The sequence below is a fragment of the Phaseolus vulgaris genome, chromosome 1, assembly GCF_051622355.1.
Source record: "Phaseolus vulgaris cultivar YP4 chromosome 1, ASM5162235v1, whole genome shotgun sequence".
Classification (NCBI taxonomy): domain Eukaryota; kingdom Viridiplantae; phylum Streptophyta; class Magnoliopsida; order Fabales; family Fabaceae; genus Phaseolus; species Phaseolus vulgaris.
In genome coordinates this window covers 46,968,847-47,024,257 of record NC_143498.1, presented here as the reverse complement: position 1 = coordinate 47,024,257, position 55,411 = coordinate 46,968,847, and the positions used below count along the sequence as shown (strand labels likewise).

General features: G+C 30.5%; 5 protein-coding genes, 2 long non-coding RNA genes and 1 pseudogene across 16 annotated transcripts; 5 read left to right on the top strand and 3 right to left on the bottom strand.

The window, feature by feature from the left end:
• The first annotated feature begins 3,393 nt into the window (after positions 1-3,393).
• On the top strand, positions 3,394-7,319 carry LOC137816071 (DEAD-box ATP-dependent RNA helicase 57-like; annotated as a pseudogene). Its single transcript, XR_016516957.1, has 11 exons — positions 3,394-3,645; positions 3,733-3,876; positions 4,022-4,113; positions 4,237-4,360; positions 4,509-4,589; positions 4,680-4,910; positions 5,378-5,572; positions 5,679-5,769; positions 6,193-6,315; positions 6,589-6,739; positions 6,858-7,319. The product of XR_016516957.1 is annotated as a DEAD-box ATP-dependent RNA helicase 57-like (transcript).
• A 1,462-nt stretch (positions 7,320-8,781) lies between these two features.
• Positions 8,782-11,422, top strand: IRX9 (Nucleotide-diphospho-sugar transferases superfamily protein). Its single transcript, XM_068617177.2, has 3 exons — positions 8,782-9,715; positions 9,927-10,158; positions 11,037-11,422. The coding sequence occupies exons 1-3, from the start codon at positions 9,048-9,050 to the stop codon at positions 11,166-11,168; spliced, it is 1,032 nt and encodes a 343-aa protein (XP_068473278.1). The 5' UTR covers positions 8,782-9,047; the 3' UTR covers positions 11,169-11,422.
• A 9,826-nt stretch (positions 11,423-21,248) lies between these two features.
• On the bottom strand, positions 21,249-22,480 carry LOC137816203 (uncharacterized). The gene is made up of 3 exons (XR_011081782.2): positions 22,326-22,480; positions 22,101-22,175; positions 21,249-21,324 (listed from the first exon to the last, which is right to left on the bottom strand). It is a non-coding gene; the product is annotated as an uncharacterized LOC137816203 (long non-coding RNA).
• A 5,034-nt stretch (positions 22,481-27,514) lies between these two features.
• LOC137816202 (uncharacterized) lies at positions 27,515-28,746 on the bottom strand. Its single transcript, XR_011081781.2, has 3 exons — positions 28,596-28,746; positions 28,371-28,445; positions 27,515-27,594 (listed from the first exon to the last, which is right to left on the bottom strand). It is a non-coding gene; the product is annotated as an uncharacterized LOC137816202 (long non-coding RNA).
• Positions 28,747-30,034: 1,288 nt separating this feature from the next.
• Positions 30,035-34,499, top strand: LOC137814431 (protein IQ-DOMAIN 2). Its single transcript, XM_068617176.2, has 6 exons — positions 30,035-30,276; positions 30,954-31,060; positions 31,136-31,462; positions 32,472-32,693; positions 32,800-32,919; positions 33,433-34,499. Exons 2-6 carry the CDS (start codon positions 30,986-30,988, stop codon positions 34,114-34,116), a joined length of 1,428 nt encoding a protein of 475 aa, XP_068473277.1. The 5' UTR covers positions 30,035-30,276; positions 30,954-30,985; the 3' UTR covers positions 34,117-34,499.
• A 1,948-nt stretch (positions 34,500-36,447) lies between these two features.
• Positions 36,448-38,184, top strand: LOC137814430 (small ribosomal subunit protein uS12). Its single transcript, XM_068617175.2, has 4 exons — positions 36,448-36,590; positions 37,399-37,554; positions 37,657-37,783; positions 37,891-38,184. Exons 1-4 carry the CDS (start codon positions 36,586-36,588, stop codon positions 38,029-38,031), a joined length of 429 nt encoding a protein of 142 aa, XP_068473276.1. The 5' UTR covers positions 36,448-36,585; the 3' UTR covers positions 38,032-38,184.
• A 2,714-nt stretch (positions 38,185-40,898) lies between these two features.
• LOC137814429 (small ribosomal subunit protein uS12) lies at positions 40,899-42,719 on the top strand. Its single transcript, XM_068617174.2, has 4 exons — positions 40,899-41,036; positions 41,905-42,060; positions 42,162-42,288; positions 42,396-42,719. Exons 1-4 carry the CDS (start codon positions 41,032-41,034, stop codon positions 42,534-42,536), a joined length of 429 nt encoding a protein of 142 aa, XP_068473275.1. The 5' UTR covers positions 40,899-41,031; the 3' UTR covers positions 42,537-42,719.
• Positions 42,720-44,829: 2,110 nt separating this feature from the next.
• Positions 44,830-48,815, bottom strand: LOC137814428 (uncharacterized). Of its 9 annotated transcripts, none has more exons than XM_068617172.2 (9): positions 48,542-48,810; positions 48,233-48,424; positions 47,880-48,158; positions 47,498-47,532; positions 46,968-47,063; positions 46,686-46,839; positions 45,948-46,585; positions 45,368-45,710; positions 44,830-45,239 (listed from the first exon to the last, which is right to left on the bottom strand). In XM_068617172.2, the coding sequence occupies exons 1-9, from the start codon at positions 48,663-48,665 to the stop codon at positions 45,235-45,237; spliced, it is 1,866 nt and encodes a 621-aa protein (XP_068473273.2). In that variant the 5' UTR covers positions 48,666-48,810; the 3' UTR covers positions 44,830-45,234. The 9 variants fall into 9 exon arrangements, with proteins under 9 accessions (XP_068473273.2, XP_068473274.2, XP_068473269.2 ...); XM_068617173.2 differs by having other exon boundaries at positions 46,686-46,836; positions 48,542-48,777; XM_068617168.2 differs by having other exon boundaries at positions 44,830-45,710; positions 46,686-46,836; positions 48,542-48,815.
• Between the last annotated feature and the right edge of the window lie 6,596 nt (positions 48,816-55,411).

Genomic DNA, 55,411 nt, shown 5'->3' with positions numbered 1-55,411 from the left:
CATTTTGATGTTGACGTATATTTTAAAAAATTAGTCTTTTAAAAGAAAGAAATAAGTTATACGATTAAGTATTACTTTATATAAAGTTAATTTATTTTAAAATCATCTTAAATTCATAATTTAAATAAAAAATAAAATTTATAAATTTAAATAATAATATTTTTCTCATCAATAATTTTACTTCAGTCTTGAAACGAAGCGAATAGATCAAATTGAGTGGAGGAGTACAAGGTCCAAATAAAACAAATGGAATGGATCTAGTACAATATACTTTTCTTTATTTTTTAAAATATCATCATTTTGAATTGGCACCCAATTGTAAACATGAAAAGACTAAATTGCCCTTAATGAACTTGACATTAGGTTAGTGAAAGATTTGTACCCAATACATGCACCCAACATTTTTCTCTTCTTCGTTTCTCTAGTGAACCTTACGACGCAACACTCATCTTCGTCTGTCACAACCACAATGTCGCACGCAGCACCGTCGTAGGAGCACCACCGTTGTAGGCAGAGCAGGAGACCTCTGAGTCAGCGAAACCCAGGAGTGAACTTCGAAGAAGGAAGCATCATCGGAGAAGACAAGGTAAGTGCTGCAAATCTATTTATTCAAAATTCATTTATGCCTGCGAATATATTCATCCAGAACTCATTTGTGCCTACCGGATATATTTATCCGAAATTCAACTTTGGATACTGGATATATTTATCCGGAATTGATGGTTTGAGTTATGGATATTTTCATCCGTAGGGTTTTTCACCAAAATGGTGTTTTTTTTTTCATATTTACGTAAATGGACAAAAGTAGAAAAAATTACAAAAATAGGCAATTTTTGGTCAAAGTTGTCAATGGTGTAGGCAACATCAATTAAATTTGTTCATCTCCTCACTTTTTATTTTTTAATTAAAGTTTCTAACTGGGTTGACAACTTCAATGTAAATAAAATTGGATACTGAATCGGCAATTTCACTCAATTGAAGTTGTCAATCCAGTTGGCAAGTTCAGTTGATTTTTTTAAAAAAAGAAATGATAATTAATATTTTTTGAAGTAAAAATATATAGTTAAAATTTTTAGATTATTATAATATCAAAATGTAATTTAATTTAATTTAAGAAAATGGTATATAAAGTTGAAGAATTAAAATTACTTTTTTTACAATAATTTTAAATAAATTGGGTTAAAAATGAGTTGTGTGATAAATTAAAATATTTAATTTTTTTTAAATATTGTTAAAGTTAAAAATACACTTATAAAAATGTGATATGATTTATGTATAAATTTTTAGATTATCTAATATATGAAAGTATAAATTATATAATATGTAAAAAGTAATAATATACATGTATTTATGTAAAATAAATGTATTAAAAAACAAATGAAAATATTGAATAGAAGTCATTAAAAGAAGATGATATTAAAATATTTGATAAGAACAACATTACAAATGATGATTCTACGGTCTAAATGGACAATTTCCTCTGTTATGACCTTCATTGCGATAGTAAGAACATTTTTTTGGCTTGTTTTGAATTGGTTGATCCATTTCATTATGCAAACGAGTTGTAATTGGTCGTCTCGAGTTTTTACGTGTCGCATGTGGGGGTCAGGTATGAAATTTGGTCTGGTATAAGTAGACCAATAATCCTCGTTTCGAACGGGATGAAATTCAACTTGATATGCCTTTCTAATCGTGTGGAGGTTGTAAACCGGATCTCCATTGGCACCCTCCCTCATGATGTATGCACCGAGCGACATATATGTCTGGCTTTGATTCCACGACAACAAATTTGTAACCGTTGTCTATGTGGTATTGTTTTATGGCATTCAATGTTGCCTCCTTTGACAATAAACACATGTGCTCATTGAGGTCGCGGTCAATGTTATGTTCGGATTGACTGCCAAACGGAATATACTGTGAAGAAGATCTGTTGAACTGATCTTCATCATCCAAATCAAAGTCGTAGTTCTCTCCATCTTCACTTATGTCGTCCACGATGTCTCTAATTATTGGTTCTTCATGTTCGCTTAGTGACGTTCCACTGACATTCCACGTGTCCATCTACATTTTAAAAGAAATAAAATTACCTTATATATATATATATATTATGTGTGTGTTGCCTAAATAGGAGGAAATAAGATGATAAACAAGAATGTATTACCTTGACAATTTTGTTTGAACTTTGCACTAGAAGGAGAAAATAATGTGTCCCACAAACTTTCTCCATAATTTTTTTTACTTGGATACAAGAATTAAGACAAGAACATGTGTTGAACAAAGGATGAATGCATTTGTGTAGAAGACTCCATTGTTGTTCTATTATATAGCAAATGTTGTGTCGGAATTAAATATAATTTTAACATAATTATTAAAATTTGTATTGAGAAGTCCAATCCTCAGCAATCAATCTCTGTGACATTTCTGTATAGAAAACCATCACGTGTGTATAGAAAACCATCACGCCAAGCTACACTTTGTTTCATTTATTTATTTCCAATTTCATAACAAAGAAGTTGCCTTCACCATTGGTAACTTGAGAAAAAGTTGCATTCAACATTGGCAACTTCTATTCAAAGTTTCTTTCATGGTTGACAACTTTGCATAGGCACAAAATGGAGAAGTTACTCACACTATTGCAACTTTAATTACAAGGACATGCAGCACAACTTGATTTTCTCACAAGGAATGTTTTTCTTCCACAAAACACATGTCAAGCTACACTTTACTCACATGGCTACATAGAGATTCTTTTGGGTACAATGTCCCAGAGATTCCCTTGACAATTCACACTTATATTCATTGATTTGGTGAATTTAAAGTTTCAGGAACTCTATTTAATAGAGTGATATCTCATATCCAATTCACGCGGAATCACCCACGCTCATTTCCTATATTTTTTTAGTTTTAATAGTTTTAATTTTAAAAATTATTATTATATAAAAAATTTAATTTTAAAAAAAATCAACTAAACTTGCCAACCGAATTGGCAACTTCAATGGAGTGAAATTGCCAAACCAGTATCCAATTTTATTTACAATGAAGTTGTCAACCCAGTTAGAAACTTCAATTAAAAAATAAAAAGTGGAGAGATTAACAAATTTAATTGATGTTGCCTACACCATTGGCAACTTTGACCAAGAATTGCCCATTTCGGTAATTTTTTCTACTTTTGTCCATTTACATAAATATGAAAAAAAAAATACACCATTTTGGTGAAAAAACCTTCATCCATAGCACATTCCATATATTCTGGATATTTTCATCCATAACACATTCCATGCATTCTGGATATTTTCATCCGTAGCACATTCACAATTCAATATTTTCAAAAGTAAAAAAGACAAAACATAATAGAATTTAAAAAAAACGTCCGGTGCAATCACAATTGATCGGGGTGCAGAATCAATTGTTAGACAAACGCACTTTGTGGAGTAGTTTTGGTTTGGTTGCTTTCCCTCAAAAATTTGCAGAAGACAGTACTGGCCGCAGGGAAGTCGAAGAAGGAACTGCAACATCGTGACTCATTACAGAAACCCCTAAATCTTCTCTTTCTTCTAATTGTCAATGGCCAGCGACTCGTCGTTTTTGTTTTCCGGCATTCGTTTCAACAGAAAGAAGTTCGGCGTCGATATCGCCAGGTTCCAGGTACAGCTCTCTCTTATCGTGCATACGCTTATTCACTGTTACACCACATACTATTAATAACTGTTATTTTCCGTTGATTTTGAAAAGAAAAAGGAGAGCGATACTGATTCGACGAAGATTTCGAGCGTTGCCGAAGACGAAAGCGCGAAAAGTAGGGAAGCAGTAGAAGAGAAAACAACGTCCACGAAGAAGAGGAAGCGCAAGGGAAACTCTTCCGGTATTCACATTCTCGTGCTTTATTTATACTATGCTATCTCTTGTATTCAACGTTTCGTATCTCATTTACTCGAGGTTTCTTTTCTGTGTTGTGCGATTTGCGTAATTATAAGTGTTAGTAAATTTGTGCAATGGTTTTATATTTTGAATCATTTTTCAGCGGGACGCGATATTCAGAAAGCAGCACAACATTCATGTCTCTGGTTATAATGTACCGTCTCCTCTTCAAAGCTTTGACGAGTTGAAATCAAGGTATCTTTCGTGAGAATGCTATGTTATCTCATTTCAGTAATATCTTTTATTCCCTTTGCTTCTCTTTCTCGTATTTGGTTTACAAGAAAGGGAGGATTCGGAATCTTAATGAATTCTTTGCAGATATAACTGTCCATCGTATTTGTTGCGCAATCTGAAGGAGCTTGGATTCAAACTACCAACGCCTATTCAAAGACAGGCTATTCAGTACTTTTAGATGTATGGATTTTATGTTAATTTACTTGTGGTATAAGTATTTTTCATTTGGTTTTCTGGTCTTTAGGAAACTGTTACTAAAGTTCGATCATGATTCATATGCAGTTTCTATTTTCCTTGGGATAGGTATTAACTTAATATTGTTTTAACTGTTGTATTTCTTCAATTATTTGGGATAGGGTCGTGAATGCTTTGCGTGTGCACCAACTGGTTCTGGGAAAACCCTTGCATTTGTATGTCCAATGTTTATGAAGCTTAAGGTTTTGTGCTTATTTTCTCCACCTGTGTTTGCAGTTCCCATTGTCCTGTGTACTCGGTTCGAATAATATAACTTCTTTTATTTTTTACAGGACCCAGAAAAAGGTGGCATTCGAGCTGTCATCCTTTGTCATACCCGTGAATTATCTGCTCAAATATTTCGAGAGTGCAAAAAGCTTGGTAAAAGATTTTTTTTTTTGTATTAAGTTAATGACTAAAAATCTCTTAAGAAATGCTGATTTTTCAAAGTTTCCATGTGATATAATATCTACACCACTCCGATTACGTTTGGCTATCAAGAAGAAGAAGATTGATCTCAGCAGGTCTGATGATACATTTGTTTTGTTGATTTAAACTTGAAATCCTTAAAATACTAATCAAGTAATCATTACAGACTTGCAGTATAAGCATCTTTTATCCACAAATATTTTATCATGAATACTTATATAGATGGTTTATTGTTACTCTCTTGCTCTCGTATTATTATACCACAGTTTTTTATCATAATAATTGGTTGAGCTATGGTTTATTGATTATCAATCAATTGCACATTTGATGTGAAATAGTTTCCCTGGATGGAATGTATGATAACCTTGGGGGGACCATTTTCCTGGTAGTATCCATTCCTTTTGATTGTGGTTGTATTAAAGTGGCATGGTCTAACTGCTGCCACTTTTAGATGTAACTTACAATTGTGTCTAGAAAGTCAGTAGCAGATATCTGATAAGATTTATTCAATAGCTCGTTGTATTGATATTTTTATTTCTTCCAACTATTTTGGGTGCTTCAGAGTTGAGTATCTTGTCCTCGATGAATCGGATAAGCTTTTTGAGCCTGAATTATTCAAGCAGATTGATTCTGTTCTGAAGGCATTCTCCAACCCATCAATCATACGCTCACTTTTCTGTGCTACTTTACCTGATTTTGTTGAAGATCGAGCTCGAGAACTTATGCATGACGCTGTTCGTGTAATTGTTGGCAGGAAGTAAGTTAAATGCAAAACATTTACAAACATGATACTCCAGAGCATATACTTAATACAGTTTTAGTTAACATTATTTTATAGATGATGTCTAATGCATTTGGATCAGGAATATGGCTTCTGAAACGATAAAGCAAAAATTGGTTTTTACTGGAAGTGAAGAAGGATAACTTTTTGCAATTCGTCAAAGTTTTGCAGAGGTAAATGGCTAAACTAATTCATTGGATAATAATGCTAGTCAGTCCAATTTTCTTATGCTTCTAGGGGTTGTGTCTCGCAGTTAAACATTAGTTGGTGTAGGTATGTTTAAAAGAAATTGGAATTGTCCCTACAATTTACTATTAATATATATTTTCCTATTATTATTCTTTTTTGTAGACTCATTTCTGTTACTGATTGTGCGCTCTGCATGTATGTAATTAAGCGTTTTGTTTATTCTAGGTTTGGTGTTAAATAATGTGTCTTGAAGTTAATATAGACTTGGAATGTTTAATTATATATCACTTACCTTCGCTTAACTAACTTGCAAAATGCATATAATATTGCAGTCCCTCGTATGAGATATATTGGTATTTTTTAGTTGCTTACCTTCTGCCCTTCTTATTTGCTGCATCATCTTGTTTAGTCTAAATCCTCCAGTATTGGTCTTTCTCCAAAGCAAGGAACGAGCCAAGGAGCTGTATGGCGAACTTGCATTTGACAACATTAGAGTTGATGTGATTCATTCTGATCTGTCTCAACAAGAGGTAGTTAGAACAACGCAAGATATTTATTTCAAAATACATAGAAAATTTGCAACATTCCCCTTCCTCTCCAAAAACATCAAAATGAAAAGAAAACTGATAAGTGTGTGACTAAGGTCTGATTTTTAATATTTTAATGAAGATGATATTCCCTATGTTATGACTACTATTTGTTAATATTTCTTTTATCATCGGCATAGGTACTCCAATTCTAAATCATACTTTTTCATTTAGCAGTGTTTTTGTGATTTATAAATCTCATACATTTTTATGTAGCGAGAAAATGCTGTTGATAACTTCAGAGCTGGAAAAACATGGGTTTTGATTGCTACTGATGTGGTTGCCCGGGGCATGGATTTCAAAGGTGTGAACTGTGTGATCAATTATGATTTCCCTGATTCTGCCTCCGCATATGTCCACAGAATTGGTATGTGCAGCTATATTAATTTTGCTTTAGATTTACAGTTTGTATTATCCTCATGGAGGCTTTTGTTTCCTAAATCCACGAATTATTATTATTTGCTAACATACTTTGTTTTCATTAGGTCGTTCTGGCAGAGCAGGGAGGACTGGAGAAGCGATTACTTTTTACACAGAGGAAGACATTCCATTCCTGCGGAATGTTGCTAATCTTATGGCAGCATCGGGCTGTGAAGTTCCATCCTGGCTCATGGAGTTGCAGAAAAAGAAGTGGAAGAAGCACCGGCCCAAAAGAGATTCAATCTCAACAAAACCAGAAACAGCATAGAATGGGTGAACATGAGTTTAACCCTGAAATTTCCTGTACTATTTATATGTTAATGTGTTAAGATTTCTTCATTACCCACCATGAAAAGGGAAAGGAGTGGAGTAGGAATGTGACCGAGAGAATCATGTTTTAGGTTTATTCATTACAGAAGCTGGCAGTGTTGCCTAAAGTCTAAACCATGTCATAGACTGCCGAAAATATCTTCTTACAGCTCTTTGAGGCCATTTTTCTAACAGTTGTATGCAAAAGAACTGCATTCTAAAATTTGAAATTAAGTGTGGAAAAGGGTGAATGCGCACTAATGACACATGAAAATAGTTTAATAAATGAACGCAGAAAATTCGCCTTCCAAATTAAAGTTTCCTACAATAAAACAATATAACTGAAAATAACGTACCTCGAAAGAAAATCTCTGCTATCTGTATAAAACACAAGTAATAAGCAACACTTTTGTTCCTTTCGTGTTACCAAAGAACCATAATAATGATTTTATATTCTCTGTTTTGATATTTGTTTTGAAATTAAGAAATTTAGTTAGTATGATAGTAGACTTATATAGATAGATAAAACATTTCCTAAAAGTAGTCTGATAAAAAAATGGAAACAAATTTGAGCTACTCATCAATTCACTTCAATATAATATAATAGATTTTCACCTATATTCTTTCTTCTCACAAATATAAAGATGACTGAATAGTAAATTTAAATTCTTGTATTACTTTATAACTTTAAAAGAAAAGAAAAATCTTATTGAAGTCCCAATATAATAGTAACTAGGAAGTATTTTTTTTAGCATATAAGACTTTAAATAGTATTAAAAAATAAAAAACTATTTCAACCTCGTTTATTAAACTAAATTTTAATTTCAAATCTAAGCTTAGAAATCAAAAACAGAAAAATTGCAACCACCCAAACAGTTCTTAAAATCTTAAAACCAATCAAATAATATTCATATCAATAGTCAATTACATTTAAACCATCATAAAATATTAAAGAATTTTTAACAAGTATACTCCGCCATTAATAAAATAAATATATTTAGATTAAAATAAAATTCATTATAGTACATTTTCTCAACTTAAAAAATTCAATTACAAAACTTAATCTTCTTTAATAGGGGAAAGTATATTTTTTTATTTTTCTTCTGTTTTTTAATATTCGAGAAGGGAGTTCATTTTATTCTTCTTCTTGTTGTTTTAATATATAAAATTCGCCTAGTGCAAATGCCCGCGTGCAAGTGTACATTTCTTTCTCCAAAGTCAAAATTGCATGTTTGTAACGGGCTTAAGTGAAAGATGATCTCACACACGCACCACTTCCCAAAGTCTGATCTTGTGGACTAGTTTTACAGATCTAAACCCACCCACCCCATTACAATAACTCTATAAATAACTGCCACAAGATTCATTATGCTAGTAAAAAATATTTTTATGATCCATAATTTTTTGTCAAAAATCATAGTTATTCAGAGAAGAGATCCCAAAGTCATTGTAAAATAATTTTTTTTCTTGAGATTCTTTGTTAGGAGTAGTAGTCAACCTCAAATTAAAAAAATTAAAAATCCTAACACAATGCGCTTGAATACTAATATTAGTTAATTGGCATGGTACAACACATTCTTTATGGATGGATGGGTGCCATCCCAACTGCTATTTGGTGTAGATAACAACCCTTGGTCTCACACTATCTCTTTTTATGCTTATTTTTATTATATTACTTTTACTTCAAGGGACAACCAAGTGAAGCCACCCTCCTATGAAATGCCTCCAAACGAAAAAGCTAAGCATTCAGTTTGGCAGTACCAATCATAATAAGCTCAATAGTTGCAACATTTTGCTTAACAAAAATGTGGTACCCTTAAAGCACCTAAGTTTATATTACATCAATTCCACTACCCTTCTCTTCATTCTGTGCCCCCATCTTGTCATTTAATTCCACCCTGAAGATTCTGCTTCAGGTGGTCAATTAAAGAGAGGTTTCAAAGAAGATGGGTTCACTAGAAAGATCAAAAAAGAAAGTTCTTCTATGGAAGAAGGCCATGCTCCATTTTTCCCTATGTTTTGTGATGGGATTTTTCACAGGCTTAGCTCCAACAGGTAAATCTTCTCTCTTTTCCACCAAAGTTGCTGTTTCGAATAGGACTCAGTTTGCTCCACAACCTGTTGAAATGTCACACCTCACAACAAATGTCAATAGAAGTTGGATAGCTCCTCCTCCAGTCACCATGCCCATGAAACCTACAATCCTTGAAACTGAAAAGAAAAAAGCAACACCCAAGTTAAAAGAACAGCCCCAGTTGAAGCCTAGAAGACTCATAATCATTGTGACTCCAACAAGCACAAAACTACCCCACCAAGCAGTGTTTTTGAGAAGATTGGCAACTACTATAAAGCTTGTTCCTCAACCATTGCTGTGGATTGTTGTGGAAGCAAAAACAAATTCCACAGAACTTCCTGAGATACTGAGGAAAACTGGCATCATGTATAGGCATGTTGTTTTCAAGGAAAACTTCACTGAATTAGAAGCTGAACTGAATCACCAGAGAAATCTCGCACTCAAGCACATTGAGCACCACAGACTCAACGGCATTGTACACTTTGCTGGCCTTTCTAATGTCTATGATCTCCAATTCTTCCATCAGCTTAGGGATATTGAGTATGATGTCTTCCCTTTGTTTGCTATACTAAGTTTAGTAAATAATTATTTACATTATATATTTGGACCAATTTTTATGTTGAAGGCAAGTGAAAATTGTTTTGGTATACCACACAAACAAGGGTGGTAATAACAAATTAACAACAATGCATTATATGTCACTCCTCCATGCTGGTTTTTCTAACAAGTATTCATTTGATTTGGTACACAGGGTGTTTGGAACATGGCCAACTGCATTGTTAGCTGCACATAGGAAGAAAGTGAAAATCGAAGGACCTGTTTGCGATTCATCACAAGTGATTGGTTGGCATCTAAGGAATATGAATAATGAAACTGATACAATCACTCCCCCAATTCATATTTCAAGTTTTGCATTTAATAGTTCCATCCTTTGGGACCCTGAGAGATGGGGTCGCACTTCCTCTGTTCAAGACACTTCTCAGGTCAACTTTCTAATTTATACCTTATCATCACCACTGTCCAATACTCTAAATTTTCAATTTTACTTTTACACAACTTTTTCTTTAGCCAGTTATTACCATTGTGCTACACACTTGGAACCTAAGCTTAACCACCCAAATTTAAACTAAGGAGAATTATAGAAATTAAGTTGATAGTTTAACAAAACAATGTTTATTATTTTCTTTAAAGCACATTAAGATTTTGATTTTAATAGATTTTATATTATTAACATAAAAAAATATTTATTTAGTATATTAATAATGGGTTAAGATTCTCTTCTTTTACTAAAAAGCTACAATTTCACTTATTAGTTATTAAAATAAATAAAATTAACTAACACGATTTTAATGTATTTATACGATTTTAGTATAATAAGATTTTAACGTACAACTTTAATTAGATTTTTTAAAATTTTATTTGTTTTGATAATTATATTGTGAAAATGCACTTAAATGTTAAAAATCTCCTAATGTTTGTCTTCATAAATTAGATTGGATGACTTGATATACAAACTTAGTTTGTTTTACTTAACGTTTTGCCAACCTCCAACTACTCACAGAAAAAAGCTTTGAGAAAAAAAGAGTAAGATATTAGGTAATATAATGACAGCATGATTGATTAGTTGAACTAATCAGAGTACTATGTATGAAGTGTTTTCTACTCTGGCACAAGATAATGCATGATGCTTCCTTATCCTCCAAGATAGATTCCACTTAAAGTTTCAATATTATCTCAATGAGAAAACGAAGTACACGATTATGCATCATTATCATCACCTACAAATAATCTCTACCAAGACTTTTCTTGCTTTTTATTCTTGTCCTTATTATTATCATCACTTTTTCTGTGTTTCTACTAGAATTCAATCAAGTTCGTGAAGCAAGTAGTTCTAGAAGATGAGGCTAAGTTAAAGGGAATTCCACCAGAGGACTGCTCCAAAATCTTGCTCTGGCGTTTCAATTTTCGTGCCCAAACCACCTCAAATCACTAATTTCTAGAGTTTAGTCCAAGCCTAAGGAGAAGAACACACATAAAATAACGAGTGTTGGAGCAATATAGAAATTGGCTACACATCAATTACTTTCCCACTACTATATAGAATTTATTCATTTTTTTTTCTCTCTCGTGGAAAGTTATCCTATGTTTAATTGTTTATAGGTTTTTTTACTCTTCCTGTTTTCGATTTTTAGTTAGCTTATGTAAGTGAGAAAAAAGTTTAAAGAATATGTGATATTTTTTTTAAAATAGTTCCCGAGTATATAGCCCCTTTAAAAAAATTGGATGATCAAATTATTGTATTTATGTCATTTGATTTGTGTGTTTTTATCTACACCCTTCATTTGATTTCGGAATGTATTCTGAAAATTTTAATTTGGAATACTTTTTGGAATTTAAAATTTTAATTTGGAATACTTTTTGGAATTTAAAATTTTAATTTGGAGTGTGTTGGAGGTGTTCAAGAAAATTGTGGGGTGCAGAAAGATGGAATCTTGTCCATGAAACAACTGAGTTGAGATTGAGTTTGGGCCTCTTCATTTGGACCCGAATATAGAAGTACGAAAATATGATTAGTATTTCTTCCTTCATCCTTACATTTTTCTTCCTACACTCTGCATTATTTGAAATACAATAATTATATTTTGATAATTTTAGGTGATTTCGGAATAAGGGTTATGTAAGAAAAGGTATTACCATAATAGGGAAAAAAAAACATTTCAGAATATTTTTTCTGGAACATATTTTTTTAATTTCTAAAATAATAAATTTAGAATTCATAAAATATGTTATGAAATGTATGTTTCGAAAATATTCTGAAAAAAGTAATTTGAAAGTAATTTTTAAAAAGAGTAAAATAGTTTTTTTTTTCGAGAATGATGGGGTGTAGGAAGGGAGAGAAGGGAGAAACACCCAAATATGATGAGGCTCATGAGTATGACAAAACCTTCGCTTTATTCATGGTTCAAAGTATGTAAGAATATTTATAAAAAAAAATCACAGTAGCTATTTAAGTCATTTCTGTAGTGGATAATACTTGAAGCACAGTTTTTAAATAAAAAAATGATATTTTTTGGGTGAAACAAAGTAATGCAACTCCTTGAAGGCCAGGTTGAAGGACAAACTTTGTAATTGGATACTGATAACATTCTCATCAAATTTTTGTAATTGGATACTGATATGTAAAAACATAGATTTCACATTTTAATAAATTAATATTTTACACATTTTAATAAATTAATATATATTTTTTTTTATTTAAAAATTTATTATATTATTATAAACAGTATCAAGTATATTTTTTTTACTGTGTCAACAAAGTTTTTCTTTTTGTCATTTGAGTTTTGTGTATAAATAAATAGAGATAATAATCCGGTCTAATACGTCAAGAACATCATTACATGATGAACTAATCTGTTATAGTAAAGTGGATTAAAAATTTGACTCAGATTAAAGAATAGGTCGACCCACAACATTTTTTTCAAATATTTTATTTTTAAAATTATATATATATATATATATAAATCATATTTAATCTTATAATTTTTTTAATTAATTTATATCTTAATAAGATAAATTAAAAAAATTATTATTTTATATATTTTAAATTATTTTATCCTAATTAATAATTAAAAATTAATTTTTAATTTTTAATCATTTGTTGCAATACTATTACATATTTATATTATTTAAATGATATGATTAAAATAAAAACAATATTTTTATTTTAAATTTTAATCCAAAAAAAATTACTAGAGAACAGGATCTCACATTTAACCCACTAGGTTGACATATTAGACAAAAACAATTAAGACAAAATAAAAATACCAACATACTTCACCCAAAAAACAAACTTAATATACCAGTGGTGTGACATCATCTGGAAGTTTTGGTTCAGTGTAGAGGAATTAGGGAAATTTTAAATTTAAATTGAAAATAAAAAAAATTATTTTGATAAGTTAATTCCTTTTTATAATTTATTAGTAACAAAACAAAATTATGTTCTTTATTTATTTAATTTTTAAAACAAATATCCGGTACAGTTGTCACGAGATATTTGCATCTTATCCAAATAACAAATTTTGTCACATGATTTTAGTTAAAGAAATTTTTGTTTTGTTATATTTTATGATATTTAAGATATTGTTGTATATCCAAAAATGTGACGATGGTAGTTGCTGTGGGGTATGGTTATCGACCATCTAGCATCTTATTTTCGACTAGCAGCCATCGTTCCATCGCCTTATCAATGAGTGCTCAAAACTTTCAAATAATCTACTATTGCTGCAAATCTTCCACAAGAAGAACGAATTTAAATGAATCATGTATAGATAACTCAATAAATTATAAATTGATATATAAAAGAGATTATTTCTTAAAATACTCAAAAAAAATTATTATTAATACATTACAGCAGTTGGAAGTGTACAATTGTAAGCATGTTCTTCTTATAGGTGTGTAAATTATTAATATAACTATGCCTGGGATTTGTTTTGTGTAAGATATATAACCATGATTAGGTTGTGTCTTTAAATTTTAAGAATATTGGAAATCCCGTTGAAAAAACGCTAATACAAAAAATTATTTAGTTGGTGAATGATTAATGAACGAGCTAAGTATTACGAATATGCACAAATGGAAGTAAATAAATTAAGATAGTAAATAAATAAAAAATGAAAGCGAATTGAAATACGAGCATAGCTTTCTAGTGCTTCTTCACGTGACTACACATCCCACCTTTAATGCGATTCAGCAGCAAAAATCATTCTTCACACCCAAATAACATTACTGCTCGTTATTTAAATTTGAATATTTTTAAATATTTTTTATTAAATAATTATTTTATTGGGTATCAAAATTTTGATATTTTTCAATTAATTCTTAGTATTTTGATTTTGTCCTTTAACTAAGAAGTCTGAGTGTTAATTTTTACTGTCATTATTTCTATCTTTTCACATGAAGAAAAAAAAGTTTAATGAAATTTTAAGTTTTTTTTTTTAAGATTTGAGTATTTTGAATTGAATTTCTATTAAAAGTATGTTATATATATATATATATATATTATTTTATTTTATTTTTTTTTAAATTATCATCATAAGCCATATTAAAATTATGTTATATTGAATGTTAAATTATTATTTTTATTTAGTTCATGTTGTTGACTGGGTTGCCATGATCATTTGATTTTACATTTTCAAGTAAAATATTATAATTTGAATAATAAAAAAATGAAGTTTTTGAACTCTGATTATTTTTATTGTATATTATTATTTCGTGTTTTCATATTATTGATTTGATTTTTATTTTAATATTTATTTTATGAAGTAAAATAATTTTATTTTTTATAAATAATTTTCCATAACTTTATTATTCTTATTAGTTAAGTTTATAGTGTTTCACTAGTCCGATTCATTTTAATTTGGTTCATCATTACCTGTCCAAAATGGAATAGATTAATCCGCCATAGTAAAATGAGTCAAAAATCTTCACTCTCCGTTAATTTTTCTTTTTAAATTTCTATTTTTAAAAATTATTATATATATTAAAAATATTTTTTATTTAATGATTTTTTTGTATATAAATTTTATTAATCATAAAAATTACTTTAAATATCAATAATTTTTTTATCTTTAAAATAACATCTAATTTAATTAGTTACTAATTATTTTTATCTCTAAAATTAATTTTTATTTAATAATTTTGTTTAATAAATTTATGATTCATGTTTTTTATTTTCTTATGCACAACTCGCTTAAAAAATCTAAATAGTCCTAAAATTAATTATTATTTAGACTATTTTAATCATTATTTAGATTTTTTATTGAGTTAATAATAAGATTAAATTCATAGTTAAAAATATACTTATTGATTTAATTATAGACTAATTTTAAAGTCGTCGTTATTTAACATTTATATTTTTCAGTTATTACCTTTACATTATTAGTTGCTAAAATATTGTTTTTAGGTTAAGTTTGACTAATATTTGCAACTCCGTTTGCAAAAAAATTCAAAACACTACTTAAAAAGTGCTTGCAATTTTAGTTGGAACGTTTAAAGAATTTATAAATTTAAATACCTTACCATTTGCTACTTAAAATTTATAATTTTAGTCATTATTTTGATCATTATTAGTAATTAATTACTTAATTACTTATCCTATATTTGCATTTCCTTAATCAGCCATGCTCCGATAATGTCTAATATAGTATATTAAAAATAATTAAATAAAATTCAATACAAATTAAAATTGACGAGACTCAAATGATAATGGTCTTATATTATTTCATTATCAATATAATTATCACAAGTATCATCTTGGAATCATCTAAGTAGTGGTATGTATTATTTTAATTTTCTTTTTCATTTGTTTCCTTTGCAACAAACTCAACATTTAATTTACCTAACTTATTTACATAATAGACTTTCAAAGTGTTTAGTGAATGAAGTCTCCACTCAATCTAGCAAGCACGTATAAGTTTCTTCACATTCTTTCTAACAATCCCCAAATACACTTCATTATCATTAATATAGATAAAAAGAAAGATAATTGTGTCTTGTGTGACTTGCTATTTCACCTCGTTTAAACATTCATAATATTTCTCCTAAAAGTAAAAACAATATTATTTATAAAAGTTCAAATATCAGAAAAAATATCAGAAAGTTTTAGTAACAAGAAAAATAAATTTACTTTAGGAGACAATGGAAAGAAAGACAACAACAATTAACTTAGGAAAAAGTGGTTCAACAAAGAGTCCACTAGTGCTAAAACAAATTACAACTTAAATACAATAAAAACTAAGAAAATAGAGTAGAATTACACAATGAAAGTCATAACTATCAACTCCAAATGTGCATTAAAACTTGTAAAATACTAAGTATTTATAAATTTCTCCTTGTCTTTCCTAAAGTTTTCCAATAAATTTACATTTTCTAAGCCACAACATCTTAGTTAACAAAAAATTTATATTAACATAAAATAAAAATAAATAACAACTTATTCTTTATTTAAAGTTCTTATTTTAAATGTTTAATATTAAAATAAATTTTATATACTAGTGGAAAAGTATAAATCAATAACAACTTATTATGATGGTTATAGATTATCTGTCATAAAAAATGGTACAGTGACATTTTTTTAATGAAGAAGGCGTCGTTGGAAGCAGTGACAGTGGGGGAGGTGGCGTCCGCAACAGAGAAAGGGTTTTCTTCGATGTCGAGGCACAAGGATTTGAGGCACCCGAGGACGTGGTCAAAGGAGCAGTTATCCATCACTATCACCACCACGATTTTGATCAAACTTTCAGCACTCAACACTCTATTTGCAATTCGAGAATGAAAAGAGAATTTGGAATTGAAAAATCTGAGCACGATTAGGGACATGGTTCATGTAGAGAGTTTGTAGACAGAGAATAAGGAAGAGACTTTAGGGTCTGGAAAAACCTTTTCACTTTAAATTTTCAAAACATACTATGTCACTTAAAATTAGAAAGGACAATAATTAAGTTATTATGACGGTTTTAGAAACAAATGACATAATAAGTAGTCACTATGTCATCTTTAATTTTAACTGATATAATAAATTTAATGTTTATTACAAAAATGTCACCGTACCATTTTTTTATGAGAGATAATCTATAACGTCATAATATGTTGTCATTGATTCCTATTTTTCCACTAGTGTTAACTTGTGTGTGCGTGCATGCATGTGTGTGTATGTGCGTGCGTGTGTGTGTGAAGATTGATTTAGTAAAATCTTGTTAAAATGTTCCTAGACCGTTTAATTGGGATAAATCATCTAATGTTTCATATACAACTTCTATCATATGTGGTAGATGATATGAGTAGATTGTCTACTTTCTTAGTGTCTATTAAGCTCTATACCATTTGGTGAAATTGTCTAAGTGAATTGCTAGCTTAATAATAAGAAACATTATTCACGTGTCTTCATTATTAGTCTAGCATGTTTCACGTGTGTTAATTATGATAACATTTATGCATGAATAGGATTTTTGTATCATTAGTAGAAGTTAACATTGGAGTTGCACTCTAGGTGAGAGAAATTATTAAGTTTTAATCTTATAATATAGTGATTTTTTTCATGGGTGCAAATTAAAGTTCATTAATATTTCAATTGAATCAATGTTTGGGTGTTTCTTATTGTTTATCTTCTATCTACTATATTTATGAGTTTCTCTATTATCATTCTCTATTTGTGTGATAAAGGATCTAGAATGAATTTGTCTCCTCTAATTCCTTACGAAAATGGTGAGGTGAGCATGGAACCAATCATCATGACTTCTATAAAGTATGACGTTTAGAGATTCACTAGTTTGGACAATTTTGGATCTACGTGCTCTTTTGATTCAATAAAGTCTCCTCAAAGCTTTGAAAGGTGAATCCAAGTTTGATGCATCCATGATGAAAAAAAGGACAAAAAAACGTTGTTAGAGAAGGCTAACAACGAAAATGTTCTTAGTCTCGATGATAAGGTATTGATGCAAGTCTCAAATAAGAAAACCAAAATAAGACTATGGATTAAGCTAAAAACCTTATACATGACGAAGTTCTTGGTGAACAATATGTGTCTAAAGCATGTGTTGTACTCATATAAAATGAGTAGTGAAAAGACAATTAGCAAACAAGTGGGTGAATTTAACAAGTTGATCCTTTATCTATATAATATTTATGTGCTAATTGATGATATGATCAAACATTGTTATTCCTATGTTCATTATCTTAATATGCGTGATCATATTAAGGAAATTTTGTATAAAAGAACTTTTTCAAGAAGAGATTGGTTCTACTCTTAACTTGAAAGAGTTGAAGTTAATATTTAAAAATATTAATAATATATATAATTGTTATATATATTTATATATATAATTGATTTGGTTAGATTAACGAAGATTAATAAGTTATTATTTAGTTTAATATCAAGTTTATATTTAGTTATACTTTTAAAAATATAAACATTTTTGTTAGAAAAAATAGTTGAGAAAATAAAAACATTTCATTAATTTTTAATAATTATATAAAATTAAAAAAATATAATTAGTTAAAAACAAATATTAAATATAATAATAAACTAGTATTTTATTAAAAAAATTGTTTATAAATTTACTACTTTTTCTTTCTCTCGTACTCTCTTCTCTTTTTTAAAACTTTTCTTACAACTCATTATAAATTACCTAAATCAAATACGCCTAATAATCAGGAAACAAAACATTGTTCTCTTCAAAATGGATCAATTTTCAGCACTCTCTTTTTTCTCAAACAAGTTAGTGGTTTTTGGCCCACGTAATTTGGTGCAATTAACCACCATCTTACATTTCACAACAACTCTTTAATTAAATTAAGACAATATTATGCCTAAAACATTTGCCTATAAAATGAATGCATAAATAGGAGATGCCTATTAAATTAACAAGAAAAAACCTTTTACCAGTAAAAGATAGTAGTAATCAATATTTTGAAATGGTGACGAACCCTATCACTCTCCCACTACCATAATTTGATGTTAAGTTTCACAATTTCGTAAGCATTTATGTTCAAAACGTTCTTCCTACCATAATATTAAAACCAACTTGACTTGGCTACTCTCCATTACCAACTTCATTTAATCAAATAAAACTCTCTTTTTTTTCCATTAATATACAATTCAAGAACTAGGAAAAAGAATGTGATTCAGTCATTTTTTGTACACAATTTATGGAATTGTTTAGGCATGTAGATAGATATAGGAGTTTGTTCAAGAAGCTATGCCATTACCAATTAAACTAATCCTACTACAAAAAATACAATATAAACTCTTCTATTATAATGCAAGGAAAGTGAGGAGAACATGAAAATGTAATAAATCCTTTCAATGAAACAATAATTCTTGATTTTTATTTGAATGAATAAGTGAAGTAGGAGTACTCCAACTTTAATTGGACTCATGAACAAAGAGATCTGACAAATTAAATTTGACATTTGTATTTAAATTAATACATTTAAAACCCTTGATTTTTTATTTTTTTTAAATTATTTATAACTTTATTAATATATTTTTCAAAATCTTCTTAAAAGTATGCAAACAAAAATTATTTCCCAAAGATCTTTTAATTGTATGTTATAAAGAGAGTAAATATATATATATATATATATATATATATATATATATATATATATATAAACCGTGATAATGTTTATATATTTTATTACCGTGTGTCTTATTATTTTAATTTCTATAAAACTGTAAAGTTTTTGACAGAAATCCCTCGTAATTTGAAATTTGTTAAAGTTCCCATTATTTAATTTAAAAAAGACACATATTTGTTAACTAAACTTTGCCATATAACTCAATAATGAATGTCATAAGTTAGAAATACAAATTAAAAATAGGGATGTAAATAAATAAAAAAATCAAAACAAAAACAGTAATTATTAAAATGATATTTTCAGACATCTCTAATTTTATATTATAACTTTATTTTCGATAATAAAGTTATTTTAATAAAAATTTGTTAAATTCTTTAAATCATATAATATTAAACGGTTATCAAATTACCTATAAATATATAATTAATATAATATATAGAATACAAATTTAGATTATTAATTTATATTTTGATTATTGAATATATTTTATCCAAAACTCTTAATTTTGTTAATTCCTATACAATGAACGTATGAATTGAATAAACTTTTGATATCGAGTTTGTATAAACTTGAAATTAGCATACTATAAAAAGTTCTTCAATAACTTCATTTTATCAACTGGGTTGAACACATTTTTTTTATTTACTAATTTAAAAATGAATGGGTGAAACTTTGAATTTGAGCCTCGTACCTATTTGCATATACAATCAAGTGGTTAAATTACTTAATTAGGTTCAGACACTCATAGCACCTATTTTTCTCTATTGTGATAGATATAAGTTTTTTTTTTATCAACAAGGTGATAGAGATAAGTCGACGCATAGTCACTAACCTAATTAAATTCAATTCATTTTTTTTTACATATATATATATATATATATATATATATATATACGTTTAAGCCAACAAAATCCTACAAATAAAATGGTAATATTTTATTTAAAAAACAAAATAATCTGTGGAGTTTTTTTTTTTCTTTTGTCGATTTTTTTTAGATTAAATTAGTTTTGAAACGATAACTCGAAACTAATTTATCACCATAAACTCTATCTTTACAAGATTAACTACTTTTTAGTTGAAAACTTATATACAGTGGTCTTGATGTTTTTAGGTGTTACTTATTTTTATAAATTTCTAATAATTTGTAATGTTGATGTTGCACAATTAATCAAGTAAATACAACGCGTTTAGAGGAATAAAATTCAATATATTAATTGTTCAATTTATGTTATTTTAGATGAATAGTTAGTTTATGTTTTATTTAATGTTTTGTTAGTGCATTTTACATTAGCTGTTATTGATGGTTATTATTAATTTTTATTGATTTTTGAAATACGTTTTTCCAGTTGATGCTTCAGTGTTGAATTTGAATTCAAATAATGAAAATTATTGTTTTAAATTTGATTTCATAACTTAATTATATTCCAAATTTTATAAGAGCTATGATATTATAAATATGTTTAATAAAACAATTTTATCGTTAATTCGTAAAGTTTATATTTTAAGAATAAATATTTAATAACTAATAATTAATTTTAATTATGACGTCATAGAATTTGGACATATATTAAGTCTAATTATTAAACTATGATTGAAATAATTAAAAATGTTAGAATTAAGTATTTAAATTTAAATTTGAATCCCACTGTTTATCCAACTCAACCTATAATATATATTTTGTGATTGAATATTTGAGACAATTTAACCATCTCAATAACATATTATAATTCAATCTAATGCAAAAACTATGTGAGAAGGTCTTTACTAATAATTGTGATTTTATTAATGGGCAATTCCTCAAAAAAAATTCTTTTTGTGATGGTAAAAGTGTAACACCCCATAATTTACATATAACTATTACAATAAAAGTTCTACAAGTTTCTATACAAACTTGGAGTTTTTCAAACACATTCCTAATACATAATTAGGATTTATAGAAATACAATTTACATATCCACAACTCAAAATAAGACTCTGAACCCTCTAAGGCTCTCCTGCACCTGTATGGTCATCTGCTCGTGTACATAGTACAGTCATTGCAGTTCAAACACAACAAGAAAAGCAAGGGTAAGCTAGTAAAAATAGAATTTTATAATATACACAATTAAATCAAAAGAGAAAACCAAATTACATGATCAATTTCTCAAATTATTCAACTTTCTTCAAATCTCAAGAATAAACAATCACATAGATCTCACATGGATCTACACATCCAGAATATTCAACAAACAACATCTTCCGGAAGACCCGTATTAAGTAAGTCCTACCAGAGACTAACACCTGATCCGAAGATTACCAGCGAATCCAACAGAAAGGATCAGGGTAAGTTCAATACAACCCAAGCCGTGCATCTCATATGTCACGGTGTGCATGAACTCCCCCATCAGCTTCTCACCACCTGATATCTTAGTCTATGTGACTTAGATCATCAGTGAAGCTCGGAGATCTCTGTTACCACATAGGCATCAATACTTAATACACAACAAACATCAGTCCATACATTATCCCAAATGTATGAATTCAATTCCATACCATCCCGTCATACAATATCATTCCAAACACGATCCACAACATTCAAAAACGTAATTAAAATAAAAAAACAACACTTAAATATTAAACCATCAAAATATAATATTTTTACAAATTTAAATAATATATAAACAAACAACCCAATATATATAACACACAACATCCCTGCAAGAAAAATTGAATATTGGGACCACGTCCCTTCCGCATTCAGATATTCTATCCTAGGGTGCTATAAAAAATTAAATTTAGCTTCCCTTACCTCAATTGCTTGCTTTCCAAGCAACTTTTAGAATTTTATTCCCCGCCGTTTGGATAAGCTTCAAGATTTACGGGCCTAATGCAAATTATCCAAACAGAACAAAATTTCAGTATATAATATAATAAGTTGAGAGGATTAAACTTCTCAACTGACCCCACCAAGATTGATGACTAAATCCTAAGGAAAACATAGAACAAAGGATATTTAGAGTAAAAATGAACTTACTCTGTTTGAAAATCTGATCGGGTAGAAATGTTCCTTAACTCCTCTGCTACAGCGTGGTATGATCAGATTCTAAAAAAGATGAAGTTTGGGAGAGAAAATTAGGAGAGAGGGAGAGAAAAGCATATGGAGGGAGAGAGAGAAAGAAAGAATGTGTGTGACGGGGCTGCTGCTTTTTTTTAAAAAAAGCGTTGTTACATTATCTCCAACTACAAAAATTTTCGTCCTCGAAAATGAACTTACCAAGAAAGAGGTTAAGGTATGATGCTCGTATCTCCTCTTCAATTTCCCAAGTGGAATCTCCAGATATGAGATCCCACAATACTTTCACCATGGGAATACTTCTTCCACGAAGTTGTTTCACTTGTGAATCTAAAATTCTGATTGATCTCACTTCAAATGACAGATTTTCTTTCACCTGGATAAAATCAGACTCTAGAATGTGGCTAGGATTGGGTACATACTTTCTTAGCTGAGATACATGGAAAATATTGTGAATGTTAGCTAAAGGAGGAGGCAAAGCAATTTCGTAAGCCACAGGGCCTATTCTCCTGAGAATTTGATAAGATCCTATGAACTTAGAAGTCAATTTCTAGGATTTTAGTGCTCTTCCTACACCAGTGAATGGTGTAACTCTTAAAAAGACATGTTCACCCGCAGAGAATTCTAAAGGTCTTCTTCTTTGATCTGCATAAGATTTTTGCCTGCTGAGAGATGTTTTCAATCTTTCCTGAATCATTTTGATTTTCTCATTGGTTTGTTGTATTAATTCTGGTCCAATTAACACACTCTCACCATCCTGAAACCAACACAGAGGTGTCCTGCACTTTCTTCCATATAATGCCTCGAAAGGAGCCATTCCTATGCTAGCTTGGTAACTATTATTGTAAGTGAACTCTACCAAAGGTAGAATTTCATCCCAACTGCCCAAATGATCTAACACACAAGTCCTAAGCAAATCCTCTAAGGACTGGATAGTTCTCTCTGATTGTCCATCAGTTTGAGGATGGTACGCTGAACTAAGTCTGAGTTTAGTCCCCAAAGCTTCTTGAAGTGTTTGCCAGAATCTAGAGGTGAATCTGGGATCTCTATCTGAAACTATGCTGGAGGGTACACCATGCAATCTGACTATTTCATCTATGTAAATCTGGGCCAACTTCCGCATAGAGATTCTCAAGTCTATAGGTAGGAAGTGTGTCGTCTTTGTTATCCTGTCCACTATGACCCAAACAGAGTCATGCTTCTGCAAAGTACGTGGTAAGTGGGTAACAAAATCCATTGAGATACTGTCCCACTTCCACACTGGAATGTCTAACTGATTTAACATGCCTCCAGGCCGTTGATGTTCAATCTTTGATTTCTGACAAGTCAAGCAAGCAACTACAAACTTAGCTACATCATTCTTCATGCCATGCCACCAATAAGACTTCTTGAGATCTTGATACATCTTGGTCATCCCTGGGTGTAAACTGAGTTTGCTTTTATGATCTTCAGATAACACTGTTTGCTTTAGTTCATTATCCTCTGGTATGCATATTCTATTTTTGAATCTCAAAATACCATCCAGTCCTAAAGAGAAGTCTTTAGCTTTGTCAGTATTTAATAAGCCCATGATGTTCTTCAATTTTGAATCTTCCAACTGCTTCTCCTTCACCTTCTCCAGAAATTCATTAGTTATAACAAGGGTATTACAACTAATGCAATTTTGAAGACATGGAAACCTCCAAATTCATACTCCTGAAATCTTCAATCAATGCTAACTCTCTAATCATAAGCGAAGACATTTGTATCTTTTTACGACTCAACGCATCTGCAACAACATTTGCCTTCCCAGGATGGTATATCAGCTGGAAATCATAGTCTTTTAAAAATTCAATCCATCTCCTCTGCCTCATATTTAACTCCTTTTGATCAAACAAATACTTCAAACTTTTATGATCACTAAACACATTAAAACTAACTCCGTAAAGAAAATGTCTCCATATTTTTAAAGCAAAGACAACTGCTGCCAATTCTAGATCATGAGTTGGATAATTTCTTTCATGCACCTTTAACTGACGAGAAGCGTAGGCAACAATTTTCTTATTCTGCATCAGAACACAACCCAATCCCTGATAGGAAGCATCACAGAAAACTTCAAAAGACTGATTGGTATCAGGGATTGTCAATACAGGAGCATTAGTCAACCTTCTTTTCAACTCTTCAAAGCTTTTCTCACATTGTTCAGTCCATGCAAAAAGGATGATCCTTTCTAGTCAATTGGGTCAAAGGAGCCACTATTTTAGAAAAGCCTTCTATAAATCTCCTGTAATATCCTGCTAACCCGACAAAGCTTCTAATTTCTGTAACTGTTTTAGGACGTTCCCACTGAAGTACAACCTCCACTTTAGAAGGATCTACTGATATTCCCTGTGCAGAGATGACATGTCCTAAAAATTGTATTTCTGACATCCAGAAGTCACATTTTGAAAGTTTAGCATATAACTGTTTTTCTCTCAAAATGTTCAGAACGGTTCTAAGATGTTATGCATGTTCTTCCCTTGTACGAGAATAGATCAATATATCATCTATGAACACTATCACAAACTTATCAAGAAAAGGTCTGAATATCCGATTCATATAATCCATGAAAATAGCTGGAGCATTAGTCACCCCAAATGGCATAACCAGAAATTCATAGTGACCATACCTTTATCTAAAAGCAGTCTTCTGAACATCTTCCGCTTTCACTAAAATTTGGTGATAACCTGAGCGCAGATCTATCTTAGAAAAGACAACTGCCCCATGCAACTGATCCATCAAGTCATCAATTCTAGGAAGAGGATATTTATTCTTTATTGTTAACTTGTTTAATTGTCTGTAATCTATGCATAGACGTGACGAACCATCTTTCTTCTTCACTAATAGCACTGGAGCTCCCCATGGAGAAACACTAGGTCGAATGAATTGTTTCTCCAATAAGTCTTCTAGTTGTTTCTTCAATTCAGCTAACTCTGTTGGTGCCATTCGGTATGGAGAAATTGACACTGGGCCTGCTCCAGGAATCAAGTCTATTGCAAACTCTATCTCTCTTTTAGGTGGAAGTCCAGGAATCTCATCAGGAAATACATCCATAAACTCCTGAACTACAGACATATCTTTTTGTACTTTATCAGTAACTATAGAACAAGCCAAGAGCATAAAACATTCTGCACCTTCTCGTATCTCTCTCTCAAACTGATGAGCTGAGATAACCTGCATTCCTTCTAATTTAGGAAAAATTAACTTCTTCCGACCACAATCTATAAGGATATGATTAGTAGACAACCAATCCATTCCCAATATAACCTCCAAATATTTTAGAGGTATACAAATCATGTTGATTTTTTTTATCTCCGCCCATCTATAATTACTGGACACTCGGCACACATGGAAGAGGTTACTATAATACCTTCTGTTGGTGTAGATACCACCAACTCAAATTCTAATTCTCGGACTGGCAACTTAAGTTTCTTAGCACAATCAAAAGATATAAAAGAATGGGTTGCCCATAATCAAACAATACAGATAATTGTGTTCCAAGGATAGAACAAATACCTCTAACAAGGCTATCAGACTGTGAAGCTTCAACTCCACTAATAGCAAAAACTCTGCCAGCAGCTTTGGGTTTTTGATTACTATTTTGTTGTACTTGTTGCACTCCACCAGAATTTGGAGCTCCCAATTGGACACGACAGTCTTTTGTTGCATGACCATACCTGTGACATCTATCACATGTCACATTTGACACTGGATGAGGGCAAAATCTAACAACATGTGGCCCACCGCATCTAAAACATTTGAAACTAGGTGGTGATTGAGAACTGGGTCTTCCACTGCTATAAGATTGAGGTTTGAAATAAGGTTTCTTACTATCTTCATATTTAGGCATGCTTTTAGAAGGTCCTCCCACTTGAGGCTTAGCAAGTCTGCTACTATTTTTCAAACTCTCCACTACTTTTGCTTTCTCCACTAGAGCAGGGAAATCTCTAATGGACATAGGAATCACCACTTCTTTAAGTTCTTGCTTCAACCCAAACTCAAATTTTCTACATCTCCAAGCCTCAGTCATGGTCTGAGTGTAGAATCTAGCTAGGTGTTTGAACCTAGTAGCATATTCAGTGACTGAAAGATTTCCTTGTTCTAGCTGCATGAATTCAATTTCTTTTGCATACTTGACACTATCAGGAAAATACTCCTCCAGGAATCTTACTTTGAAGTTCTCCTAAGTGGCACCTTCTCATTTGTGTTCCATCATTTGCTTCATGCCTATCCACTAAAACTCAGCTTCTTCAATAAGCATGTAGATGGCATAAGATAACTTTCTCTCTTCAGGGCATTGAGTAGCTTCAAAGATTCTTTCGATGTCTCTCACCCACTGGTCTGCTCCATCTGGATTTTCCTTGCCATTAAATTTGGGTGGATTGTGTCTTGGAAAATCCTCCAGACTAAAAGTATGGGGTAGTTGATGAAGCTGAGATGCTTCAACCGCTAATCTAGTAGTTTCTAATTGATGAAGGGCAGCCTAATGCTGTTGTGCCATAGTAGCACTCTGTTGTTGCAAGGCTGTTGCCATCATCTCTACTGCCCGAGCTAAGTTGGGCATATCTACTGGTGGAGGAGGAGTAGGTGGTCTACGTGCCATCTTCTAAGCACATAAAGAATTGGATTAGAAATTACTAAAAATTTCCAACTACATCTTTAAGACAAATTAACTTCAAAAAAATAATCATACGAAACAAGTAAAAACCAATCAAAACTTATCCCTAAAATGTACTCTAGCTACTTAGAATTAAGATAGAAAATAATCTTGATCTAGTCATGAGTGTGCACCCTCACCACTCTATCAAGATTCTTTTCATTCTTAATACTTTCATCTTTATTCATAACAATTAACTTGAGTCGAACACAAACAAGATTTCAGGAAAAACAACTTTGTCAAACATCTTATTAGAAACTTTTAACTTAGTCTTGAGGCTAGACGTAAACAAAAATCTACACGCAGGAGAAACAGAATAAACCCACTACCCTCAGGTTATCCTAAGGATGAACCGCTCTGATACCATTAAATGTAACACCCCATAATTTACATATAACTATTACAATAAAAGTTCTACAAGTTTCTATACAAACTTGGAGTTTTTCAAAAACATTCCTAATACATAATTAGGATTTATAGAAATACAATTTACATATCCACAACTCAAAATAAGACTCTGAACCCTCTAAGGCTCTCCTGCACCTGTATGGTCATCTGCTCGTGTACATAGTACAGTCATTGCAGTTCAAACACAACAAGAAAAGCAAGGGTAAGCTAGTAAAAATAGAATTTTATAATATACACAATTAAATCAAAAGAGAAAACCAAATTACATGATCAATTTCTCAAATTATTCAACTTTCTTCAAATCTCAAGAATAAACAATCACATAGATCTCACATGGATCTACACATCCAGAATATTCAACAAACAACATCTTCCGGAAGACCCGTATTAAGTAAGTCCTACCAGAGACTAACACCTGATCCGAAGATTACCAGCGAATCCAACAGAAAGGATCAGGGTAAGTTCAATACAACCCAAGCCGTGCATCTCATATGTCACGGTGTGCATGAACTCCCCCATCAGCTTCTCACCACCTGATATCTTAGTCTATGTGACTTAGATCATCAGTGAAGCTCGGAGATCTCTGTTACCACATAGGCATCAATACTTAATACACAACAAACATCAGTCCATACATTATCCCAAATGTATGAATTCAATTCCATACCATCCCGTCATACAATATCATTCCAAACACGATCCACAACATTCAAAAACGTAATTAAAATAAAAAAACAACACTTAAATATTAAACCATCAAAATATAATATTTTTACAAATTTAAATAATATATAAACAAACAACCCAATATATATAACACACAACATCCCTGCAAGAAAAATTGAATATTGGGACCACGTCCCTTCCGCATTCAGATATTCTATCCTAGGGTGCTATAAAAAATTAAATTTAGCTTCCCTTACCTCAATTGCTTGCTTTCCAAGCAACTTTTAGAATTTTATTCCCCGCCGTTTGGATAAGCTTCAAGATTTACGGGCCTAATGCAAATTATCCAAACAGAACAAAATTTCAGTATATAATATAATAAGTTGAGAGGATTAAACTTCTCAACTGACCCCACCAAGATTGATGACTAAATCCTAAGGAAAACATAGAACAAAGGATATTTAGAGTAAAAATGAACTTACTCTGTTTGAAAATCTGATCGGGTAGAAATGTTCCTTAACTCCTCTGCTACAGCGTGGTATGATCAGATTCTAAAAAAGATGAAGTTTGGGAGAGAAAATTAGGAGAGAGGGAGAGAAAAGCATATGGAGGGAGAGAGAGAAAGAAAGAATGTGTGTGACGGGGCTGCTGCTTTTTTTAAAAAAAAGCGTTGTTACAAAAAGAAATGTATTTTTGAAGATTGATACTACTGATTTTATCTAATGATTTTTTGTAAAGATGTGATGAGGGGTATAACTCTTACAATTTTTTTTTTCATTTTCTAATTCAATAGAGTAATTTACACGATCATAATCAATTTAATACATGAGTTGGATTCATGATTCATGTTCTAAGAAATATTTACCATCCAAAAAAGAGGAAAAACGAGTTTTTATCTACATAAATGCTTTGAAAAAAGTTCAAATATATATAATCTATTATGTTATTCAGTAAAAATGATTGAAAAACCATTTATTATATTAAGAACGTGTTTGATAAAAACAACAAATTAACTACTAGTTTACTTTAATAATTTATAAACTAATTTAACCAATACAATTTGTTTCTTACAAAAAAACTTGTTTAAAAAAATCAAACATATACAATTTAAAGAAAAATACTTGAAAGTTTAATCAAATTTAATTATTTAAAAAAACCTAAAATTATAATTATATAATAATAATTTTTTATCTAAAGAGTATACATTTTATTTACACAATAAAATCTATTTAACTATATTCTTTATGTTATTTTACTAACTATTTTTAATCTAACAGCTAATTTATCAAATTAAAATTTATAAGTTAAAAGCTTATTAATTATTACCTAGTTTATAAGTTAGTTTTATTAAACACGCTTTATTAAGAACGATGAGTTACAGTTCTGAAAAATGGTCACTGGATTTAAACAGTTTACCAATTTCCCAAAAAATAAGATCATTTTCAAAAATATTAGTTATTTATTCATTATTAAGGATGGCTAACATTAACTGTATAGTTACAAATAAATGGAGCAATAAATGCCAGAAAGAAACTGAAGAAGGAGGAAATTAATAAGAAAGGATATATTTTTGTAGCTATATTAACGGTAGCAAATAAATATACTATAAAAAAATATTTGAAAATTAAAAAAAGTTCAAGAATTACAAGGCATGAATACCAAATAGAACTAAATTCTAAAATAAATGGTCCAACTCTGTTATTTTGGTTAAAATTTCGGAAAATGTGAGCGCCACATTGGTCACCACCAACATGATTCACTCGTGAGTACATACATATTTTAATTTTTTATAATAATAAATATTTGCTTATATATTTTACATGACTTATTTTATTGATTACCAAGTTTTAATATTATAAATTTGATTTATCCTTGATTAGGTTAATTTGATTATGATTGTTTGAAGATGGTAAAGCTGAGTAGGGCCCAGTGTTAGGAACCAAAGTGGCAAGGTCTCAATATTAGCAGAAGGAGATGGTCCTGGAATTCAAACTATCCTCTCATAGCATTTGGCAAGATCTGATTTCCCTCTTCACAATAAGAGAATAAGAGAAAGAGAAAGTGCAACCAACTCTGATCTTCAACTTCTAATCTTTTTCTTCTCAGAGAGACAGCCTCAGAAGAAACAACATGTTTTAGATCTGTCACTTTGTTTCACTTCAGGTACTGCCGTTTTACATCTTCATTACACCCTTCAAATTTCAACTTCATCTCTCTTTTCTTATCCCATCTCCCACTTTCCATCTTCTCTTATCTTCCTGCAATTTCTTTTCCTTTTCTCAAAACTCTTAACTTCAACTTTCACCACAACCATCTTCCACCTAATTAAACCGCTTTTATCTCAATTCACGCCTCATTTTCCTGGGAAATGCAAAAGGGGAGATTATTTCAGTTCTTCTCTTTTTTTACTATATCATTTGGTGAACCGGGTTTAGAAACCCCTTCATTGCTTTTACGTAACGTGGTTGGCTTTCATTTATGGGATGCCCCAGATAGAACTAATGCAGAATTGATTACGATTATCAGGAAATTTAATGGCTTTTTTAGCATAAAGCTTGTATTATTGTTATTTTTTCATTTCTTACCGCTGTTTCCTTGTTATTTTCATGACACTTTTCTCTTGCATAAGGTTTGTTCTTTTCCGTTTCTTAAAACAAGGAAAAGAATAATTGTGCTGCGAAGGAGGCTTACGCAATTATTGAGAATCTTCCCTTTAGTGTCAAATTTGCTATCTAATAATGACATTTAATAATAACAGCAGATGCCATTGGTTAGAAAAATAAATTTTTTTGGTTAGTGAGGTTTCAGATCTTTAAATTTACTCCTTTTTTTCCTTTTAGTGTGAAGGATCGTATTGAGGAATGCCAAGAAAATGGGGAAGAAGGGAAATTGGTTTTCAAGCGTGAAGAAAGCTCTCAGCCCCGACTCAAAGGAGAAGAAAGATCAGGTTTGGATGAATGTTAATTCAACTTTTCTCAACTTTCTGGGATGTTTCTTACATTTGTGTCACTTACTTTTGCAGAAATCAAGTAAATCTAAGAAGAAATGGTTTGGGAAGCAAAAATTGCAAACTTCAGTCTCATACTCAGAAGCTGATAAGCTGCCGCCACCACCGCCACCACCCGTTCCTCTGCCAGAAGAGATTAAATTAACTGATATTGAAAATGAAATCAGTCATGATCATGATCATGTTGTTGAAGTTGTAACTGCCGTTGAAGCCGATGTCCCTGTTCTTCCTGTTCAGATAGAAACGGTTAGGGTTGAAGCTGCCCGGATTCCTCGTTTTTCCGGCAAACCAAATGATGAAGTGGCAGCAATCAAAATTCAAACAGCTTTTCGGGGATACTTGGTATGGGTTTCAAGTTTCATTTAGCCAACTATAAATTTACTTCATTAATTTCTCCCCTCTCACTCTTTTTGACAATTCATTTAACTATTTAATGAGTACTTTTTTTTCCCATAAAAATCCTACATAAAACCCACTTGTATTTATTTTAGAGATGATACAATCAACTAAGCCTACAATGGTATCAAATCTCAATTAGAAATGATTTATTGAAGGACATAACTTAGAGATACAATTTCATAAGTACTTTTGGTGTTGTTGTTAGTCAATCAAAATTGAAATTTTGTCTTGTAATCTATGTTGACCTTTAATGTAAGCCTTCATTATGTGATTTAGTGATGTGAAACTCCTGTGCTGATCAGAGAATAGCACCAAAAGTACCTAAGCAAATGCATTTTTAAGTTTTTTTTTCCTTTTTAAACCTGGGGCAATGAACTCATTGTTTTTTGTAATAATACGCCATTCATATTCTTATTACCTTATAAAGAACATATCTGTTTAGTGCAACTCCACCTTTAATTCATGTGGTTGGGAACCAAATGAACCTTTAATTCAACCACACTATACGAAGGCCTTCTTCTCCTTTTTTTTTACATTATTATTAGGCCCTACAAAGGGAGGGTTGACATTTGGTATAGAAAAATTTATGAGTAACATTACATTGTTACTTAGCATTTTTTATGCAAGTGGTATTGTGTCAATTTTCATAATAAATGTGTTAAATGCAAGTTAAGGGTGTGAGATAAAGAGAGTAGATTACTTTTAATAATTTACTACGAGAGAAAAGCTTTAGTTACAAGAATATTGTAGCAATTTCTTGTTTACTAATGGATAAAGTTTTACTGTAACGGTAGATCAAAATTTAACTCTTTAAATTTGGATCTATACAATATCTTTGTTGAATGTGTTCTTACACAGCTATGAAGCTGACAGTGTCAATCAATTGTAGCCAGAAAAGGAAATTGTCATTTGAATTACTTTTCAAACTAGACTTTCTTTTGAAATCATTTAGGCAAGAAGAGCATTGCGGGCTTTAAGGGGGTTGGTCAGGTTGAAATTATTGATGGAAGGGTCGGTTGTAAAACGCCAAGCCACCAGTACCCTTCGATCTATGCAGACATTGTCTCGCTTGCAGTCTCAGATTCGTTCCAGGAGGATCAGAATGTTGGAGGAGAATCAGGCTCTGCAGAGACAGCTGTTACAGAAGCATGCGAGAGAGCTTGAGAGTTTGCGGGTCTGGTTTTCATTTCCTAATTTATTTTCAAATGCTAATCTTTTTTTACTATTTTGTATGTTGTGTTTGGAATACTTTTTTAACTTGGAACAAATCATCATAATAGGTGGGAGAGGAATGGGATGACAGCCTACAATCAAAAGAACAAATCGAAGCTAAGTTATTAAGCAAGTATGAAGCTGCTACGAGGAGAGAAAGAGCACTGGCTTATGCATTTACTCATCAGGTTTTTCTATCTATCTCATCAACTTACACATGTGAGGAAATGGATGAATTTTTTTATATAAACTGATAGATCCTTAAAAAGTATCACACATTATAAACACTAAAATGAGAAATAAGCATCCTTATAGTACAATTGTTTATACTCTTCATTGTTTCCTTATCTCTTGAAGTTGAAACTTAGCCTTGTTAAGAGCACGACTCCTTTTCTATCTTGTCACCATCTTAAAAGCCATATCCTCCTCTTAAATCTCTTCTCTATCCTCTCTCACTGCCACATTTGCAACCCAATGATATGCTAATGGTTTTTTAAGCTGCAGCAATAAGTTATTCCTCAATTTTGTCAGTGGCAGTATTTATTTGCTGAAATAAAGTGGCATGTTATATGATGTGCTTAATATATTTTGAGTGAATAACATAGAGTGTTTTCCCATGATATAATTTACAGTCATGAGGGCAAGTTCCTCAATTTTTGAAAAAAATCAGTGTTTAACATTTGGTGTAAAATTTTTGGCAGCAAAACTGGAAGAACTCATCTAGATCTTTAAATCCAATGTTCATGGATCCAACAAATCCTGCCTGGGGTTGGAGCTGGTTGGAACGATGGATGGCAGCCCGGCCATTGGAGAACCGTAGCCAGATGGATAAAGAGATGAATGACCATGCATCCCTGAAAAGCTCAAGCCGCAGCATTACTGGTGGAGAAATCAGCAAGTCATTTGCTCGTTTCCAGCTCAATTCTGAAAAGCAATCTCCAACAGCCAGCCAAAATCCGGGCTCACCTAGCTTTAACTCCACTCCTTCCAAACGAGTTTCGGCATCTGCTAAGAAATCAAAGAAGGCAAGTCCAAGGGGCAGCTGGATTACAGACGAGGACTCTAAAAGCTTGGTCAGTGTACAGTCAGATCGGTTCCGGAGGCACTCAATCGCAGGTTCATCTGTGAGAGATGACGAGAGCCTTGCTAGCTCTCCATCAATTCCGAGCTACATGGTGCCAACTCAATCTGCAAAAGCCAAGTCCAGGACACAAAGTCCATTAGCCCCAGAAAATGGAAAAACTGAGAAAGGATCCTTTGGAACTGCAAAGAAGCGGCTATCTTTCCCAGCTTCACCTTCCAGGCCAAGGCGCCATTCAGGTCCACCAAAGGTAGAAATCAGCTTAAATGCCGAGTTATCTGTGGACAAGGTTGTGGACAGTTGATCATACAAGTAAAAGGGTGGAAACTATTGAATTAGAATTGAAATATATCACTGAAGGAATAGCACAAAATGAGTTCATTTAAATTGAGTGTTCCATTTATTTATTTTCCCTATTTTTATGTGTATCCTGACGTTTCTTGGAGGCTTTTGATTTGGGGTGATAATTGTTTTACTTACTATATTTATCAATTTGTATTTCATTCACTTTGCTCTATTTGCCCTGAGGGGAAGAAATGCGATTCATGGTCAAATGACAGAAGGACAAATGAAGTGTCCGAATCCTTTCTGTGCTTCCCCAATAAAGGACAAGTATCATTCTGGTCAAAGTTCCTCTTTCTTCATTCTTAGTTGTGATATAAATGTAAATTTAATTTCACTGCCTAATTTCTTTGATGCTACAATATTTTGCTTTGAAAATTGAAATCAATGAACCGATTAAATATAAAACAACCTTAAACGAATAATACACCTGTAAATGTGGTTGGCATCACGGAACATTGCTGCTGGAGCTTATTTTGTTTATTGCCTTACCTTCTAATGATCTGGAACAGAAAAGATCTGTGCCAGCATGCTCTTCTTTTTATTAATCATTCTTATTTTCAACTCCCCCTTTTTTCTTTTGTTTTTTTGGGATGATGGTATTTTTCATTAATCGGTGGTTGAAGTGGGGACTTCCAGCTCATTTAAGTACTATGATGGAAGATCCCAACTCATATTAGTACTGGACTATGCCTAATCTCCTTGTCACTCTTCTTTCTCTTGTTAACTGCCACAACATTTGTCAACTGAATTCAAATTTTTTAGTTTGTTTTAGAATATGTTGGATAAAGTACATTGTCTGTTTGTCAGATAAGGAATTTCAACTTAAATTTATAATAAAACAACAAGACAATCAGCCTTTAGGACATTCTCGGTTATTTAGATTCTACATGTTACACTTATGAGTCTTGTTGGATATTTACAACGATTACGAGATAAGAATATTTTCAAATATCTGTAAATTTTATCTTACAATGTATTTTTATAAAATTTAGTATTTAAAGTTCATTTCTTAATATAATATAATTACGCAAATATAAAATATTAAAATATTTTTTTTAACAAATAATGAAAATAAATTAAAATTAATGTTTTCTCTTTGCAGCTTAATATCACAAAGGCGAACTCTTTAGTAAGGTCCTAAACAATTTTTTGTGGAGTTCATGTTGTCATATCAGACTGACTGAAGACCTGTATGCATCTAAGTCTACATTCTTCTTCCCAAACCCACAACATCAACTCCAAGAGTCACTTTTTATCGTACATAGATAGATACTGTGAGAGACTACCCTCACGTCACACAATTTTTTATTAAATACAAATAAATCATATTTTTTTTAACAAATATATATTAAAAAGAAATATTTTTAAATGTACTTGAAAATATTATCTTTTGTTTGAAAAGGAATAAAAGTAAAAGAATATAAATATGTTTCTAAAAAGAACATTCATGTAGGTACAATGTGCAATAGAACACTCTTCTAAAGAAGATCATTCTATTTGTTTTTGGATATATGATGCAGTTTCCAAATTAATTCAAACACCACATATCTTTGTTGATATATGATGACCTTTTATGACAAGTGCACCGCGTTTAGTAATAATTGTCTCTAAGGACGGATATTGATCCCACAATGACCACTGAACTATCGGGTACAATATTTGCTAAATATAACAACAAAACAATAAACAGAGTTTTGAGTTGGTTATGTTGGCACTAAGCAATAAGAAAACAAACAAAGAATTAGTTGCTTCAATTGAAAAAATATGGATTAAGTTTCATCTTTCTCACTCTAGTGTATTTTGATTAACTTCTAACACCTTTCATTCTCCCAATTGGGTTACAATTCACTCTATGATGTTTTCCTTTTAATCTGGTACACTAGGGTTGAGCCTCTAGCCCTCTATTTATCATAGTTTTCTAGGGTTAGGTAGTTTCCTATGTCAAACTAATGGGCTAAGTGATTAAACATAACAAGACTCAATCTTTCCCTGCATCTTTTTTCATTTTGGTACCTTCCAACTTTATATTTTTTTATCTCAAATTATTCTCCTTTATTTCAAATATTCAATCCTCCCTACAAATTTGCAATTAACACAAAGAGAATAAAAAGGTATTTTCATGTTTTGTATGGGGATGGCAGAAGAACATATGGAGGTGCAGGAAGAAAAAGTCGGAAATAGTTAGCCTGCTGATTTGAATGAAATGGGCTTTAACAACACCGGTCCTGAACCCGAATAAGTCTGGGCCCAAAGTTATTGACATAAACTTAATAGTCCAGAAATACAAGCCCTGACTTAACTTCTTTTATAAACCACACTCCATTTAAAGAATTAGGGTTTGCACTGCGGCTGCTTCTACTGCCTCCACTGCTTCGTCTTCTCCGATTTTCTTAACTCTCCATTTGCGCAGAACCAATCGTTTATCACCATGGGGTAATGCAACATTTTTCTTTCGACAACTGTTATTATACTCATTTTTATTTTCCTGAGCAAATTATTATTATTCCAAATTTCTCCTCTATTGCTACATGTCTTTTTTAATTTTGAAATTTTTGATCACTGTGGAGTTTCGTAGTGCCGTTCATCTTCATGTTTCTCGACTTTTATGAATATAGGATAAGTTGCATTTTTATGGGCTGTTTTTATGTTGCATTAAGGGGTTTGTATGGTTGAGTTCATAGATGCGTAGTTGATTTTGTAGATCTATGTACAGTCAAATCTTCTCATGATTTTCTCCATACGATGCAATGTATTTTTCTAGTGTGGGTCTTGTAGGGATTGTTATGTATGACATGGTTCATCTATTTTCATTGTATATTCCAGTGTTGTTTGAACCTCCAACCATATGTGGTTGATGTTCTAAAGTTATCTTATGTGTTTTGGTATTGCATTCACTGGAACACTGTAATTGAATTTCATCTGTTCGTTGTATTAGGAACAATTGCCTATTGGAATATGACTATTATTGTAATTTTAATGTTTTAGGACCTTTTGAATTCTTTTTATTTGTTTTCTCTAACAAATTACGTAATGCTACCCTTTTAGAAATTATATTATTGGTAGGTATCTCTTTCTTTGAACAGTGTAGTGGGATAGAAGCAATATTGTTGTAGTGTTTAAAATCAGTGTAATGCTGTTTATTTCTTTGCTTAACAATCTTGTGAGATTATTCTGAGAGTAATTGTTAATTGGCATGTACATAAGAGTTAGAAAATTAAATGTTCTTCCTTTCCATCTAAAGGAAAACACGTGGAATGGGAGCTGCCCGCAAGCTGAAGTCCCACCGTAGAAGACAAAGATGGGCGGATAAGTCATACAAAAAGTCTCATCTTGGCAATGAATGGAAGAAGCCTTTCGCAGGTTCATCCCATGCCAAGGGAATTGTTCTAGAAAAGATGTAAGATTAATTTAACGCGTTCTATATATGATTCTCTATAAATATTTCTTTAATATGATCTAATTAAAGCTAAAAAATTATTGTATGGTATTTTATGTGCAGAGGTATTGAGGCAAAACAGCCCAACTCTGCCATTCGTAAATGTGCCAGGGTTCAACTCATCAAAAATGGGAAGAAGATCGCTGCCTTTGTGCCAAACGATGGTTGTTTAAATTACATTGAAGAAAATGTAAGTGATTAATCTATCATTTTATTTGTATTATTTTGCTGTTTGGTTCTTATTCCAAGGATGTATGTATACATGGGTTCATAATATGGATTTTTGTATGGTTGTAGGACGAGGTTTTGATCGCTGGATTTGGGCGTAAAGGTCACGCCGTGGGTGATATTCCTGGTGTGAGATTCAAGGTTGTAAAGGTTTCTGGGGTGTCTCTTCTTGCTCTCTTCAAGGAGAAGAAGGAGAAGCCAAGGTCATAAGCCTGTGGAACGTGTCCTCTTTATAGTTTCTCAAGAAATTATGAGTTTTGCTTCCTTAAACTGTTATGAGTTCTTTGGACGGTTTTGTATCTCTAGTAGCAATTTTTCTCAACTTAATTTGGTTTATATATCATACTTCTCCCAGTTTCTATATATTCCAGTGTATGCTATCATTTGATTTGAAAGCGTAAAATAGTCACTAAGGTGCTTTTAATCTTTAAAAAATTGGTAACTAAAAATTCATTTGGATATATTGAAGAATTATTTTTTATGTTTAAGTAATTAATTTATTTCAGTCTTTTGTAATAATTTTGTCAATGTTTTAATTGGTCAATTCAGATTGAGATAATAATATATTGTTAAATTGTGTATGTTCTATTTATTTTAGAATGCATTTACAATTATTTTTTATATGTAAAAACACGAATTATAATAAGCTGGTTAGTATAAAAATGCGATTTATATTTTGTACTTATATATTTATGTTTGTATTGAAACAGCTTTTTACTAAAATAAATTGTATAGATTAGTAGGCAATATTTATTATATTGGGTCTTCGAATTTTAGTTTACAAAATGTAATTCAGTAATATTTTAATAAATGAGTTATGTCTTTTATTGATCTAGATTGTTTCACAAAAAACTTTATATTAAATCAAGTTATGTATAATTGAACTATGTTTAAATAAATAGTTTTAAAGAAGTATTTAGTGTGATGTATTTTAAAAATATGGTTGTATCTACATATTTTTAAGTGATGTGTAGACGAGGAAAGGTATAAACGGGTTTGAGATGCTTCATTGTGTACATGCAGAGAAATGAAAGGAAAAACACATAGACAATGTGATTTTCCATTTTTGTCCCGAAATTCATCGTTACGTTGTGTAAGTTTGTGAAAGGAAAATTTGTTTACCTGTGCCTTCTCTTGTTCTTTCAAGTAAAGATGGATTGTTTTGATGACATGATCGATTGTGTATAAAAACGAAGTATACATAATTTTTTACAAATTAAAATAAAGGATAATCAATTAAGTTAATAAGAAAATTATTATAAATATTTTTTTTGGAGAATAATAAATTATGTCTTCAATATATTTGGTATCTTAATCGATTATGATAGCAAAAATGGATGATAATTTCTTCCTCCTTAATCGCTTTCCTCTTTAATTTTGAATTTTGAATAATTTATGAATTTTGTTCATTTTAGATTTGTATTTCAGATTAGCACGTCAATTAATTTAAAATTTGTATTATTTATGATTGTAAATAATTTTAAAAATTTATCTATTTTAAATTTTTATTTAAATAGAACATTGAATATTTAGAATTTATATTTATTAAAGATTCTAATTTTTTATATATTTCATATTTTTATTTAAATAGGACATTAATATTTAAGATTTTTATTAATTTAGAATTTTAAATATTTTATATTTTTGTTTGAATAAGATATTAAATATTTAGGATTTGTATTTATTTAAAATTTCGAATATTTTTAAAATTTTATATTTTTATCTAAATAGAACAAAATTATTTAAGATTTGTATCTGTTTATAATTTTGAATATTTTAAAAAATTTATATATTCAAGATTTTATTTTAAATAGAACTTTAAATAATTTTTCTTACAAACATAAATAAATATGTTTGTATGTTTGAACACATAATTCATATTTTTTTTAAAAAATATTTTTTTCAAAGTACTAGAAATAATACTTTGATTAAAAACAATTATAGTTTAAATATAAATAAATTAAATTAAATTTTCAACGATTTTTAAATAGAAGAGTAAATTTGTAATGTTATAAATAACTATTTTTTTCTGAAATAGTTTACAAAATTAACTCAAATATACACAAAATATCTCATATTTTATTATTCATATATTTTTAAGACAATATTGAATTTGTAAACTTACATTTTAAACTCTTTATAAAAAATATAAATTTCCTCACAACCATCATAATATTCACAAACTTTAACATATTTAAATGTAAACAACCTCACTTTCTTCATATTAATCTATTAAATGACTGCAATCCCCTCCCTAAAATCCTCATGCATTCCCTCATCAATCCAAACACCCTTAATTACATTAGTATATGAGATAATAATTTAGTAATTTCAACCCAACTATTGATTAAAAATAATTACACTTCATTGTCTCACTATCAACTTTTTTAATAAAATAACTCAAAGTATTAAAAATTTAATCAAATTTTTATTTTTCAATTATGAAACTGGTATAATTATTTTTCTTTTATTATTATGTCATGAATTCTTCTTAATTTGTACTGAATTAATAACCAAACTCAAATTAGTTACTTGTCACAATCTGTGATTAAAATATTTTGATCACTAAATAGTCTTCTTTTTTAAGTGAAATATGACTCTTGTTTGATATTTCTTCCAGAGTTGAAGATCTCCAATGTCAAAAGTTCATTTGAATACAAGTTGGACAAATTCCTCTACAAATTGTTGCCTCATTGATACATAATGTATGTTTTAGCATTAGACATCCATGTTATAGCGTTAGAAAGTCGTGTTTTAATGTTAGACGATTTATTTGTTCTAGCGTTAGAGAATCACTATTCAAGTTTTATGTGTTAGATAATCTAACAAAAAATAACTATAAGAAAAAGGAGATGCCTCTTAAAAGGAAGTGTTGCGGCTGCGAAAGGAAAAAGATGAAGGGGTGCTAAATTGGATTTTATTTATTCAGTAAAGGTACAATCGTCTTTTCATAACTCCCATGGGGTGCAGAAAGAATTTATCTGCTAATCCGAATTAAACGGGCTTGAACAACGCCGTTCCTGAACCCAAACAAGTTTGGGCCCAAAGATTCACCTAAACTTAATAGTCCAGAAATACAGGCCCCGACTTAACTGCTTTTAATCTTTATATAAACACCACCACGCTCCTAGGTATTAGGGTTTTGCGCGGCTGCTTCATCTTCTCCGATTTCTGAACTCTCTATCTGCGTAGAACCAAACCTCTATCACCATGGGGTAATGCAACCTTTTGCTTTCAATAATTATTATTATTCTCATTCTTTTTTTCCTTATCAAATTATTATTATTGCAAATTTCTCCTCTATTGCTACATGTCTTTTTTAATTTTGATATTTTTGTTCGCTTTGGAATTTCGTAGCGCCGTTCATCCTCCTGTTTCTCGACCTTTATGAACATATGATAAGTTGCATTTTTATGGGCTATTTTTTGTTTCATTAAGTAGTTTGTATGATGTGGTCTGTGTGGTTGAGTTCATAGATGTGTAGTTGATTTTGTAGATATACGTACAGTCGAATCTTCTTAGGGTTTTCCCCATATGATAATATTGTATTTTTTTAGTGTGTCTTGTAGGGATTGTTCTGTATGAGTTGGTTAATACTTTACCACTGTATAGTCCAGTGGTGCTTGAACATTCAACTATATGTGGTTGACGTTCTCAAGTCATCTTTTGTGTTTTGGTATTGCATTCACTGGAACACTGTAATTGAATTTCATCTGTTCGTTTATTAGGAACAATTGCCTAGTGGAATATGACTATTATTGTGGTTTTATTGTTTTAGGACCTTTTGAATTCTTTTTATTTGTTTTCTCTAACAAATCACGGAATGCTACCCTTTTAGAAATTATATTATTGGTAGGTATCTCATTCATTGAACAGTGTAGTGGGATAGAAGCAATATTGTTGTTGTAGTGTTTAAGATCAGTGAGATGCTTTTTTATTTCTTTGCTTAACAATCTTGTGAGATTATTCTTAGAGTAGATATTATTTGATTGTGCGGATTCTCTTGTGCATAAGGGTTAGTAATTGTTAACTGGCATGTACGTAAGAGTTAGAAAGCTAAATGTTCTTCCTTTCCATCTATAGGAAAACACGTGGAATGGGAGCTGCCCGCAAGCTGAAGTCCCACCGTAGAAGACAAAGATGGGCGGATAAGTCATACAAAAAGTCTCATCTTGGCAATGAATGGAAGAAGCCTTTCGCAGGTTCATCCCATGCCAAGGGAATTGTTCTAGAAAAGATGTAAGATTAATTTAACGCATTCTATATATGATTCACTATAAAATTTCTTTAATATAATCTAATTAATGCTAAAAAATTATTGTATGGTATTTTATGTGCAGAGGTATTGAGGCAAAACAGCCCAACTCTGCCATTCGTAAATGTGCCAGGGTTCAACTCATCAAAAATGGGAAGAAGATCGCTGCCTTTGTGCCAAACGATGGTTGTTTAAATTACATTGAAGAAAATGTAAGTGATTAAACGATCATTTTATTTGTATTATTTTGCTGTTTGGTTCTTATTCCAAGGATGTATGTATACATGGGTTCATAATATGGATTTTTGTATGGTTGTAGGACGAGGTTTTGATCGCTGGATTTGGGCGTAAAGGTCACGCCGTGGGTGATATTCCTGGTGTGAGATTCAAGGTTGTAAAGGTTTCTGGGGTGTCTCTTCTTGCTCTCTTCAAGGAGAAGAAGGAGAAGCCAAGGTCATAAACCTTGTGGAACGTGCTCTCTCTTTATATTTTCTCTAGAAATTATGAATTTTGCTTCATTAACCTGGTTATGAGTTCTATGGTTTTGTTTCTCTAGTAGCAATTTTTCTCATTTTAATTTGGTTTATATATCATACTTCTCCCAGTTTCTATATTGCAGTGTTTGCTATCATTTGATTTGAAAGCGTAAAATAGTTACTACTAGTGTTTTTTTTTTAATTTTAAAAAAATGGTAACTTAAAATTCATTTGGATATATATATATATATATATATATATATAACAATATTTTATTTATATATGTAACAAACTAATTTTAATAAGTTGATGATTATAATTATGTGATTTATATTTTGTACTTATTTATTTTGTTTTATATTGAAACATGTTTTCATTAAAATGACTTATATAGTTTAGGAGGCAAGAATTATTTTATTGACAAAATGTAATGAAGTATTTTTTAATAATTGAGTTAATTTGTTTTTTGTGTATTTTGTGTTTGTTTCACTAAAAACGTTACGTACAATTAAATTATGTTAATGGTATCATAATTTAAATTTAAATAATCTGTTTGAAGAAGTATATGGTGTTATGTATTTTACCTACCACCATTTTTCCCAATTAATTAACCGAGTATTCTTAGTTATCGAATTCTTATTGACGTTAGTGTATTGGATCTTAAATTAGTAATTGCAACCCTATCTATTGGTTATTGCTTCATTATCTCGCTATCATCTAAGATTATGTGGAACAGTTGTAATTAACGTAAGCAGTTTTGAAGTGTATTCTTTTAAGTTTTAAGAATTTCAATTTATGACATTGATGCAATTATTTCTTTTATTATTACCTTATTTTTATTCCTGAATTTAATTTTGGCTTAATATATTTCCAAAAGTGTATATCTTAATTCCTTAAAAACGTTAAAATTCAAAATCAATAAATGAAAGTAAGTTTTTTTTGGTAAGTTAATGAGTTAAAGAAAGTTAATTAACATGGTTAATTTCGATTTTGTCACTAGCAACCCAACCTGTCTCCTACATGGTACTATCTCACCGGTTATCAAATCGAAGTGTTTAAAAATAATTACTTTACTATTTAGAGTAATATAAATTATTTGAAATAAGTAATTGTTCTTCTTGCGTAATGCACATAGTGCAACATTTGAGGGTTGTGACTGTATTGATTGAATGTGGTATAAATATTTTACTTTGATCATAATATATTGTATTTTTTAACTCATCAAAATGCAATTAAATCCTTTAAATTCCTCTTTAACATTCAATTTCACAGTTATGAACTTCTAACCAACTGATAACTTTGAAATAAGAGTATGATGGACCCCCCTTCTTCAATAATCCAAATCTGTGACATGAAGTAATCAAATGCTAAGAAGATACACAAAAGGAGAAGATGAAAGAAAAGGGAAGAAGAAAGAGGAGGAGAAAATGAATACATAACTTGGAATAAATAAAAACAGTCTTTTATAAACCCTTCAATTTCTTCTTTGGTGAAGCACATAAAGACTTGTTGGTTTGAGTTGTCACTTAACTAATATTAGTTAACCTTCATCCATTCAAGAACTATGGAAAACAGATATTGTTTTTAAAAAGTGATTTTGAATTTCAATGTAAGAACATGAAAGAGTATTCAACATTTATTTCTCTCAAAGTTATTTACATATAGAAAAAGACAGTATGTAAAAAAAAGAGTCTAGGCTTGCCTCTTTTCCTTTTATCCAAATCACCAAGCCACTTTACTTCATGCTATTGGGACTTCCAGTTTTTTTTTTCTAGTAAACAGTCTTTTGGGTAGAAATATGTTTAAGTGATTCTTTTTGTTTTAATTTACATTGGGAGCTAGTCTTTTTTTAACATATTTTCAGTTGTATTACCGTTGTAGATAAATGTATTATATTTACCAAGTTGTGACATGTTTACATTCACATGTCATGTGTTTGTAAATGTAGTCTTTATTAAAATTCATCGAAATTTTAATATAAAAAAACGATTATTTAAAAGTACGACTTATTTTTGGGAATTTATTGCTACACTTGTTATTCTATTCGATATGTTTGTGCTATTTGAAGTTTGGTTGGCTTAGCCTATACGCCAATTATTGGTTTACAGCACTGGAGACAAATTTTAAGGCACTTTCCTTTTACGATGTTGTTTCCACAAAGCTAAAAAATGAAATTCAAAACGAAACATGGCACCACGAGATTTTCATCGTTCGAAACATTGAATCGAAGACGAACACACGGCGACGATTTCATGAGTAAAAGGTATAACTAGTACATAAAAAATGATAAAAGACTTTCCATTCATGATTTGGACAAAGATCAAGACTTCTTCTATAGTCGCACTTTTAGCACAAAAGTAAATTTAGCAAATATATGGTCCAACTTACACAATGTCACTGGTTTAGTTGTTTTCCTTCAAAATAATGCTATCGGTAACAGGCAAGTCGGTCTTCGATTTTGGTTCTGAAACTGTTGATTCTGTAAAGACAACGCCATCCATGTTGCAAAAGGAATCCTTGACTGCAAAGGGACTCCTCGCTGAAGCTGCCACATCAAAGTTAGTTGGGGAGGCAGAGAGACATTTAGTAGATGAACTCTTTAATAATTCTTCTTTCTTAGGACAATCAATCTCTTCGTGATTAGATAACTCCAGACCATTAGAGTTATCTTGGGAGCTGATATCAGTCTGCAATAAAGAAAGGGTATCACAGTTAAACTTTTCCCGTGTCTCAAAATTTATGTCCATATGTCCAACTTGTTTGCTCAAACTATCAATTTGATCATCATGATGATAATTTGCCTGGTTATTGACACCTTTAAGTGGTAGCAAATCATGATGGGTTTTCTCTACTACATGGATGAGTGATGTATTTTCATCAGCACCCAAGGGCATGTCGGAAGAGCTTTTATTCTGCGCACCGTTAGATGTCTTAATTGCAACATCTGATGATTCATGAAAAGGATTTGGAATGGGAGCTTGCTGGTTATTGGGTTTTGTATTTTCAATTGATGCGATAGATTTAGAATCATGAAGCTTTCCAATTTCCGTTTTGTTTTGGCCTTCATTTGGACTTAGAGCTACATGTTTTGGCAAGCTACCAGGTACAACAGAGCGTGGTTGCATTCCCCCCCGTGGAGTGCGCACTAAGGGCTTCACCTGCACAACATTATGACACCAACTTAATAAATGCAGAGTAATAGAGAGATGGCAAAAGAAATGCGATAAGTAAATTATCATAATTTGCAGAAACACATATTGCACCTGGAAGAACAACAAAATAGTGTGGGACCAAAGTCATAATGATAGTCTATAAACTTCTCCAAGAAAATGGTACTGATCAGTAACCAACACGGATTCTAACTACTTTAAAAATATAGAAAAAGCAAAACTCACCCCATCAAAGAAACCAATCTTCGGTGAAGGAAGACGAAGGCCTGAAGGTTTCTTGGGAGCTGGAGGAAGAACCGCCACTCCAGGAGTTGTCCTTTCCTTTTGACTAATTAACCCATGAAGCTGGTTCTCTTGACTTTCTAAGCTTGAATCATGTGGAATGTGAGAATGTGTACCTTGATCTGCTTCAGCATCCAATAAAACCTTTCTGCTTGAGCCACTATCAATGCTGGACCTTGAACTATTACATACACGTTTAGCCATAGAAATTGTTGAAGATGACTCTGACGAAGACCAGTCACTGATAGAACTAGCCGGTGAAATACTAGAAGAAAGCTTTGTGGCAGACATCAAGCTTGAAAGACTAGAAATCTCAGGTTCAGTTTTATTTCTTGGAGCTATTCTTGAAGGCGTTCTAACAGCGGGGCAAGATGAGGTTGGTTTATAACCTCCTTTTAAGTAATTAAAAGAAGATTTACCAATATTGTCAGATAAATTGTTACCGGAAGATGTGGAAGTCACTGATTTAGTCCTGGTTGGTACTGTCAGTCCAGGTGCTGATTTGGATGGTAGTGTGGGCTTAGGCACAATACCTCGAGAACCTCCAATAACAGATGTTTTTGTCACCGAACTTACTCTATCTGAAGAGGCCAAACGAGAATAGAAGTTAACTACAATTCAGAAAATGCAACCATTTTGCCAAAATGAGAAATGGAAAAAAATGCTAAAGCAAGTTCTAACCACCAATTATTCGTTTTGCCTTGTCCCTTTCACCTTTAACATGTAGATTGCCAAGGGATTCTCTCTTGGAGGAAATTGTGGAATTTAAACTAGGCTTTGCTAGTACCTTTGATTGCCTTAAGATAGACGACTCTCTCCTTGTAGCAGTAGGCTTCTTCAAAATAAGAAAAATAGTCAGGTATATAGCCACTCAATATTTTATTGGACAAGCCTGCGTGACAATTAGCAAGCAAAATTAGAAAAGCCACTAGTTCTCTTAAGTGGTTTTATTTAGTTGCATACCTGTGGAAGTTGTGGAAAAATAGGATTATTCTTTTTCATTGTCTTTCCAAGTCCTTGCATGCCAGAACTTATCTTAGAACCAGGTGGGGCCTTCATCTAAAATATCAATACAAAAGTTACTATACTACAGATTTTTTATTTCACCAAATGGGGCTATGGGACGCAATCAGAGTAAACTATTTAAGACACAGGAAAATTTGTTCCCTATTCACCACCATGCACGAGTAGAGATCCCCTAATGGGAAATGGTGGGAAATGGACATCTTAATTTCTATGGTTTTGTGTGTAAAACCATGAACATGTATCTACAGCTCCTATGTCCACCATTGGTAATAGGCACCTCTGTGAGTGAAGGAATTAGGGACACATTACACTCAATTTTTTAGTTGAGATAAACAAACAACTTACAGCTTAACCAAGCCACCTTTCTGGCATTAAAAACATTTCTCTTCAAGTATTATTGAGAGTCATTCAAACACAGACATTAACATTATAAAAACTTACGAGTCTCTATCATAAATGCGATTTACCTTGTTGCGAGAAACCATGCCGATTTTTTTCGAAGCTGAAAATAAAAGCCAGAAGTTAATAATTTGACCAATTGAGTATAAATCAACAGTGCACAAAATATAAGATGAGCAGAAGAAATAAGTTCTAGAGCTCGTCGAAGTTCAGAATGCACATATGCAAGATAAACAAACATTTGAAATGTTCATCCACTCATTTGATGCCCCTCAAACCAATTTTAGTTACAACTATAACTAAAATCCCTTTCAAGTAATGTTTAGGAATAACAAACTCTTAATTGTGAAAACTGGTTAATAAAATACACACTTTATGGATGCACTTCGGAAACAGATTGCAAGGATCTATGCAGAATAGTGAATACAGAGAGTGCAGACCGAGACATACAGTCATGAGTTTGGAATCCTGGAACCACAGGGGAAGATGGGACTTTGGTGTTTGCACCTGCAGGGCTGGACTTTCGGCTAGATTTCTGAATTGAAGCTCTTACATCCTCAAACAAATCACCCTCCACCTCCGCACTCTCAAAAGTCAAACTATCACTCGCTAACGTAGATATGGACTCACACGACTTGTACACATCCTCTTGAATATCCGGTAATTCGTGTTTCTCTTCCTTCTCAACGCCTTCAATTATACTAGACAATTCCTCAGCATCCAAAACCCCTGAAAAATACGCATCAATCAAACACAAAACTACTAAACATCCAATAAAATAACCAAAGTAAAAACTAAAATACCGGCGCTGGTGAAAAAGGCACTATCCCAGGCCAAACTCTTGCGCAAATTGCATTTGCTATTTTTATTAGGTTTTCCGTTTCCGGATGCGCCATTGGAGCGAGGCTCGTGCTCCCACTGCTGGACTTTGGTGGCGGCGTCTTCGAAGTTCTTCGAGTTCGGAGTGCACAGCATATCCGCGTGCGATTGGTTTTCTGAAAGGGAAAATTTGAACGCGTTTCATTTGATCTTTGAATCTCGATGCATAAAACGCCAAAATGATTCAGAAGAATCGGTGTTGTTTAGAGTCGAATGAGAAAAAGAAAAATAACCTGAATGGTGGTGAAGAGTGTTTCCATCGAGAAGCGAGTCGTCGGCGGAAGAAACGTCGATGATGCTGAGGCGTCGGTCTTGAACATCCCTCTTTCTCAGGGAACTCGCCGTTTCGGAAATCATGGATCCCTAATTGAAGGAATTGAAATGGCGCAGAGAAAAGAAGAGTGAGAGAGAGTTTTTGATTTTAGAAAATTTGAACTTTGGAGAAGCGGCTAAAGTGATTCCAGTTCAACACTTGTAACCAAATAGTGGAGAAATAAAGAAAACTACGTTTGTTTGAAAATATTAAATTAAATAAAAAATTAAAAGTGTGAGCGCGTGCGAGTGCGATCGTTAAACTGGAGCGTCTTAACCATGTCCCTTTCGCCCTTTTGGGATTTTCTTTAGTTTTAAAAGAATAAAAATTACTATTCACTTAACTATAATTTTCACTATCATATTTTATCAAATTCATTGCTTCGTCATTTTTTTTTTCGATTCTGCAAAATTCTCAGTAATTTAGTTATAAATTTTAGTTTATTTTTTAAATAAAATATTTTGATTATATTAAAATGCAAAATTTATTTTAATATTAACTTATATTCAATAATTAAAAAATATCAGTCACTAATATTTTTAATACAAGTTGTTTTTCAATTGATATTAAATTTTTATAATAATATTGACTAGACGTTCTTTTCAACTAATATTAGTTAATTTTATTTTTGACGAAATTGGGATTATTTTCAATCCAATTTTCAATGTTAATTTAAATTTTTATTATGCAACCTTAGTTAAAAACAATCTTAGTTACGATGAATTGAAAATTTCTCTCATTGATACTACAAAAAAATCCTGAATACATTTTAAAACAGTTAATATTAATTATGTTAATTTTGGTACTATACTTATTTAGATACATAATAATAATAATAATAATAATAATAATAATAATAAATATATCTATATATATATAAATCTTATTGATATTAATAAAAAAAATCTTAATTTACTTTTTATAATAAAATAGTCTTATTTATATCGATAAGAAATCTAGTTTTCATTAAATGAAGTATAACCTATCAAAATTAATTGAAAAAACTTTGATTGCTTTTTATATTAGTTGACATCAATAAAAAAAAATCATATTTAAAATTAAAATAAAAAGGAAAACACTGTTAATGTTGAATGAAAAAACATTAGACGGATAAATAACTTTGAAAATGTTGATAGTAAAAAAAGTTATCGAACTCATGACATCTTACATAAGGTCAAACCAACAATCATTAAATTGAGACCAAATAACCACATTCCATCCAAAATTAAATTGAGATAAATATGAAAAAAAATATAAAAAATAAATGATATAAACAAAATTCAATTTTTTTTAAATTAAAATTTTACATTATTAAAAAATTAAATTACTTTCATAGAATTTTAAATTTTTTAATTTATCTTAAAATTTCACAAGCAAATAGCATGGTTTTGTTTTAAAACATTTATAATTATTTATAACATGGTATTGCTCTAAACACACTCTAAATACAATTATAAAATATAAAAACAGTAAATACATAAAAAATAAACAACACAGTAAAAATCTATAAAAAATATTAAATACAATTATTAAAATTAAAAATAGTAAACACATAAAAAAAATAAACAGTATCTTGTTAAAAAAAATTAAAAATAATAAACACAGTAAACAGTATATATATATATATATATTATAAACAATTAAACAGTAAACATATAATAATAAAATAAAATAAACAGTAAACCCATAATAATAAGAGAAATGTAAATAAATTTATAAAAATTAAATAATAACACAGAAAAAAATGTAAATAAATTTATAAAAATTAAAAATTATAAAAACATTAAACACATAATAATAATAAAAAATATAAATATATAAAAACAGTAAAGTAATAAAATAAAAAACTAAACAGTAAAAAATAATAATAAAAACTGTAAAAACAGTAAACACATGATATAAAAAAATGTAAATACACTTATAAACATTAAAAATAGTAAACACATAACAAAATAAATTAAATACATTTATAAAAGTTAAAAACAGTAAATACATAACAAAATAAACAAGACAGTAAAAACATAAAAAAAATTAAATACTATTATTAAAATTAAAAATAGTAAACACATAAAAAAAACTAACCAGTTTTTTTGTTAATAAAAAAATTAAAAACAATAAACATATAATAACAATATATATATATATATATATATATATTATAAATATATTTATAAAAATTAAAAACAATAAATACATAAAAGAATAAAAAAACAGTAAAAACCTAATAATTTTTTAAAATACAATTATTAAAATTAAAAACAATAAACACATAGAAAAACTAAACAGTTTCTTGTTAATAAAAAAATGTTAAAAAGTAATAAAAAATGTTAAAACAGTAAACACGAAATAAATAAATTAATTAAACACATTTAAAAAAATTAAAAACAATAAACACTTTTTTTTTATGTAAATGGATTTATAAAAATTAAAAAATAGTAAACACATAAAAAAACAAAAAAAGTGTAAATCCATTTATAGAAATTAAAACAATGAACACAAAATAAATAAATAAAAGTGTAAATACATTTATAAAAATAAAAAACAGTAAATACATAAAAAAAATAAAATTAAATACAATTATTAAAATTAAAAACAGTAAACACATAAAAAAATAAACAATATCTTGTTAATAAAAAAATAAAAATAATAAACACATAATAACAAATATATATATATAAATATAAATTATAAACATAGAATAAAAAACTAAACAGTAAACACATAATAATAAAAAATTAAAAAAAACAGTAAATCTATAGTAATAAGAAAATTGTAAATAAATTTATAAAAAATAAAAAAAATGAACACAGAAAAAATTAAATGCATTTATAAAAATTAAAATTTGTAAAAAAATTAAACACATAATAATAATAATAAATATAAATATATAAAAATAATAAAGTCATAAAATAAAAACTAAACAGTAAACATAATAATAAAAACAGTAAACACGTAATAATTAAAAAAACATATTTAGAAAAATTAAAAACAAAAACACATAAAAAAAATAAACTAAACAATAAACACATATAAAATAATATAAATATATTTATTAAAAATAAAGACAATAAACATATATAAAAAAATTATAGAAAATCAAAATCAATACGTTTGTCACACATCGAGAATCGATTATTGTTCTCCCATTAAAAGTTATAAAATCAATTTTCTCAAATCATCCTGCACCCAAAAAAATTGAAAATCGATTTTACAACATTTTGATAAATTTGAAAATCTATTATGCACCATTTCAAAAAATACAAAAAATGATTTTGGAAAATTCAAAAATCAATTCTGCTTGTGTAAAACAAGCACCATAATCAATTTTGTTATTTATGTGAAAATTTTAAATAATTCTCAACATACAGAAAAATTGATTATGTTAAAAAAAATTAAGATAGACTCATTGTATAAAGGGGTTTTACCTTCTTTCATTGTTCTTTCTCAAACACAAAAGAAATTAACAACTCTAACAACAAACCAATTCCCACTTTCACTCGTTATGGACATAAGAGCTCTCACAATACAAACTTCAAAACAATGCATAAATCTCACAAACCTAACTTTATTTATATACTGACTACAACTCTTCAAAAAGGTGTTAAAGATCCTCTTTTTTACCATTGTTAACACTCTGACCACCGTAAGCAAGAAACCTCATTAAAAAATGCTTGCACAACTGTCCACACTGTCTTTAATATACTTAGAAATGATGGAAGGGTATGAAAGTAAAATTGCATTGTGTGTGTTTTGCCAATGTGTAATTAGTGCAAATTTTCTCACTTTTGTGAAAAATAAAAAAACACCCCACCCCACTCCCGCATTCGCTTCAACACCTTCAAACACATTGAACCAAACACACACTTCACCCGCTCATCCCTCCCTCCTCTTTTATATGCCAAAAACAAACAAATTATTAGTGTATACCCATACCATGCTAAGTTTTACTAGGGTTCTTCTTAAAGTATCCATAATTTATTTTTACAACACCTCTACAACTTCTATAGAAAAGTCCAAATTGTTTATCGATAGAAATAATTTTGGATTACATAACTTCTTAATGTTTTATTAACTCTGTAATTCATAAATAAAAAATATATTTTGAATTATACAATTAAAAAATGTATTATATATTAATATTAATACCTTTTTAGATTACACAACGTATTGATATGGTATAATTTTAATTTATAAAATTTATAAATTACATGGGTTATAATTTGGGTTTAAGTAATTTAAAATATATTTATAAATTTAAAAATAAATTATTCATTAAATAATCTGAAATACATTTATATATATGAAAATCTATTTTATGTTACATTATTTATAATACTTTCTTTTGAATTATTGAATTCAAAATCTATTTTTAAATTTGAATGATAATTTGAAATAAGTGCATTATATCATTTCTCACCATTGTTCTTGCACGTTTTATTTAAAAAAAATTATAGTACTGCATGTGTTGGTGATTGGTGATTTTCAGTAGTGGTGGAGGCAAAGTTTAGTTTCGCCGAAGTCGGTGAAGGTAGTGGTGGTGTTTAGAAGCTTAGATTAGTTGATCAAGGTACAAATCAATGATTAAATATGGATTTTGGGGTTAAATGGCGAGAGATAATTTTTTTGTAAATCATCTTTCGAAAAAACTTTGCAAGTATATGATTATAGTGCATTCTGAAATTGGGAATCCAGAGTTAAATTGGGAAATGAGAAATTCATTCTAAAAATGTAATTCCATAATGGAAATAATAACCCATTGAAAAGAGATTCTAGTAAACAACTTTTGTTTTCTATAATCCCTTTATTGAAAGTTATTATTCATGTTATGGATTTGCCTTTTCATAATGGATTTCCTCACATGCATCCTAAATTCCATTATGGAATCAAATTTCAAAATTGAAAATAATCCACAAACTCACCTTTTTATCTTCCTTGACGAAAGCAACCACCAAACATTGATTAAGCATTGAACAAAAATTGCAAATGGACCTAACAAGCACTAACCACACTCACACCTCCCACAAAACACTCAAAATGGTACAAAAAAAAGTGGGAAGGGGGAAGAGACATGATGGAAGAGGCCCCAACACCAATCCATTGAAAGACCACCAAAATGGCAAACTGAGTCAACCACTAGAGTTATGGTCAAAAAGGGGTCAAAAGGACGCATTCTACATGTCATAAACTTTAGTGTAGATTAGATTTTAATTTCTTGTCAAAATTAGATTAGGAATTTTATTTGTAATTTTTGCTTAGATGAAATTTGGCACCTAAAAACCAACCTTGGTTAAATTAGGATTTATAAAACACCTAATTTTAACCAAGGCACATTTTCCACATATTTCATATTTAACATGTGCTAAATATTTTCCATCACATGTTAAATATGCTACATGTGCTCCATGTGCTAAGTGTAAAAATTGGCGCCACTTTCAAAGTTCTTTTCATTTGAAATTTCCTCCAATTCTCTTTTCATATTCAGCTCACTCTTGCTATATATAAAGGAGCTTGGGTCATGTAAATTCAAGATTAATTCATTAGTGAAATGCTGCCAATTTTGTGCCATTCTCACTCTTTGTAGATCCCTCTTCTTCTTTTTCAAACAACCCCTCACTTGACTTTTCTATTTCTTTCTTCTTCTTTTTTTCTCATTTTCTTCACTCTCACTAGTTTCTTTTTCTTGGCTAATATTGTTAGCATTGTTCCTTAAGATCATAGATCTTTCATTGGAACAATGAGATGCTAATTGACTCTTACCAAGATGCTCTAAACATTTAATTATTCTAGCTTGAGTGTGTGAGATATGCTCGAATAGGTTTTGGGAAAGTTTTAGAGATGTTTCTTTTATATGTTCTTCCCCTATTTGGAACTCATCCTTGTCATAAGATACAAAGTATGAACTTTGTTTTTGACTTGATTGTTTTCTTAAAATTTGTTTTTCAACTTTAATGCTAAGTTGAATCAAGTCATTTAAATCTCTATAAGGTAAAAGTTCAACTCTGTTTCTTATCTCAAGTTTGAGACCACTTAAAAACCTAGCTATGGTGGTATGGTTGTCTTCGTTAATCCCTGCCCTTTTTATATATAGCACCATTTTTTGCCAATATTCTTCTACACTTAGATTCTTTTGATGAAGTCCTTGGAGTTTGTCCATTGACTTCCTATTGTAGTATGAGGGAATATGACGACATCTCAAGGCTCCCCTAAGGTCATTCCAATACGTAATGGGAGGGTCCTTGTGGAGATGTCTCTCTCTTTTTAGGGCAATCCACCAATTCATAGCATTTCCTTGAAAACTTAAGGTGGCTAAGGGTACCTTTCTTTCCTCACTTACTTTATGGCAAGCAAACAATTGTTCTACCTTCATTTCCCAATCTAGATAGGTTTCTACATTTTCTTTCCCATGGAAATAAGGTAGATCTACCCTAACCTCCTTAGTGTTTTCTTTTCTTTCTTTTTCTAGCTCTCCTAGGGGGTGGTTGATAATATTCATTTATCCTAAGACTTTCTTCCGCAAAAGATTCATGATTGTGAGAACTAGATGCATGTGAACAATTTTTTTTAGATTTTTTAGAGCTTTCATCCTTTTCTTTAGCCATTTTCAACTCTTTGATTTGTACCTCATGTTCCAATTGTTTATATGAGAATGATTGAAAGTCCTTGGCTAATTGTTTTAAAAGAGTTTTAATGGACTTTATATCACTTTCACTAGATTTAGAATAGTGAGTTGACATGACTAAAGCTTTGTGTTTAAAAGTATTTTACCTCAAGAAAGAAAAGGAAAGTAATG

Coding starts and splice junctions, on each gene's coding strand:
- LOC137814430 (XM_068617175.2), top strand. Junction 37,555..37,656: donor GGAATTGTTCTAGAAAAGAT/GTAAGATTAATT, acceptor TTTTATGTGCAG/AGGTATTGAGGCAAAACAGC. Junction 37,784..37,890: donor TAAATTACATTGAAGAAAAT/GTAAGTGATTAA, acceptor GTATGGTTGTAG/GACGAGGTTTTGATCGCTGG.
- LOC137814431 (XM_068617176.2), top strand. CDS start 30,986: ATGGGGAAGAAGGGAAATTGGTTTTCAAGCGTGAAGAAAGCTCTCAGC. Junction 32,694..32,799: donor GAGAGCTTGAGAGTTTGCGG/GTCTGGTTTTCA, acceptor TCATCATAATAG/GTGGGAGAGGAATGGGATGA. Junction 32,920..33,432: donor CTTATGCATTTACTCATCAG/GTTTTTCTATCT, acceptor AATTTTTGGCAG/CAAAACTGGAAGAACTCATC.
- LOC137814429 (XM_068617174.2), top strand. Junction 42,061..42,161: donor GGAATTGTTCTAGAAAAGAT/GTAAGATTAATT, acceptor TTTTATGTGCAG/AGGTATTGAGGCAAAACAGC. Junction 42,289..42,395: donor TAAATTACATTGAAGAAAAT/GTAAGTGATTAA, acceptor GTATGGTTGTAG/GACGAGGTTTTGATCGCTGG.
- IRX9 (XM_068617177.2), top strand. CDS start 9,048: ATGGGTTCACTAGAAAGATCAAAAAAGAAAGTTCTTCTATGGAAGAAG. Junction 9,716..9,926: donor CATCAGCTTAGGGATATTGA/GTATGATGTCTT, acceptor TTTGGTACACAG/GGTGTTTGGAACATGGCCAA. Junction 10,159..11,036: donor CTGTTCAAGACACTTCTCAG/GTCAACTTTCTA, acceptor TGTTTCTACTAG/AATTCAATCAAGTTCGTGAA.
- LOC137814428 (XM_068617167.2), bottom strand. CDS start 48,665: ATGATTTCCGAAACGGCGAGTTCCCTGAGAAAGAGGGATGTTCAAGAC. Junction 48,159..48,232: donor TGCCTTTTTCACCAGCGCCG/GTATTTTAGTTT, acceptor CGTATTTTTCAG/GGGTTTTGGATGCTGAGGAA. Junction 46,840..46,967: donor TTTTTCCACAACTTCCACAG/GTATGCAACTAA, acceptor CTTATTTTGAAG/AAGCCTACTGCTACAAGGAG.